General features: G+C 35.4%; 1 protein-coding gene across 3 annotated transcripts; it reads right to left on the reverse strand.

The window, feature by feature from the left end:
• Positions 1–11,633: 11,633 nt before the first annotated feature.
• Positions 11,634–57,471, reverse strand: ANKRD10 (ankyrin repeat domain 10). Of its 3 annotated transcripts, none has more exons than XM_001374825.5 (6): positions 56,717–57,471; positions 47,814–47,966; positions 43,690–43,781; positions 30,476–30,711; positions 18,229–18,324; positions 11,634–13,344 (listed from the first exon to the last, which is right to left on the reverse strand). In XM_001374825.5, the coding sequence occupies exons 1-6, from the start codon at positions 56,927–56,929 to the stop codon at positions 12,869–12,871; spliced, it is 1,266 nt and encodes a 421-aa protein (XP_001374862.1). In that variant the 5' UTR covers positions 56,930–57,471; the 3' UTR covers positions 11,634–12,868. The 3 variants fall into 3 exon arrangements, with proteins under 3 accessions (XP_001374862.1, XP_016280406.1, XP_016280405.1); XM_016424920.2 differs by having other exon boundaries at positions 11,634–13,362; XM_016424919.2 differs by having other exon boundaries at positions 18,094–18,324.
• Between the last annotated feature and the right edge of the window lie 14,618 nt (positions 57,472–72,089).

The following is a 72,089-nucleotide window of genomic DNA, read 5'->3' on the forward strand; positions in this document are numbered from 1 at the left end:
CCAGGTGCATTCTAGGAGTTTACTTTGATTTTTTAAAATAATATTTTACTTTCTCCCCAATTACATATAAAAATAATTTTTAACATTCTTTTTTTTAAATTTGAGTTCTAAATTCTCTTCCTCCCTCCCCTCCTTTCTCTCACTTTTCCCCACCTCTACCCCCTCCCTAAGTTGGTAAACAATCTGATGTATAGGTTTTACATATGCAATCATTAAAACATTTTTCCCATAATAGTTATTTTGATTCTCAAATACAAGACTCAGGAGAATCATAAAAAAGTAAACAGCAAAGAGAAATCATATGTTCAGTAAGGTTAAAGTATGTACATCCCAACATGGGGAGATGGCTCTTGTAATACCAAAGAACTATGTCATTATGAGGGCAGTTAGGAGTACACATACTTAGAGGGTGTGAGTTGTATATGATGGGATGATATAAAAACTAAAACAAAATTAAGGCATGAGATAGATGAATGCATTGGGAGGAGGATGAAAGGAAAATAGAATGTGGTAAATGATTGCACATAAAAGAGCAATGAAAGAGCTTTTATAGTGGAGGGGAAGATGGCAGAGGTAGGGAGGAGAGTACTTAAACCTTAGTCTCATCAGAATTGGCTCAATGAGGGAAGAACATACACAATTAATTGAGTATAGAAAACTATGCTACCCAACAGGAAAACAGGAGATGAAGTTGATAAGGAAGGGGGGTGAGGGTGATAGAAAAGAGGCCAAATTTGGGGAGATGGAGGTCAGAAACTAAACAGGGATAACTAAGAGAAAGTAATATCCAGAAGTCATAATGTTTCAAAAAAATTTTACAAGCCTCTCTAATAAAGGCCTCATTCTCAAATACATAGAGAAAATGAATTGAATATATAAGAATACCAGTCGTTCCCCAATTGATAATGGGTCAAAGGATATGAACAGGCAGTTCCCAAACAAAGTAATTAAAGCTCTCTATAGTTATGCAAAAAATGCTCTAAATTACTATTAATTAGAGAAATGCAAATTAAAACAACTCTGAGGTACCACCCTATATCTCAGATTCTTTTTTTTTAATTTTAAAATATTTTCCATGTTTACATGATTCATTTTCCTTCCCTCCCCTCTTCATTCCCCCCTTCCAGAGCCAACAAGCAACTCCACTGGGTTGTACAAATATTATCACTTGATACCTATTTCCATATTATTCATCTTTACTATAGAGTGATCTTTTAAAGCCTAAACCCCAAATCACATACCCATATATACATGTGATAAATAATGTTGTATATTCTTCTTTTGCATTTCTACTCCCACAGTTCTTTCTCTTAACGTGGATAGCATTCTTTCTCATAAGTCCTTCAGGAGTGTCCTGGCTTGTTGCATTGCTACTAGTAGCAAAGTCCATTACACTGGATTGTTCCACAATGTTTTACTTCCTGTGTACAATGTTCTCCTGGTTCTGCTCATTTCACTCTACATCAGTTCTTTGAGGTTTTCCCAATTCATATAGAACTCCTCTAGATCATCATTCCATACTGTACAACAATATTCCATCATCAGATACCACAATTTGTTCAGCCATTCTCCAATTGATGGACATCCCCTCATTTTCCAATTTTTTTCCACCACAAAGAGCGTAGCTATGAATATTTTTGTCCAAGTATTTTTCCTTATCATCTCTTTGGGGAACAAACCAAGTAGTGGTATTGCTGGATCTAAGGGTATGCATTATTTTAGCACCCTTTGGGCATAATTCCAAATTGCCTTTCAGAATGGCTGGATTAATTCACAACTCCACCAGCAATGTATTAGTGTCCTGATTCTGCCACAACCCCTCCAACATTTATTATTTTCCTTTACTTTCTAATTGGCCAATCTGCTAGGTGTGAGGTGGTAGCTCAGCATTGTTTTGATGTGCATTTCTCTAATTATAAGAGATTTAGAACACTTTTTCATTTGCTTATTGATGGTTTTGATTTCTTTATCTGAAAACTGCCTATTCCTGTCCCTTGACCATTTTTCAACTGGGGAGTAGTTTGGGATTTTTTTGTACAATTGACTCAGCTCCTTGTAAATTTGAAAAATTAGACCTTTGTCAGAGGTCTTTGTTAGAAAAAAAATTTTTTTTTTCCCAATTTGTTGCTTCCCTTCTAATTTTGGTTGCATTGACTTTGTTTGTACAGAAACTTTTTTATGTAATATAATCAAAATTATTCATTTTATATTTGGAGTGTTCTCTATCTCCTGCTTGGTCTTAAATTCCTTCCTTTCCCATAGATCTGACAGGTATACTATTTTATGTTCACCTAATTTGTTTAAGATTTCCCTCTTTATATTTAAGTTATTTACTCACTCTAAATTAATTTTGGTATAAGGTGTAAGATGTTGATCTAAACCTAATTTCTCCCATACTGTTTTCCAATTTTCCCACCAGTTTTTGTCAAATAGTGGGTTCTTGTCCCAAAAGCTGGGATCTTTGGATTTATCAAAAACTATCTTGCTGCTGTCATTTACTCCAAGTCTGTTCCATTGATTCACCCTTTTATCTCTAAGCCAGCACCATGCTGTTTTGATGATCACTGCTTTATAGTATAGATTGAGATCTGGTAACATCCTTCACATTTTTTTCATTAATTTCCTTGATATTCTTGATCTTTTGTTCTTCCAGATGAACTTTGTAATAATTTTAAAAATAAATTCTTTATTTTTAAACCCTTACCTTCCGTCTTAGAGTCAATACTGTGTATTGGCACCAAGGCAGAAGAGTGGTAAGAGCTAGGCAATGGGGGTCAAGAGACTTGCCCAGGGTCACACAGCTGGGAAGTGTCTGAGGTCAGATTTGAACCTAGGACCTCCCATCTCTAGGCCCGGCTCTCAATCCACTGAGCTACCCAGCTGTCCCCTAAAAATAAATTCTTCAGAGACCTATAGCAGAGTAATAAAGGCAAATACAACAATAGGGGCTCACAAGGCCAAGTTTTGAGTGGCTAGGAGCCCACAGAACCTGGAGTAGTTTTGTCTGGGGGACCCACTTGGTGAGTAGGGAATGGTATGACTCCAAGTGCTACAAATATGAAAGCAATTAATAAATGGCAAAATGCTATATATTCAAAAGTAAGGTATTTTGAAAATTATTATTACTCACTTTCCATAGATAGTTCTGCTTATTGGAAATGTGAATATGCTGTTTTTCTAGAGTATTGTCATAGTTGTGAATCATTTTATGAAAGTTTTGTTTTTAACTCTTCTGCATTATTGTTTTAGAGATGAGGAAAATCGAGTTCGGAAAACACCACAGTCAAGAAATATTTTGGGAAGGAATTAGCAAGGATGGTTTGTATTTTGAAGGGGGGGGGGGAGGGAATACCTCTAGCCAACCAAGTTATTTAGCAAACCCTGCCTCCCCTCCCTCTCCAAAAAAATGACTTCCATCCCTGTTCAGGACTAGTTTTTAGATCTGTCCGTCATTTTGAAGTCTCAAGGTCCTTGAAAATTAAAATTACTGAGAGGAATTACATCCTCTTTGCAGAGTGGAGCATGGGAAATTCTTGGTGCCTTTGCTTCAATTCAATAAATGTTCATTTATTTCATTTTGATAAATATCTATTATGTGCCTGACAAACTGTTGTTGTTATTCTTCCTCTTGACTTGTGGGTGAATTACATTTAAAGTGTCAGAGTTGCACAAAGTCGTCAGCCTCATGCTCTTCCAGAATCATTGAAATCCAGTGGCAAGATAAATGCTTGTCAGTTGAAATTTCACAGACGAACACAGTGTTAGACACTGGGGATCTACTAACTACTGAAGCAACAAGTCACATTCAGAGATAAGTATAAATCAAGGTAGTGTGTGAAAGAGCCAAAGAGCTCCAGGAGAATTGGAGGAGGGAGAGGACACACTCGGCTAGGGGAGATGGGAAGATTAAGAGAGGGCTTTGTGGAACAGATGGCATCTGAACTGAGGTGTTGTTTTTTTTTTTAACTCTTACCTTCTGTCTTAGAATCAATACGGTGTATATTGGTTCCAAGGCAGAAGAGCGGTAAGGGCTAGGCAATGGGGGTTAAGTGACTTGCCCAGGGTCACACAGCTAGGAAGTGTCCAAGGCCAGATTTGAATCCACGACCTCTTGCCTCTAGACCTGACTCTCAATCCACTGAGCCACCCAGCTGCCCCCTCCCTGAACTGAGTTTTGAGAAAAGAAAAAAGATTTTTGCTTCCAGACCCAACACTCTGCCCACTGTATCATAGTCAAATTATGGGAATGTGGGTGTATCTATTGACTCTGATGACGATATTATGCTCTATGTTATGTCGTAGACCCTTGGGAGAATGTAAGCCAAAGGCTTGGCTATAAATGGATGGAGAAAAAACAAGAACTACATTTTGTACCTTGGCTAAAGGGACAGTGAGCTGGTACCTGGATTCTTCTCTAGAATTTATTCCTGCATTTGATCTTACTTACATGGAACACTTCTCCCTATTTTTCAGAAGTCTACATTCTAGAGTGTGGACTGAATTCTGTAAAGAGACAAACATGATGTCCCATAAAAAAAGAACAATGGGAAAAAAATTCCACTGGGTCTGGAATCAGGAAGATCTGCTTTCAAATCTGGCCCAAGACACCTCCTCTGGTGTATGACCTTGGGAAAGTCACTTAACCCCTATTTGCCTCAGTTCCTCATGTGTAAAATGGGCACACAGTGGAGAAGGAAATGACTCCAGCATCTTTGCCAAGAAAACTTCGACTTGGACACCTTGACTAAAGAGTGGTACATTCCAATATCTCCCAGGACAACTTTTCATGTTATCCTAACTCAGCTCAGTTATCCTAACCATTGGTGAGAAATGAAGAGATTATGAATGAGGAAAAGGCTTTTTGAGGAAGGCAGCTTATGATGCAGGAGTGTAAAAATTAAAATTATATCTCAAATAATAAAAAATATAATTTTAAGGGATTTATTAAAATGACGATTAGAAATCAAGGAAGAAAGAGGATACAAAATAAAAACCACATGCCCATGGCTGGTTAGCCATTTTCAAAATCCCCACCTTACCACCATCACCGCTGATTGCTGGCATCATGCCAAAGAGGCCGTAGGAGGAGTTATAGTCAGTTAATTACCAATAATGTGATCTGGCTGATGTGGAGATGCAGGAGAGATTATAGGGAATTTTGGGAAATACTAAGGACTTCTGGGGAATGAAGTCAAAGGTTCAAAATCTCCATTTATGCAGGAGCAATACTTTTCTCAGCCATCAGAGATGGGACATCCAAGTTATCCTCAGAAACTAGTGATCCAGAGGCACTAGTCACTTGTGAAGGACCAATAAATGATGCTGCCACACAGGACTCAACAGGACCCCTCTTCTGGGGAAATGTGGAAAGGCATTCCCCTTCACAAATGAGGAAACTTCATTTGTGTCCTAGAAAGTAAGTGCTACAAACTCACCCACACCAGGATATGAAGGACTAAATGGAATTCTACCAGAAATATTTGCATTTTAAAAGAGGATCCAGGAGCAGGTAGTTGCTAGAGCAAAAGGCTGAATTACTAATAATGGAATTTCAGGCATCATTGGGGAACAAACTTTGTTTGGGTTTTGTTTTTAGCTCTTTGCATAATTCTGTTTTAGAGATGAAGCAAATAATTGCTGAAAACCCAGGGCAAAGAAATTGCATTATGTAAATTGTATTATACCACGCAGATAGGACTCTATTCAATGTTGCCTCTATTTCTGCTAAATAGTCTCATGTTGCTGGGCTCAGCCCAGGGTCTCATGTCCTAAAGTGGCCCGGCCATTTGTCTGTTATGTAAAACATTAGACTATGCATCTCCTGCAGTTAACATTTTCCTTGGACTGAAAAATATATATACACAATAACTGCAACAATGCAAATAGAACAATTGCAAAACAATTAAAAACAAATGTTGCAAAAAAAAATACTAGGAACAAGAATGTGTCCAAATAAGAACTATGAGAAGACACTTTTGCAGGGGTAAGGGGTTAGGGGAAAGGAAGTGGGAGACATCCTCTGTGGGTGTAGAACACTGTGTAAATTTTTTTGTCATTTTTTTCTGTATTGATTGATTTTGCTATTTTTTTCAATTATATGAGAAAGCTCTCTTGGGTAGGGTCCAGTGATAGGGGGAAATTTAGGTAAAGAAAAATATACATAACAATTCAATTTAAATTTTTTTTTCTTGGATTAGATCACAAATAGATCTATCTACCCTCTATTGTGCTGCACCCTCAAGCAAAAACTCTCAATTTCCCAGCACAAATAAAGGGCATACTCAGAGTATTGAACTGTGACAGCTGTCAAAATACAAATAAGACCAATAACCAATCGTCTCTGTGCTTTAAAAATGACCAAGTTCAGTACCTTTCCCTCACTATTTTCCCTCTCCTTCTCAGGCCTTCATGGAGAATTATGGCTGTGTTCCTATCTGGTTCAGAGGTGCCACCCAGAAGAGAAATATGAAGCATTATAGGAAACCTGAGCACAATTATTGCTTTAGATTTATGTATTCCCTTTTCACATGTATCACAAAAGCCTTTTCTGCCATCAAAAAAAGCCTCCGTGAGTCCTCATCAAATGTGACAGGGTGTTTTTTACACAAACGTCGTACTTGGCAAATGTCACCTAAACAAATCTGCTTCTTGGTTTGAAACTTGAGGATGAAAACTGAAAATCCATTTGGGAAAAAAATGGCAAGTTCTAGTCTGACCAGTGCCAACCCATTAGCCTCTGGAGGGCGCTGTGACCGTTGGATGTTTGCAGGTTTGAGGTCCATCTGGATCCAGAAACTGTAAATGGAGGGTGGTTTGGGGATGGGATTAGATGTTTAATTAGAGGCCAGGATCAGAAGGATAACTGTTTGGGGAAGACCTCTATGGGCTGACAGAGCCTGTCCACAGACCTCTATATAACAGGGATGGATGTTGGATGTCTTAAATTAGAGAAGGTGAAAGGGGGATTTGGATAATTCTGAACTAATGTCAACTACCTAAACGCCCCCGGATCTAGATGTCCTTTCACAGATTTGAACTACACTGACTAAGACCCCAGACCCGAATTATGAACCTATTGATCCCAAACCCCCCTTTGAGGGTAATAGAGTTGGGGGGGTTGGCAGTGAGGCAGGACACAGCCCAGGAGAGGTCCTGGATCCAGATGGATCCCAGACCTAATCTTGTAGACAGATGGTTCAGGATCACACCAGGAAGCTCTGTAGATAGCAGCCAGCAGGGAAGCAGGTAGGATGGGAAAGACAAGGTAGAAACAGCCACCAAGGGAAGCAGCCATTCCAGAGAAGGTCACCAGAGAAGACCCAGCTCCAACCCCAGTTAACTGCCTCACACTTCCCCCCCACACTCTAGAATCTTTCCCTGCATCTGCATCTCCCAGCACCCCCCCCACCTGCTCTCTTATTCATCACAGGCTGTGTCTCCCTCTGCATCCCTGTGGACCGCACCGTTCTAGGGACTTTCTGGCCAAGGACACTAAAAGGGTTTGCCATTTCTCTCCCCAGTGGATTGAGGCAAACAGAGGTTAAATGATTTGTTCAGGGTCACTGATGCTCCTCTGAACTCAGATTCCTGCTCCGAGGTCCAGCGCTTTATCCACCACTGGCTGCCTCCAGGCTTCCTTGATATTCCGCCATATATACTTTTTTTCATTTATTCATTTTCTGGAGTGACCTTCAATAGCGTCTGTAATCTAGCATTTCAGGAATTATTTCACTGTATCTAGGCAGTTCTTGCTTGGTTAACTTGGTCCAGGCAGCAAGATTCCTCTGTGGCTTTAAGGAGACATTTTGCAAAAGCTTTTTTCTCCCTTCTGTTTTAAATGACTCTTTTGTAGCAAAATCCTGTCCATCCTTATTATTGCAAGTGCCCCCGGGAGGTAATGAATGCAAATGTGTATTCATTACTGGAGCACAGTCTAAAGTTTTTGTTCTTTTTACATAACCCATAGAGGGCACTTCAATAGGTTTCCTTCTAATCCTGTTTTGTGTGGAGAGGGGGCTCCCCCCACCCCCACCCCAGAGCAGCAGATCTCCTGCTGTTTGCCATGAAAAGTGCCCCATACGGTTTGCAGCCTTTTCAGACATTCTTCTCTGGAGGAGAATATTTCAAAACCTTTGGATAAAGGCAACAGTGGAACCAGTGCAAATTTAGGTTCTTATAAAGCCTTGGATGCAGCAGTTTCTCTTCTGGCTCTTGCAAACCTGGTTTAGGGTTTCCTAAAGGGTTTGAAAAGGCCAAGCAAACAGGTAATCCGAACAGAAGGCTCTCTACTGTGCAAAGGGACGAAGTTAAATGGTGACTTTTCCACCAGGTCCATTTGTGTCTGGATATTTGAACACGCTCCTGGGCGCCCCTCAGTCTTCGATAACCCGTCTTTCGTGGCGCCTCTCCACCAAGGCTTCTCACACCTCTGCCTCCCCAACGCTCTGCTCTTCCCTCCTCTGGCTCAAATGACTTTCCGTCTTCCTAGATGTACATTTGGATCCCTACACCACCCCTCCATAGAACAATGGCAGCTCTGTGAGAACAGGTGTGGCGGGAGGGGGTTCCCCTTTTTATAAGCTGTGAGGAAGACATAGCACAAGTACAACGTGAGATAAGAAGCGACAGGAAACTGTCGAAATAGAAACTTAAGAGTGGTATAGCACCCTCTCCTCTAATTGGTCAAAACCCAATCCTTATTGTGATTGGCTGAACCCTGCTTGAATAATTAGGATAATTGAGTTTGTAAATTGCACATTCTGATTAGCTAGTTTTTGAGAAAAGATGGTAACCCTCAAGTAACCAGCCAATGGCGATTGAGGGGAGGGACCAGCTTGGCCCAAGGACCACGATAAAAGGAAGTCTGCCTCGCCTCACGATGCTCCTACTTTCCCACTACACTGCTGAGTCCTTTGTATCGAATGGTTCTTGGACACGCTGACACCAAGCTCTAGGTGGTTGCTCCTCTCGTAGGCCCCGTATCTTGCAGTCAGTATTTAAGACAGACATTGGGTTAAATTGTGCATTTTCACTCAGGAGATATTTTGAGGTAAACGATGTGTTTAGCTGAGATCTTTCCCTTGACTGTAAGAGGAAGAGAAAAAAGCGGCCCCTTGTTTCGTCAGAATAACTGGAGTTCTGGCTCTGTCATTTTATGACAAGTGGGAGGTTTTCTCAAGGGGGAGTATCTCACTCTCCCCCCACCCCAAACCCCAGGGGCTCCCTTGTTATTTCAATCAAATACAAAGCCTGCTGGCTTTTTAAGCCCTTCCCACCAGGGCTTTCTCCCCTTGCAGGCTTCTAATTCTTTATTCTCCTCCCAACGTCTTCACAGGAACCTTTTGTAAGATCCAGCAGCAAGTCACCCTTTTTCACAAGGTACAACACGTTATGCCCCACCCCCGCCCAAGCAGCTGGAGGTGGTTGAGTGGATAGACTGGCTCAAATCTCAAATGCTTAGCCCTGCGCTTGTGCGAAGATGTTAGTTAATGTCTGCCTCAGTTCTCTCAACTGAAAAATGGGGATGATACAGGGTTGTTGGGAGGATCAAACGAGTCATTTGTAAAGCATCTAGCAAGGGATCTGCCACATAGCAAACATAATAAATATTTGCTCATTAAGCTAATGCTAAGCATGTTTCTTCCTTTCCCAATTCTATTTCGCATGCTGGCTCCGTCAGTGGAAAGTCATCCTCATCTTTCTTTAAGACTTTTCCCAGCTTCAAGACTGGCTCAAATCTCACCTTCTTCGGGGGGCTTTCCCAGGCCCCCCACTTCTTCCCTTTTACACTATATAGCTTCAGTACTTTTCTTTTTTGGCTTGTGAGCTCCCTTATGGTCAAGAATCTTGTTTCTTTGATCCCCTGAACACAGTAGGCACTTCTTAAATGTTTGACTGGCTGGGTCTGGAAACCAAGAGCACTTATGTTTGTAGCCATTCTTCTCATCCCAAGGTTGCATAGCGCAACAAAATCATAGCAATAGAAGAAATGTTTCTTAATCTTAATGGACTAAAATAGGGAATTTACTGTTTAAAATTTTATCTCGAAAAGATCCCACTGCAGTAAAGCCAGGAATCCCAGAACTAAAAGGATCTATTTTACTAAATTAAGCTTGGGAGCTATAGATCTTTTTTAACCCCAACCTTTCTGCCTTATGAATTCTAAGACAGGAGAGTGGCAAGGGGCAAGACAATTAGTGTTAAGTGACTAGCCCAGGGTCACACAAGCAAAGACTTGTCTAAGGCCACAACCCAGATCCCTGATTCCAGGTCTGGTGCTAAATTCTTTTACAATAATAAAACTATAAATGATGCAAAATGCAGTGAGGGAAGGAACAAAAATAACATTCTATATGCTTAAATTCATCAGGGTATTTGCAACATCCAAAAAAAAAATTGCTGTTTCTCAGTAGATTGTGTTTCCCATTAGATTGTGAACTTCTTGAGAACTGTCTTACTTTTCTATTTGTATTCTTGGAACTTAATAAATGCTTTACTCATTAATCTTTTTAAATGTCTGGAAAATTTGAAAAAAAACTAATGATCATTATATAAAAGCTGAAATCACCTGCTTTCCCTGAATTAGAGATAAAACTGAAAATAAGAGAGCATTCAGGTTCCAAGGGTAGCCAAATTCAGACATTCTAATTAAAATAAAATCTTTAAAAGGCAGCAAATAAGCTAACTATTAATATAAACAGGACCATATGTAGCTAAAATAAAGAGAGTTCTGCTGGAATACCACAATTAAGACTAACTATAAATGGTCAATTCAGTATTGTACAAAATTTGTTTTATCGCTACAGCTTTCTCTCTGAGAAATGAAAAATCCTATCCTGACTAGTGATTCTGAAAAGAGATTCAAGTGTTTTGAACTTTAACATATTTTAGAGAATTTGCTAACATGGCAAATTCTGGGACCATTAAGCTCTTCATTTCACTGAAATGTCTTTACAAGGCCATATTCCTTTTATTTAAAAAATGCATTAAATCTTCTTTCTTTGTCTAAGAAATTATACTATAATTTGTCTCATGAAAAAAATCTCCTGAATTCATTCAACAGCACATATAAAAATGCAATAGAAGGTCATTTTGCTGGCAATTCCAAAGATGATCTACATTTTTCTAGACACCTCCACAGACCTTTAGGCTAATGATAAATTATTCACATTTATATAGAATTTTACAAAAGTACCTTCTTTACAATGTTTCAATGAGATAGGAAGTTTAAGTATTATTATGCCCATTTTCCACATAAGGAAACAGGCAAGGGAGGCTGAACTGAATAACTCATAACCAAGATGTTGGCAAATGTGGAGTCAGGAATTGAAACCATATCTAGCTCTAGTGTGGTACTCCTGATACCTTACCATACTTCATCAGAGGAGATCTCCTATACTGTAAGAGAGTCTATTGATGATTCAATAAAGCATATACAATAAATACATGAACCTATCTAACAAAATGAAAGGACCAGAGATTTTTTCCAAGCTATTTCTGTAGGAAAAGTGATAAGAATTTAATAAAATGCATCAGAGATTGAAGACGGGCATTAGCGGGAATCCTTCTGTGGGATAAAATGCCACATTAAAATCACTTAAAATAAAATAAAAAGGCAACCAACCCATGGAAAGTTGAGCATATAAGAAATTTATTTTATTTGGAAAGGTCCCTTTTTAAACAAACAAAAAAAAGATGGTGTAGTTCGCTTAGGACACTAATTTACTCATTTAACATTTCTCCATCACACCATTCTTCATTATGAAATCACCAAAGCAGAAAATGACAATACTTGCAGTGTCACTACTAACTGCATCAATGTTGACTTGTATAAAACTATAAACAATACAAATTCAGTGTGAGACTCCTTCAAGAGTCTCTCAACTGGCTAAATATACATAGCAGAAGAAGTCTAAAGCAGAATATACCTCCAGAGAGTGGAGATGGAAAAGGGAAATCCAACATGTATCAAAAAACAATCAAATTGAAATACTCCGACCTAACAAATTCTACAAACAACAGTAATTTTCATTGCATATAAAGTAAACCGTGCTAACATCCCATCAGTGGACAATCTATGGTAAAGTGTTAAGCACATAAAGTAAAAATGCAAGATAAAAATATTCTAACATAGGATTAACTCCAGGCTGTCTCTGTTTGCAACCAAACACTGAGCTGGGTTCCACCGTACTTCATTCATGTCAGAAACCCAAATATTTAATTTGGTAATTCTCTGACACCAAAGAATGGACTATACATGTCCAATGACAAATTTTAGCGTCTAAAAGGTGAACTCATTTTCAAATGTAACTGAACTCAAGACAAAAGTCTTTTCCTCCATATAAACATTGAGATTGGTATGAGCAATCTATTCTAAGGTTGAAATAGTTCTGACCTTATAAAAGGAGAGAATATGGTCTTCTCTTTTACTCAACTAGAAAAGTAAATGAAAGTTTTTATACCTCTGAACAGGTATAATAAACTTAGGAAAGTAATCAAGACAATTCTTTTTGGCCTCTTAATTTCTATCTCCACTGTATACAACTCTGGTTTGACAGGAAAAATATCAATTTTTGGTGCTAGTATTGGGCTTGGTGACCAGTAAATGTTAAAAAAAAGGAACTTAATTCCGAAAGAGCATCCCACTGTAACAATACCTAGTCACTAAGTCCCACTCATGCAACAAACTAAGACTTCACTTTAATTAGGAAACCATCAAATGGGAAGCTTTACTTTTTCCAATAAATCGGTGTTAAAAAAAAGGTAGTTTTGGCATTCCTCAAAATTAATGCTACATGGATATTTCCTCCAAAAGTCAGTCAACAGTATAAATCAATGTGTTTCAAGTGAAGAAAATATACAATGCCTTTTAGGAACCATGATAAAGGTGCATTGTGCCCAAGATAGTATTATCGTACTTCTCTTCCACTTTAACAGAATTGGAATGCTCAACAACGCTATTAAGTTCTGGGATGCTCTCAGCTGTGTCCCCAAACCCATGGTAATGTCCATAGTGCAAATTATCTCCAATATCATCTAACCAGGAAGGTCTATTAGCTACACAGCTACTAGGGCTCCCGTTCAGGTGCAGAGAGCCACACATGTCAGGAGAAATGTTCATAGACTTTTCTGATTCTTCAGCACCATTAACAGAGGGAGTTTTCTGGCTAGTTGCAAAAGTCAGTCCTGGAATTAATCCATTGCTAATTCCATTGGGTGCTGTTAAGCATTCTCCATTTCCGTTTTCCATCCCATTGAGCTGTGTCGTGGAAGGGAAGTCCAAATGTCCATTGGTGGCATATCCACTTGTCAATGTATTCAAAACGGAGCTACTGCTATTCATATCTGCATTAAGAAATACACCTGTCACCAAAACTCAGAATCAATGGGGGGGAAAAAACATAAAAAAACTTTGCTATAATTAAATTTAAAAAAATTTAAAAAAATTTTTTTTCCAAAATCATCTAGATCCTCTCTGTACAGTATGGACAAATTTTCAAGATACTTTGCATAGATAGGTATGCTTAAAATATACTAAAAATAGCACAGATTTTGACTGTTATGATTTGCCAAAAAAATAAAATATAAAAAAGGTGGGGTCAAATTAAGAAACTTAAGCTATCCTTACTTTATAAAGTAGTCTTTCAAATTAAAACCTTATTTTATAGTAATTTTCAAAATAACTGTTTTGAGGACATTCTCTGCTATACTTGAAAAATCCCCTTAAAAAAATTCCCTGTGAAGTAAATTCCATCACACTCAAAAGTATAAAAAAAAACAAATTTGACTGAAAAAAAAATAGTCCAATGAGTACATGTAGGTTTTCACTAGAAAGCCTTAACCTGGGTTCAAGCCCAGTTTTGGACAAGTAACAGATTTGTGATCAGCAGAATTCTAATCTCCTAGTGCCCCAATGCAACCTCAAGACTATATATTCTAGCAGGTTTGCATTGTAGAGAAATTGAGTTATCTCCTCTAGGAGTTCCCAATACCAATGAAATCACAGGACCTAACCCAACCCCCCATCCAAGAAAAAATACAAAATGGTGTTCACAATGGATTAAAATGAAGTGTAACACTTCACTGAAGATTGAGGAAAACAGTCCATAAAGTAACTGAAGCAAGCTAATTACAGAAGCTTTTTTATAAGAATGTAAGACAATGCAAAGTGTTCTCAAGCAAGTTCAGACCAATAATTTAGGAAAGAGCATACACAAATTTTATAGGAATTGTTTTCTTTAAGTAATGCTCAAATGTGACATAATCCACATGCAAAATGCCAGAGACAATAATAGCATTGGCAGAATGCATAGACCAGAATGTTTACGAAAAGAAAACATAGAAATATTAATGATATTCATGCAAAATGTCATTTTGAATGACTAGTTCTGAATTTTATTAAAATGATTATATTCAGTATACATCAGTCACATTTAAAAAAAACAAATATGGGGAAACGCTGATTTTTAAAGCTTCATTAAGACAAAATTTATTCAGTAAAATATTGATGAAGGAAAAATATCTATTACAAGTCCTAGAATAGATCAATATATATATTACTGTTCTGTACTTTGTAACTTTAAAAGTGTTTATGTAGATATGAATACAGAGAATAAAGTAGTTTAAATTTGCCTCTAACCTGAGGCTATTAAAGGTTTGTCACTTAAAGTGCTGCTCTACTATAATAGTTAAACATAGTCTTACAATGACCATTTCAAAGTTTATTTCTAATAGCTTTTCGCATATAGAAGCATTTGATGCATGCTTTTGCATATTGAGGCCCTGTCAAAGTGCATATTTTAGTTTCTTCCATTTTAAGTACTTTTCCTACATTGCACAATTATGCTACATCTTCATTCCCCAACCCCTCAACTTCAACCCATGCCTCCTTCCTAATCTTTTTCAAAAAAATAAAAGGAGAAAACACTTTGCTTCGGCCAATGATGGAGACAAAGTTTACAATGTTCCAATAGTCATCAATTTTTGTGTGGTAACAAGTTTATAAACTTTTAAAAAGTAGAAATACATCAATCAAGATGTATTTTCTCATAACTACCATAAAATCTGCTACTATGGCTTAACTACAGAGGAAAATGGATAATTTCTCTGATCTTTCAAGTTGAACCTAGAGCAGCAGTTTCATGGACAACAGTGTAGTGGAAAGAATCTTCAATTTGGAGTTAGAAAATGTGAATTTTCAGTCCATTTGTCATTTCCTGTCGTTTAACCAGGACAAATGGCGTAAACACCCTAATCCTTAGTTTCCTCATCTATAATAATATAATATTTTCACTTTGTATCTCACAGGGTTGTTGCCAAGTATAATGTAAATATCAGCTGTTATTAAGTTGAAGGATAAATAATGGCCTAAGCTAATAAGCATAATTATATGTAAAAAGTTATTAACAACAACAAAATTCCCAGGCCATTTGTCCCAGGGGTGGAAACTATGTAATTCCTATTTTTAAAAAACAAAGCCACAATTTTTCTTTAAAGATAAAATTTGGCTGGGGGAGCTGTATCCACTTGAAAGATAAGAGAAAAAAAGAAAAACTTTGACAAAACAAGTAGATGTGCCCAATCAATTATCCAAATCTCTTTAACGAGATGGAAATAGTAGATGGTGTAATCAAGATTCCCAAAGGTAATTAAAAAGCTAGGCAATTGCTCAAAAAACTGTGTCTGTTGCTTCAAAACTAGCTAACTTCGATCTGATGTACTTTTTAAGAACACAGGAGCAGCTGGGCAGCCTATTTTCATAACCTATGCAGAATTAAAAGTTGCTGGAAAGGGAAGTAATATTTTTCTCAAGCAGCTAGGTTAAGCAAATTAGTTCCAGGGATCAACAACCTAAAAGCCCAAGCCAAGTAATACAGCCTCATAACACTATCATGAAAGAAAATAAAAATTACAAACCCACCAGAATCTTGCTTTTAACATACTAAATTGCAATGGCAAGACCGTCTCCGAGATCCTGCTCAAAGGGGTTTGGTTAGTACAGTCAATCCCAAACCTGCCACTTGACATTCTACCCTTCAGCTCCATTTAATGCTGCTTAATAAAGGCCTATACTTCCCTCCTTGCTGCCTTTTACCTGCTCATTCCACAGTTTCCACCGATGTCCGAACAGACGAAGGCAACAGCACATACACAGCCCGGATTTTGCCTTATGGCGGATCTGCTTTAAGATGCAGCCTCCAGGAATGCATGGCATCTAAAAGCGGGGCCCACCTGTACCAGAGTGATCTTGTTATAGCAGGGTCTCACCTAGACAGGTGTACCTCGCTTTAAGCCAACCCAGCATATGAAAATCCAGATTTACACAGAGATAAATTATGGGGCAATTAGTTGCTTTAAAAAGGATTCACAGTAAGATTCCTTCAGATATTCAGCCCCTCCCAGCAATTTAAAATGTAAAAATTTGATTTATACATTTTTCAGGAATGCATCCATCTACTGCATAAAGTGAGGTAGATCTGTAACAATTGCACTGGCACAGACCTTAAAGGGCAGCATTGTAGCATGGCTTCTGGACAGAAGTATAATGTCCTTAAAAAAAACATAAACACTAAAAAAATGCATTTCAAGTGGCTATTTAATTCAATGAGACTACCCGAACGTTTAAATTAGCCCAAAAGGGCAGAATTTGGATCATTTTTCTAAATGGTAGGTCCCTGAAATTTTAAAGAGTAACAGCGAAAGACAGACTAATTATTGCTAAAAATAGGGGGAAATAAAAAAACACTCTTGTTTTAGGATTTTTTAAAAAAAGATGTCACAAACTAATAATTATGACTGATAAAAATTATGTGCCTATTGGCACAGAGAGCTGAGCAACTTTTCTGTCTCTACTCTGAAATCTAGAGCTAAAAAATGAATGGTTTACAATTTTAACAAAGTAAACTGCTAGAAGTCCCACAGGAACAGTTGATGTCCATTATAAGTGACTTAGAAGTTTGTCCCAGTGCTTGTTCTGTCTCTTAAATTTTGCTTTACGGAGTAGCTTTGGCATTTATCCATCTGCATGGTTACAGAGATCTTAACTGCAAGTAAATGTGGTTACTATTTTAATTAGAGCATCATCCATTTGGGAGTACCTATCTATCTGCTCTTTAAAAAAAATAGGTTCCTAGGATTTTAGATTACTTAGTAAACAAGGTAATTCTACCTAAGGAAACTTTTTCACTAATATCATTTGTATGGCTTTCCTTTAGTAATTTGCTATACCAGAAATATCATAATTCATTTCCAAAAGGATATATATTATGTTTCCTTTTAAAGTTAGTTTTTAAATGGCTTTCATATTAATTCATAAAACAAAACAGTTATCCTATTATCTCCAGAGATGCACTTGGCATATAGAAAAACAACAATAAAAATTTACATCTCTAAATATCATAATTCATTAATAAAATTATTATAATGTCTATCTTTAAAGTATGTGGAAAGGCTGAGAAAAGAGCTTTTAAACTAATATAACTAAAGATACATTTCTAGAATTTCTTTTTAAAATATTGCAGATTATTAAGAATTTAATCTGTTGCTATTTAAAAATTCAAAATTTGACTATTGATCTACTTCTACAAACAGTTCCAAGCCTATGAAATCAGACATGAAAACAAAAATAAAAATCTTATAAGTTTTGCAAATATATATTAAGTTTTTTCTTTTTACCTTAATTTTAATTATGTTCACTTAGTTTTTTACTTTTTCACTTATAAAGGCTCTGGCAATTTCTAGTTTTTAGGAGAATTATCTTTATAGAACTATTTGTTTTAAGGAACATATTACTCTGAAAACACTACCAATATACTATGTGTGAGATGCAAAAAGTATTTCCAAGTTAAAAAAATTAAAAACTTTTTTAAAAGATAAAGGCACATTAAGTTTAAGCCTCAAAGCAAAATAAGAATATGACTTCATAATTATTATATATGTATATATATCCACACTAAGTGTGTCAAAAATGCTTCCTTGTGTCTGCAAACTCCCAAATTAAGAGAGTAATACAAGTTTCCAAGACACTGGATAACAATGTGCAAAAATTCAAAGAAATCTTTGTATCTTAGAAATAATATGCATACTGATTCTTACAACGACAAGGGGTTTGCATTGCTGAAACTGTATAAATTTCTATCTCTTTTGGTCCAATAGAACCACTCTCCTGTTGTTTGATGTCTTCAACCATTTGAATGTTGTTGCAGTTAACAGGAAACTGTCCACTCCCACCTGATACAACAGCAAACTCTCTATCAATGTGCATACTGTCAGCATCATCACCAGCTCCTCCGTTCACTTGTGGTATGGAGCAAAGAAAGCTTGGAGCTGTTAAAAAAAAAAAGACATGATTTTAGGTTGTTCTCTATGCATAAAAAAAAGAAAATTTTAGGTTGTTCTGTATGCCAGGACAAATAGTCCTATTCCATATTTTCAAAGGATTGAGTAGTTTAATGTTTAACCACCATTTTGATTCAATGCTACCCTTTGTATACCTTGTGCTTTGCCCTCTTTATAATGAAATCCAGACTGCTGGTCATGTATATAGTATAGTCCACTGTCTATTTAAATTGCAAGCCAGATTTTTAAAGCAAATAATGGAAACTAAAACTCATTGGAACTAGCAATACCAATCTGCATTCTATTTGATGGTGTTTGGAATTTGAAGCTTACTGTGTTTCCATTATAAGTCTTTTATTTCAAGAAAAACATACTCAACAGATAAAGGGTTATATGTTTAAAATATATTTACACTGTTTCCTTATTATTGAAATGAATGAAAATTTCTAGCAACTAAAAATTACCTAATGATGCATACGTATTTTTTTGAAATTACCATGCAAAACACTTCCACATGGGTCATTGTTAAGAGCACACTCATACAAAACCAAACCACCCAAATAAAACCACAAATACACTGTGAAAGACGGTATGCTTTGATCTGCATCTGACTCTTGCTGGAGTGGTTTTTCCCCCTTTAATTCTTGTTTTTACTTCTATGTAATAAGCTACTAATTGGAGAAAACTGAGAAAGCTAGGAGTTATCATAAGCACAAATTTGCAAATGATTTATTTGCAATGTTTAGGAGCGAATGCCGAGTTTCAGTTTTACAATGTGTTACCAAACAGAACCATCAGTGTTTTTATACCACTTCAACACCTACTGAGTACATTACATCCTTACACCTTGTGAGAGCAGCACTACTGATAGTCATCTCCATTTTACAGATGAACTGAGATGAGCTCTACTTTCCCTTGGTTTCACAGCTATTAAAAGTCGCAAGAGGAATCTGAATCCAAGTCTCTCGGTCTTATCGGTTCAATGCTCAATTATAGTGTGCCACCTTTCACTTAGTAGTGTCTCCCTTTCTCAGTTCTCTTAATTCATTCATGAAAATTACATCAATTCCTCACGTGTAAAAAGAAAACAATCATTCTCATCTGAGAAGCCAGCCCAGATCAAAAGAACAAGAGGGCAGAACTTCATTTTCGGACAGACAAGTCACATTTTTAAAAGTTTAACCACTTTTGGTTTTAAACAGAATTCCTATAAAGTTCAGGGAAGAATGCTACATACTCATAAAGATCAAACTTGACTCTCAAGAAATATGAGAAATTCCCCCCCTTTGTGTAAAGTTAGGAGAGTATGTTTTGGATTTGACTGATGTTGGTTTCTTATTCCCTCCTTTTTAATCCTGAGTAAGGGGAAGAGAAAAGAAATCACCAATAAATGAAGGTGATCTATATACTAAACAGACTAAACAGATGTAAAATCTTACATGTAATACAGTTCTAATATGGGAGACATGAATCAGTTAAGCAAAGCAGAGGCAGCAACATAATAGCAGTTTCAAATTACTCCCAATTCTGCACTGAAATCAGCTATAGGGATGCTAATGTGTAAACAGTCTTAATGATTCAGAAACAAATTTGCTTGGGACTATGCTACAGAAACAAGAAAGGCTGGGGCAGCTAGGCTGCTCTGTGGATTAGACAGCTAGGCCCAGAGACTGGTAGTCCTGGATTCAAATCTGCCCTTAGATACTTCCTAACTTTGTCATCTTGGGCAAGCCATTTAATCCCCATTACCTAGCCCTTACAGTTCTTCTGGCTTAGAATCAACACATAGCATTAATTTTTAGATTAAAAAAAAAAGAAAAAGGGCACAGATGCCCAAGTACCCAAAGGGGAAATGATAGAGGAAGAAGCAGTGTAAAGAAAATTAATGGTCTTGATTTTACAAACTGCTGGGGGGGGGGGGGGATTCCATTATGTTAAAGTTGAGTAGGAAAAAGGAAACTAGACAGTGCTTTTGTATCAATAGAACCAAAACATTCCTTGAAAATTCTTAAAACCAAAATTATAGATTGAAGCCTTCTCTCCCCCTCCTCCCACCAGTTCCTTGAGATTAAAGTACTCAAAATGCCTGATATACTTTATAAACCTAAGGGCTATTCACTCTTGAATAAAGCATTTGCTTTACAAGAAATTATATTACAAATCTAAACAACCTGTATATATACCTACATTTTATAAAGCTCTATGTAATCTTTAAAATTCTTTAAAGTTTTTATTTCCATTTTACTAAAAGTGAGGTGCCAAAAGCTCAACCATAAAAAAAATTGCAGCCTCGATATAGTATTAATGCTTCTACCTCTTTTCCTTCATTTCCAAATGGAAAATTCCTAACATCTAAATCTGGTCTCAGCTTTACAAAAAAGTAATGACTAAAAATCATTTTTAAAAAGTTAAATTATTCTATCTTCTAGTTTCTAAGCTTCCACACAGGCAGTAAAGGAAGTCAAATACTTCATTGGTGAGGAATTTAAAGGAAGAAATGTTAATGACCTAATCAGCATATGATTCTTTTAAGATTTAAAAACACCACTTCCTAAGCAAGAATGGAGAATTTCCAGTATTCAAAACAGAATCTTAAAATAACCTTGGGGTAGGTGGCCAGCTGAGTGACCTCGGGCAAGTCACTTAACCCCAATTGCTTAGCCCTTACCACTCTACAGTCTTGGAACCAGTATTGATTCCAAAATGGAAGGCAGGGGTTTAAAAAAAAAAAACAACAAACTCAGTAGTTGTGAGGCTATAAAACATAATATAGGTATATGAAAACACTACCCACAATTTAGGTGAGTACATAGTTATTTCTACAGAATACTTGATATTAACTTTTTAAATGGAATGTACACGTAAATCAATGAAAGCATAGACAAGGACTAGTGAGAATACTTATTTTGAGAAGTGAGTTGTTAGCCTGTACTAGCATACTAACAAAGGCTTAAAAATAAAATCCAAGATGGTCTTTCAAGTCCACCTTCCTCATCTTTCATATTTCTCCAGTCTTTTTGGTTTCAGTTTGGAAGCATAAAAATATCTACAACTTTTGACGATACTAAATCTTTAGACCAGCCACCATACTAGGAGATTCCACTAAACTCTCGATTCCACCCCCAACCCACCCTCCTTTTCAGTAATTCACCAGCTTTTGCATCAAGTTCAGGCCAGGTTTGCTGTATGCTATTCTATCCAAAAAAAAAAGTATATCATTTTTAAAAAATCACTTTAACCTGAAAATTATACAAGTTTGAATACCTAAGGGCAGGCTCTAGTTATTTCCATCAACTTGTTTTCCCTATGACTATTAAATATTCTCTACTCATTAAAAGATGGTGCTTTATATACCATCCCATCAAAACAGTAAAATGCTTTATTTTAAAATTACATTCATTTTCAGAAATTCTGGGAAAGCACCAGTTCCCATTTAACTTTTTTCAGGGAGTCGCATTAAAAATGGTATATGTGAAGATAAATGGATGTCAGAATTCAAAATTTTCTCCCAAAACGTTTGGGGAAAAAAAGCACAATAAAAGCAATTAAGTTGGCATTTCAGAAAAAAATTTCAAAAATCAATGTGCCCCAGGTATCCCACTTACTGCCATCTGTTAAGACAGCAATCTGCAACTACTTCACAGAACTGTTTTGGGAATCAAGTGAGATATGTGAAATGAGGTCTAAAACTTAGAAACTATAAAAAGCCTCTAGAGGACATTCTATTCTATCTGCATCATTGGATGGAATATCCCAGATTCCCTCCAATGATGCAGATCTCAGCCAAAGTGGAACTTCTTTTTGGTGACTCACATATTCTTCCTGGGCCACAGGATGAGCTGAAGACTATTAACATTAGATAGAGCTCAAGACTTATTAACTTGTAAATTCTGTAAACTACTAGGCTCAACTCCTTTCTCAATTCTAAATCTCCAAAGGCATCTTTTACTTTACTTCTGGGAATTTTTCCTTCCTTACACTTTGTAGCCTGCCACATCTATTCTGTGCCCTTCCATTGCCCTGTGTGATATGCAACTCCTTGGAGACTGCTGTTCTATATCTTGCAATACAGTAACAAGTGTTGATAAAGTCTCTATTTCTGGTTAAGCTTGGGGTCATTTAGTCCTGCAAAACTTTTGGCAGTTCATTCTATATTTGTTATGGGGTTAGTAGAGGGAAATATGGGGAGATGGACAGCCCACTTGTGGAAACAATGCTTGTCTATGTTGACTGATTTTATGCATACACACCCCCATAAATAATGTCTTTTGTCTATCCATCTGCACATTGTAATTTGGGCAACAGAATTCTTGAGTTGTTCCAGATCTCTTCCAAGAGGCCAGGCAATTTTCCAGGACTTGATGCAAAGAACTTCGAATCATCTGTAAACAGGAACACCTACAGGACATCACCCAGAGAACTGCTCTACAACTCCGTGCTGGATCTCCATCAGAATGGCAGAGTTCCTTCAGTGATACTTCAGGCCTAATGTTTATAACCATTACCATCAAATTAGGGCTTCTTCGGGACTCGGGTATACTATGAGGAGGTTATAAGTTGAAAACATCTTTAAGGCAGTGTCATATTCTAACAAATTAAAGATCTTCCTATGATAAATGGTAATTTTTTTTTTTACATATTTTAGTCAATTATAGAATGGTAGCATATTGCCCATTCTCAACAGTAACTAGATTTTATCAACCCATTAGGAAGTGTCAAAAAATATAGAATAAAGGTCAGGGATATCAGTACCATTTCCAATTCAAGTACATTTGGGACTAGGAGGTAGCTTTGCAGTCCATGATAGCTGCTATTTAAAAACAAAGGAGTCTTTTTCATGGTTCTTCAGTTTGTTGGTTTCCATCCATTTCCATCTTTAAATGCCCTGGGGGTGACTTTGCTTAGTGCCTCTCTTCAAATAAAGGAAAAAATTTAGAAACACCTACTTTGTGCTAAGCAATGAGTTAAAGGTGCATGTTTGGAAAGCTCTTGCCCCCCAAAAGCTTAAATTCCAATAAGACATTCAAATAGCAAGAGACAAAAGTTCTTTTTGTTTTGGAAAGTTATGGGCTCAGTGAACAGAAATAAAGGGAGTAGAGCAATGGTAACAGTGATTTGACTTGGACAACAAAAAGCAAAGGGGTTCAGGTTTATATGTTCAGAAGCAAAGAAATAAGATGGTTAGTTTAGGTGGTGTTAAAGTACGCCTGATATAGCAGGCCCTCAAGATGAGTAGTTCTGGAAATGAAAAGGTAAAATCCTCTTTAAACTTGTTTTGCCCACTATTGCTTCTCTCTGGGTAGCAATACTGCTCATAGTATGTTTCTTAAGAATTTATTAACCAGTTTATATTCTAGTGTTGTTGACCACCATTTCTTTGTTGAATAGTTTATATGAAGTTAGGACTAGCGATTTCACTTATCCATTCCCAGGCAGTGGTTAAGTGACTTACATAGCAACAAAGGTCTGAGGCCAAATTTGAGCCCAGGACCTCATTTCTACTAGGCCTGCCTCTCAATCCACTAAGCCACCTACAGCGGCCCCTCACTATCCATTTTCAATCACATGCTGGATCTTTATCACTTTTTTCTAAAGGAGGAAACATTATAGCAATTTAGGCATAAAAAAGCAAGAACATAAATTCTGGGATTCCTGGGGCCTGAATCAACAACCCGATAGCTGTAGCATAAGCATATGCTTTTTAAGCAATAATTACATTGAGTATTTCTCTCAATGTTATACTCTTAAGATAAGCAATCTTGAGTATTGTGATTAAGAAAAAGATAATGCAACTTGTAACACACCTAAGAACATAACAATAGTCCCTGTGACAGTAACAGCACAAGAGAACCTAAAGTAATAAAAAAAGTTTTCTTTTATACCCTATAGCCAAGCCCTAAGGCAATTTCTCCAGGTAATTTTACCAACTCCCAGAGGTTCAACTACTAACTCTATAGTTGTGATAGAAGCATTTTATAACTCTTCTGATAATGGACAAATATTAATAAAGGATAATCCATTAAAATTTTTTTAATTCTTATCAGACTACTAAGTCTGAAATTAATGTTCCTGAATCATACTTTGCATTGCTACCCCACCTTCCTTGCTGCTCTTATAAAATAAGCAAAAGCATACATATAATATTCAAGACTTTTCAAAGTAGCCCTACAATTTCTGAAGTCTTTGTAAAGCAATTATTTCTTATTTATTAATTTTCCTTAAAACAAAAAAAACCCTTAAAACCATTTCCACCTTATGTCCTTTAAAATTATGACATGTAAAAGAAACATACTTCCTTTTAATATACAATTGAGTAATATTTTTCATTGTATTTTTGACTGAGAGGCATTTTAACCTAAGTAGCAGAACATTAAGATACACATAATTATATAAAATGGTCAGAGTAAAGCAATGAAAATATAAAAGCTTATGGCATTAATTATGAAATAATTAAGTACTAAACATATACTATGTGTCAAGCACTGTTAGAAACACTAGATACAAAAAGACAAAAATGAAATCATCTTTGGAGGAAAAAAACACTTTTGGTTCATAAAGCTAATTCTCAACGTTTTTAAAAAAATCATATAAGGTGGCTAGTTCTGTGTCTTTATCCTATTACAAATTCAATCTGCCTCTGAAAAAGCTAAAAGAATTCTTTAAGGTCAGTGTGCCTATCTTATAAAAACAATGAAGAAAGTATCAATTATTTTTGTAAACTCACTTTGAAAAAAATATTTTAACTACCTCAGAATATGACATTATTGCCCAAATAAAACAGCCAAAAAAAAATTTTTTTAAACTAGTTATTAGACATTTAAAAGAAAGCTTCTTTGAGTGGGTATAAGAAGGTGTACCTTCTCAGTTTGATATATGTCACTGTAACATGTATGATTTTGTATAATTAAAATGTAGCACTGGAATAAAAATACAAAAGGAAAAGAGTTATAAACTAAAGCTTTAACCAAGAAATCATGAGCAAATATTACTCTTGGAATAAACACTAAAAAGTTGTCCTAGAAATGCAAGTTTAGCCTTTGGTTTATAATTCTGCAGCACTTGTATACAACCATTAGAAGTAAACAGGCAAGAATAATTCTCAATGATCAAATTATTGTTATACTCAGTTTCTATTCCTAAGGTTTACCTACTCAAAACTATATTTAGTGAGTGTAAATGGTAGTAACAGTTAGAGGTGGTTGGGCAACTCTATGATGTCACATTGTAATGAATAATTATTTTCCAAACTCTGGGAGATGCATTCATTTGTGTGAAATAAACTATTTCCTAAGGATATAGAGCACCTGACCAATTCCCCCCCTAAAATATACATGTTAATTTTGGCAGTAGTTTCTTTGAAATCCACCTACTAAGTAGAAATACACAAAAAGGTTCAGCAGTCTTTTGGATATCCTAAGTTCAGGACAATGAGGCAAAAAGTAACAGTGGAAAAGATATTTTCATGTTCATGCCATCCAAAGTACCCAAATGAAGAGATCACATGTAAGAAAACACTTGACAAAAATTAACTTGCAAGTAAGGTTAATTTCCCTTAAATGGTTAGGAATTTTATTTCATCCTATTGACAAATAGGATTATCTGTGATAGTGTAACCCAATAACCAAGAATACAAGTCATCAATGCTTTTTAACATAAAGTTTTCTTCAAAAGGTTATCTTTGTTTAGCCCAGGCTCTTCCTTATCCTATTACCAAAATAGCAAGTATTTATATTATGGAGAGGAAAGAGATCACTCTTTTAGGTCATTGTAAACAGAATCTCATTCTGAATTATTAACATTAAAAAAAGATAGCTGTTTGAATGTTATAGCAGAAGTATATTATTTTCTAAACAGATAAGCCAGCTGACTTTTTCTATTTTCCTCATTCCTTTCATAACTGATTATAAATAAACAAATAAATATATATATATATAAAAACAATAAAAAGAGAATTTTAAGGAGAAAATTATTATGGAGGGGAGGAGTAGGAAGATTTTTCACTTCTATAGGTTTTCCGGATGGTAGGTCTTTCAAAAAAATTGACAAAACACAAAAAATGTTATTTCCCATGTAAACTAATTCAATACTAAAATTGATAGAAACCTTGAAAGGGGAAAGGGAATAGATACAATAATGTTCTAAGAGAGGAGCTCACTAACTTTATTCTTTAGCATAATACTGCTTCCTCTTTCATTTAAGCTAGAATATTTCAAAAGCATAATGACCTCCAATTATTTTAACATATTTACATAAGTATGCAAGGGCAATTTCTTTATATATAAATATATAGAGATTTTATTCTTGGCATGTAAAATTTTAAAAGGCAGCTTTTTATATTTAATACAAAATGATAAAATTTGAACACTAAGCACCAATTCAAATGAATCAGAGAAAATCATAAGCACAATAAAATCCAGAATATCTGAATAGTAAAAGAAGTAAAATTATATTGGGGAAAACTGTGGCAGAATACACATAACCCTCTTTGAGCAAATTATCTGGGTATTGCAGATAAAATTCTCCAATATTCACAAAAATTTTGTTTTACTTGGATATCTTCAGGTTTCCAATTTGCATATTTGTACACATAGAATACAGTAACGGTCCATAATTTCCTTTTCCTTCCTCTCTACTTGATTCCACTGAAATAAAATTACAAAACTGACAAATCTAGGACATTTCAAATAAATGGAAAAAAATAAGAGGTATAAATAAACTACAGTAGTATTATATAATGTAAATGAGGCATGTTGACATTACATTAAGTGAATAAGGAATAAGTAGTATCTTAGAGATTCTTTTGTAAAATAGCATACATATTCAAGCAGTTATTTGAATTCCATGTCTAGAATATAAAAAAACACACCTTTTAAGTTTAGAGAAATTAAATCTTCAGGGGAAAAAACAGAGACTAAACACCTGAAACTGAAGTTCTAGAGTATTTACAATTAAATATGACAGCATCACAGACATTTCCCAAGTTACCTGAGGTGCTTGACCACATTCTTAACAAGTTGAACCTGCTTGGTGCTATACAAACCTGGTTCCTGATTCATTTAATTTACATTCAACCAGCAATAGTTTAAAAAAAAATACAAAGAAATAAGGCATTCTATTTTATCCTTATAAAAATATACTAACAGGGGCAGCAAGGTGGCTCAGTGGATAGTCACACCTAGAGACAGGTCATAGATTCAAAACCTCAGATACTTCCTTGCTGTGTGACCCCGGGGGCAAATTATTTAACTCTGATGTGCATCCCTTACTCTTCTTCCTTGAAATAAATACTTAGTAACAATTCTAAGACAGAAGATAGATATGCACACACACATATTTATATGTATATACCTTGTTTCTCCACCTCCTAGAATCATAAGGAATTGACGAAAACTAGTATATCATATAGAAATGGGCTCTTTTGAATATAAAGATAAAAAGCTCGGGAGCCATCTTTGGAATTATTACCCCACCAGTTGATCTGAGGCAGATTTCAAAATATGAAGTAGCTACTTTTAAATCTTACTCAGATATGCAAATTTTGTATGGGCTTCCTCTCCATTTCCTTTGCTACAAATGATAGATTTAATATAGAAATGTTCATTTGAAGAAGCCTGGGCTGCTCTTGGTAGGCATTAAAAAATAAGTAGAACTGGGATCAACTCAGTTTTTAGGGGAGGGGAAAAGCCGCATAACTCAGAAAATTAGCACTGATGATTCAGTATATGGATTTGATCTATAGTACAAGGTAAACTTTTAAATGCTGATAGAAAATAGTAAAGGACTCTTATTTTATGTCAGATTCATTGACAAAAAATTAAAATACAAAATCTGTTTCCATGGTAATTTCCTAGATGAATTCCAACAATTAATTTTTTATCTAGTCCAAAAGTCTTCTTGATGCAGAATTCCATCCCACCCACCCCCCAACAAAACCCTTGGATTAAAGTCATTGACAGGAAATTAATGACCATACTTCTCTTTTGTTCAATTCATTAAGTAATTAATAAATGCCTATTATGCCAGGGGCTGAGAATAAAAAAATGAAGATCAAAATGTTCTTATAATCAATGAATTTACATTCTGGTGGGGAGAAAATATATATGGTTGTCAATTTTTGCTATTTTTAGAACCCATGAGTTCAAAAGCATTGGTGCAGGGAAACTCTTTTGGTAAGGATATTCGCTTTTACAAGTATAGATCACCAATTATTCTGAAACTGCCTTATAGAGCTGCCTGGGGCAGAGAAAGATTAGATGAATTGCCCAGGGTCACAAAGGGAATATATATTGGAGGTCAGACTTTAAACCAGGTCTCCCTGGATGAGACTGTATCTCTATCATTCCATGTTGAAAAAAACATAAATAATATTATGTAAATACAAATAAGTCTAGAAAAAAAGATTTAGATTGTGGAGGTCTTTATATTATAGACAAAATTATATTTCCTAAGGGTAATAGGAAATCAATGAAGCTTCTTAAGTAGGGAAGTGATAGTTAGATATATGCCTCAGGAATATCTATATGGAAGCTGAGCATAAGATGGAATAGAAAAGCTGGACATAGGGAGCCCAATTGTGTTATTAACAGCCAAGGTGAAAGGAGACAAAAAAGGGCCTGTTTTACAAAATTCTCCACAGACTCTGATCCTAGTTCTATTCTCTAACACTATACACAAAGGAGGGAAACTCACAGATGAGGAAGTTTCCTGTACTAATGTAGGCGAGAACATTCTCTAGCAACTTATGGTTGACCTCAGTCACACTGAGTGATTTACCTGGAGCTGGAAAGCTAGTACATCCCAGAGGTGGGATATGATCATAAGTTTTCTTAGCTTCAAGCTCATCTCTCTATCCACTACTCTCCACTATACAAAAAACTAAAATATTTGGCTTCTAAATTTCTTATCATCTATTAATGTCTTCTTTAAAATGGCATCTGGAATATCACAAATAGGTAGTTTTACTTTTTTTATGTTTAGATACCATCAATGAAGCCTAAGGTTTTATTAGTTTTTAGAGCAGATATCAGCGAATTCATAATGACTTTATAGAATTTGTTAAATATGTGCAGAAATTTATAGTTAAATCTACTTTCTCACACTGATTTTCCATAGTTCTGTCTTGTCAAGATACTTTCATTCAAAAATATTAGCTATATGCTTCCAAAATGTAGTCTTATTTACACATGACAAACTTAGCAGTTTATGTTTAATTTATGATTAAAAAAGAGGAAGAGCTACCATCTAACAATCTATGGAAATTATTTTATGTGGGCTAAAACATTGAAATCAATTCCTCCTTTCCCCTCACATAAAACTACTGAACACAAGGCTTAAGAGACAGATAGGTGGCTCAGTGGTTTGAAAAGTCAGGCCTAGAGATAGAAGGTCCTAGGTTCAAATACAGACTCTTCTTGGCTGTGTGACTCTGAATAAGGTATTTAACCTCCACTGTCTAGCCCTTAACCATTTTTATTCCTTTGAACCAATTCATATTATTGATTCTAAGATGGAAGGTGGGGGTTTAAAAAAGAGAGGCTTAATATGCAAAATTATTTAAAAAGTAAACTGTTTGAGTCTATGATTTTTTAAAAATGTTATCAGAGAAAAGGGCCATTCACAACAGAAATAAATTTACTCACCTTAATATGGAATACAGTGTTTAAAATGACACAGGGTGTGCCATGGAAAGATAGGGTCAAAATGGCTATACGTTATCAGAATTTTTTTTCACAAGCTTAATAAGTCAAAAACCAAATAAATCAGGCACAATGGCAGAATTTTTTAATAGTTATATTTCAAATACAAGTACAACACAGAAATATTTCTATAATCTACGTCACAATGCCCATGTAAACTTGAGTAGTAGCAAGACTGCACTAACATTTGTTCTTCAGCATGTTTTGAGCCTGTTTAAATTTCTCTCATCGCTCTTTTTCATAAGAGGCCAGTCTTCACAGCTACAGAGAAGAAAACTTGAAGGTAAACAAAGAGTACTTCTCTTGGTCAATGATCTCCTTGTCTGTAAAGCTCCCATTAATCTAAAAAGGGAGCCTTTAGCTTTTATTACTTAAGTGAGATATGTAAAAAAGGAACATGTTTATTATAACTAGTTTCTTCCCCACCCCTAAAGCAGTCTCACCTTCAGTTCTAGCCTTCTTTATTCCAGCAGACTCGACATCTTCAAAGGACCGCTTTCGATTTGTCCCACCACTAACATGATTAGGAAATGCATTCTGATGAACCCCATTTAAGGTTCCATTATTATAGAAACGAGTCAGATGACAATTCTGGAGGTTCAAGAGAAACTGGGCACATTCTTGGAAACCCTGGGTATGTGCAATGTCTGCTGCTGTCAGGCCACTGGCATTTCTTAAGCTGCATAATACAAAGAAACTGAATTACATTCCATTAGCAGTTTAACCTAGCTGCTGCTCCTGCTGTTCTTACTGACTAACTATCTGAAGGTGATATGAGAGAGATAGAAAGACTATACAAAAATTTACAGCAAATTTTTGTTAAAGAATAAGTAAATCATCTTAGTTCTTTAACTAACTTTTGCTCTTAAACATCTGGTTTCTAAGCAAGATTTGGAAGACAGTGTATGAAGACAAAAATCAATATTTCTAAACTCCCTTTAAAAAGTTATATTCCTATTTAACATAAAATATCAAAATAAAATGCTTAATCTGAAGAATAAGAACTTTATACTAGCTTCAGACTAAGCTTGAAATCCTGAATTCTATCATCTGCCTATACTATATAATCCATTATTCTATCTTGAGTAAAAAGTTAATTATATAATCAAAACAAACATGTACTAGTAATTGTCCATGGCATTCATATATCAATCACTATTCTGCCTAATAAAAAAAAATTATCATTGATAAAGCTCAGGCCTGCTCATCGCAGATTTTATTAAAATATGTGACACTGTAAGTGGAAAGGTAGGGGACTACTTTGATACTAAAATTAAGTATCCTAATTATCTTATTAAAAGACTGTGTATTGCTTAAAACTAATCTTGATTAGATGTTAATTTGGAACTGGAAATTAGGAAAAACTGGTCAAGACAATGTGAATGAGAATTCACTTTGGAAAGTCTGCTTACTCATTTATAAGTAATTCTCTATAACAGAATATGCATGTATTACTTCAAACAATCAAGATTTTGATTCCTTCTTCAACACACTAAAAGGTAAAACTAAGGTATCTAGTCATGAAAATTAAGATGATGGAAACAGTAAAATAAAGTCTCAATAATTATTAATTTGATTTTCAAGAACAAATTAATTCTAAATTATCAATTACACAGTTCATGGGAAGTCAAATTTTAAAAGACAAAGCTATTTCATGTTGAAATTTCCCTGAAAGACAAGAATAGTGTTTTATGAGCAAAACTAAGAAACTACTTAGCTAAAGGTCAATCAACTAGAAGAGTATCTATCTAAAAGAGCCTCCAAACTATTCACTACATAGCATTAGCATGATTTAAATAAAAGATTAAATGCTACAACTTGAAATAATTTTTAAATCCTTAATCTAAAGATCATTTCATAAAGTCACTAATGAGAATGAGAAACAACTTGAGGCTGAATATTCTAAAGCCCTATCAAAAAAACAAAACAAAACAAAACAAAAAAAACAACAACAACCAAAAAAAAACAATTTTACCCATACTGATGACCACAAGATTTGTATTATTCCTTTCTCAAACCACTAAGAAAATTCTGGAGTTCAAATTATAAAAAAGAATGGAAAAATTTCCCTAAATGAGAGATCAATTTAAGTATCAAAAGCTATCGAAATCAAATGTTTTAAAGTAATTTTAGCTACTCTTTACTTTTGTTCAAGTATAAAAAAAGCTAAAGTAGTAAGAATTCCACAGAAGATTTTATTTACAAAATCTTTCCATCTTCATGGAAAGGATACAAGTTAGGGATGTCTAGAATTCCTGAGGAATATCACTGACAATTTTACTATGAAAGTTATAAAACCTAATGGACGTTATTCTAGAATTTTACATTATACTATCTGAATTTGAGGTATGAATTGGAATAGAAAAGAAATAAAGTTAGGTCAGAATATGCTAATGGGTTGTTTGTACAAAGTGAGTTATATACAAAATATAGGGATTGTTTGCACTTCAAAGTAACAATACATTGGACCTAGGGAAGACTGAAAGAATGAAAGATGGGCAACAAGACCAAGAAAACATGAAGGCTAACATGAAAGCATAAAAAAAAAATTAAGACAAGAGTTTGGAAAAAAATGTGTAAGAAGCCTAAAAAAATATAAATATTATGGATGAGCATTGGTTTGCTCTGTAGACCCAGGAATATAAGAATGAATGAAATGCTACTCCCTCCCTCTCAAAAACTGAGGACATACATATTTAGGAGAAATACTGAAGAATACTATATGGTACACAGGAGGTTTTGAGAACATATACCACAAGTTACGTTAAGTTGAAAATATAGATTTAAAAGATCTCTAGATAAGCTAACAGGATTACAAAAACCTTATTTTTGGGGGGAAAAGCTGTTTAGAACATTCCTTGAATTCTAAAGTTGACAAAAGGAAAAAAAAAAGCATCTTTCTACAAAAAAAAACCCTTTAATGTTCATCAAACAAATATTGGACTGGATGGATCCCAAGTAAATCTGGTATGATTTTTTTAAGTGAAATTAATTTCCTAAGGGAAATGTGTCAATATGTTTACTGCCAGAAAGAAAAGATTTAGGGTTGAAAAAGCAGAAGAGTAATGGTTCTTAAACTATTTTCCTATAGCTCCCTTTCTCCCTCAAAGGGAAAGGACATGCCATTACATGATTTTCACAAAGAATGGCATTATTTTGGATAATAAAATTACATTGACTTTGTCTATTTAGAAAACTTAAAATGAATTTTGATTTGTCACAAAATTAAAGTTTAAGAAGATGAGAAAATACAAAGGGGATTAATAGAATTAAAGAATTCTGCACTTTTCTAAACTACTTGTAGACTTAAGGAAAATTAATTTAAAAAACCAAATGGGCTATATGAGCCAAGAATCAGGAAACAAGGATTAAAATGTATCTTTAGAAGATTTACATTTCCCCAACCAAAGAACAGATGGAAGAATCTGAGTGATAGACCCCTAGTACTTCAGAAGTCCTGTCTAATGATTAGTTTGTATCACTAAACAAAAACCTTTGTTATTTCACAGAAAACTTCCAAATTTACCATTTATAGTCAATGTTCAATAAAAGCAAATCAATTACAATAGTGAAGTGTCTTTGTTGATTTTCTCCTCTTTAGGGTTGGGTAGAAGGTAGTGCAGTATAGCGGAAAGAATGTTGAACTTGAAGTCCATAAAAGACCTAGTGTTCAAATTCCATTTCATGCTAGGCAACTTAACCTTTCTGGGCCTCTTAATTATAAGATACTCTTAATAAAATGGAGATAATCCTACCTGTGGTAGCTATCTAACTCACTGGGTTGTGAGGCTCAAAGATGTTCAAATACAGAAAGTGCTTTGTAAACCACACATAAAATATATCTAATTCATTCAATGCAACTTTTAAATTTGTTGCCTTTAGTCTAATTGTACCTTATTATGTCCTGCTTTTCAGCTGTCTGTTCTGTACAATTTAGTATTTTGTAATATCAGCATGTAATTAATTCTGGTAATACTATCTTGTTCACTGATTGCTTCATTTGTAAGTATTGTCTTCTCAACTAGATTATAAGGTCTTTTGAAATAGATCACAGGACTGGGCGCGTAATTAAGTATGTACTGAATATGCATTTAAAAAAGGAAAGTAAATTATATTAACTGCTTTTTAATAAAGGTTATATATTATTTAAATTGAAGATTTAATTCATAATATCAATTCTTAATCATGTCACAGAGGCTTACAATCCTTAATATTCCCAATGACAAGAAAAAACACAAATAACACTTGTTGGCACTACTAATGATTCATAATTCTTTTGTACTTTTTTCTTTTAAAAACTTTTAAGTGGCTTAATATTTACTTTAAAAACCACATTGCAATAAGTGTAGTTCAAAATGAAATGGGCAAAAATCATCATGTTCTATTCTTAATCTGTTTTTGTAATAATTTTCAAATATGCCATTTCATGCAGGATGAAAAAAAAGAGAGAATTTGAAATGAGTAGCTAAAGTTGTTAAATGTATCTTTGCCATCACCTAATCTAAAACATTTTATGAATAGGTGAAGAAACTGGGGCCTAAGAAAGTGAAATTTAATTGCCTACACCAAAAGATTTAGCAGCAGAGCTGGAATCACAACTTTGGAACCTTCCTGACTCCAGCCCAGTAATTTTTCTTCTACTCATCTCTTAAAATGCTATCCATTTTTTCTTAAAATAGTCACAAAAATGTCCCCATAACCTTTTTTTTTATTCATGTGTTTCTTATATGGTAACCATATTCAATTTTAATCATCTTTATTAAAAAGATATTACTCTAAAAATATTGTCATGAAAATATTTCAACTTATATAAGACCCTCACACTTCAGCCAGCATAGCAAAAAAAAAAATAATAAAAATAAAGAGGACTTTGTATATGATATCTAATAGCAGAGAACAAATATTAACTTAATACTAACTCACTTTTAACAAAATTTAACCTTGGCTTAAGAAGACTCTCATTCCCAACACTTCAGTTTTTAAGAGTTACAGGATAAATTTAAAATCCCCCCCTAAAGCACTTAGATCTATGTCTTTCCAATTTAATTATTTTTATATATCTGGCCCAAGATGACCCTGATGTCTGTATTATTAAAGTATGAGGAGGCGTTTACTGGGTTGTTACTGTTTTAAGAATGCATATGCTACGGTACTCCAAAGGGAAATTAGTAACAATTGGAGCCAGTGCTACCCAAAAACCTTTTTTTAAAAAAAAAAAGAGGTTCCAAGATCTTTAATGACAACTGAAGAAATAGTGAAATTATACATTCACTGTTCTGAGGCTATGCCTCTGAAGACAAAAATTTAAAGAGAACCAAACACCTTAGATTTGACATTCCTTATTTTTTAAAATTTGCCATGGACTTATGTAGCATTAAAATAAAAATTTGTGCTTAATAGGTCCTCTTGAGTTTTGTATTACAACTGAAAGTACTGCATCTAGTAACCCTAAGGCTGTAACTGTCCTACAGTATTTATAAAGTCTAGGAAGAAAATGGTAATTTTTGGAGATAGTTACTAGAGAAGCAAATAGAAATGGATATATTAATTTTGTCAGTACATCCATCCAAATTTATGAAACACTGTAATTATATACTTTACTAAGACTAGTATGGCCATGCATATTATGAACTATTTGAAGAAATATCTTTAATCAAGACCTTCAATTTTCTTCTAGCATTTAGCTTTCTTGATTTCTAAATTTGTTCTATTTAAAAAAAAAAAAGGAAAAACATAATGGGGGTTTTAACTGCACGGCTCAATTTCAAGAGCAAAAAATACATACTGACCATATCTTTGTTACTTATATAGGACAGATAATTGTGCATTTTTTTCCTACAAGTTTCTTTTGTATTGACTAAAATTAATTATTAGGAAAGGTCTGTAATAGGCAAAGAATCTAACAAGAGGTAAACAAAACTTTCTTTATACTGAAAACTGAGAGTTAGGACATTAATTTTAATCCCTTTAAAAGAAGTACATTACCAGAAACTCTTCTTTATATTTTCCACTTACAGTGTCACAAGAATAAAGGTGGTGAATGAATAGGCTTTTCTATAAAGAAAAACCAAATTAAAAAAAAAAAAGAATTTTTTAAAAAACTCAGTATTTACAGGAAATTACTGAAAAGGCTATTTTTTTTTAAAACCTGAGTTTCACATCACCTTCAGTCATGTTTTCTTTTTGTTAATGCCATGCGACAATCTAAAGTAAACCACATCTTTTGAATATCAATGTAATATTTCTGTTAAAAATACTGATCTCAACTTAACTATTGTTAGTTTAGTTTACAAATAAAGGTAGATATCATAAATTAGGGTAAGCAAAAGCATGCAAATCTAAAGATTCTATATCTGAATTCCTAGATTAGCATTAAAACCAATCACCGCAACAAATACCTCAACAGTATGCCTTGTGTGGAGAAAGGAAGCGATACTGAACATTCAATGCCACAACTGTAAGGTTTTCGGAGAAGCACCTGTGGCAGTTTCAGCAGTTTCTATATGGAATGCTCCCCCTTTCTAGGATTACTTGAAAAAATCAAGTCAATTCGAATTACGTAGCTGTAAAACATTGACATGTGTAGTTTTTACAGTTTCAGAATCTTCTGTTTGATTTAAAACGGGCAAGGGTTCATAAAACAGGAAACTTATATCAGATGGGATCACATATTTGCAGGCAACATTTAGATTTAAAAATACATATACATACATAAGGTGCAGTAGCACATTATTCATTGCGTTTAAGCCATTATCATGTGACCACCTTAACCATGAGATACTGTGACAGGACACTGTCTTTTTAATAACGATATTTTTTTTTAGCATGAAGCCAATTTAAGTCTGTCAATATTCCGATAAAAATTTAACATTATGGACTAAAAACCATTAGTCAACTCACGATTCTGGTAACTTTATAATTTGGTTTCCTGTATCTCAAATACATTAGTAACTATTCCTAGACAAAAATAAGCAAATACATGGAATCATTAAAAAAAAGATCAAAACATTGTTTATATGTACAGAGACAAACATTAGCATATTATTCAATTTCTTCATTAAAATAATTTGAAAAGTACATGTATATACATATATATTTTAACCCTTTGGTATCCAAATAAAAATTCTGAAATAGGTATGAAGAAATTCTTACATACTTATTCTTTGGATAACAGTTTATAAGAAAATATACATTTACAAAGTTTCTACCTAAAAGACGCTTGGTGCCAAGTTTTCGTTTCAGGTTTGAGATATTGAGATTGATGTTGTAATACCACTATTTAAAGCCAAATCAAGTTTGCTTAAAAAAATTTAAGCATTTGTTATTCCATCAGTGCAGAGACTCTACTAACAAAATACGCCTTAGTACATAAAATTAGTATAATTTTGCTTAATTAAAAAGAGAACAATTAGATCATTCTACTGCTGTGGATAATTTCATTGGTGACAGGTATAAAGTAGCATTTTCTATTTTATAATTTAGGGCTTTAAACACAGGAAAAAATATCTGCACTAGAGCCTTTTGGTTTCATTTGGAAGCAAAACATAAAAAAGTTTGTCAAAATAAAGAATTATAACTATGTATTATTCCAGGCAAATTCTTAAACTGAACTATTAAGAATATGTCTCATACTTCATAGTGGTAGCGAATGAAATGTTTGAAAGAGCCTGGAAATGAGAACTAATCAACAAAAAAAAATTGGAAATACTCATGATTAAAATTCAGTTCAATGGAAAGTTAGAGATAATTCCAGGCAAAAGACTTTAAATGCTAGTTTCTATTTAAAAACTTTCAAATATTCTTGAATAGGTCACACAGTCATACATATTTTTTATTATTTCAGTGATTATGTGGAAGTTGTAGAGAGTAGGGAAGAAGCAAGAATACTTGGGAAACTACCACAACAATCTAGAAGTGAACTATAATGGTGGTTATGGGACTAGACACAGGGAAAGAAGTATTGTGGAGGCTGAATCAACAAAAACTGGCAACTTTTGGAGCACAAGACTAAAGAGTCAAGGAAGATCTTGAGGTTGCAAATCTCAGTGACTTAGAAGAATGGCAACTTCAAAAGAAGATGAATGGGTTTGGGGGGGGGGGGGCAAGATGAAGCTGAGATGTCCTGATAAGTAGAGGTAAAAACGACCAGAATGTAGTTATGCATTGCTAGAGTTCAGGGGAGAGATTTAGGTTTTCTATGAATGTACACATAAATTTACTTGTATACACACATACATATATGAACAATTTTATTGAATTTAATATGATTTGGGGAGTTATTTGCAGAAAAATTCTACTTGAACCCAGGAGAGCTAATGAGATTTAACAAGAGAATAGAAGAGAAGGCAGGAATCTGATTACGTTCAGCTAAGGAGCCTGAGAAGGAATAGTTAGGGAGAGACCAGTGTCACATTGGACAACAGAAGAGAGAATATACAATAGAAGGAGTTTTGACAACAGTAATCAAAAGCTGTTGTCAAGGCAAATTAGGACTGACCAAAAGCCACTAGATTTCAAGGTGAAGAGATTATTGGTAATGATCAAGAGATTAGTTTCAGTTGAGTATGAGGGCTGAAAGCAAGACTGAGGTTTGAGTGTTGAGGAAAGAAACAGCAGCATGTCCAGATAATTCTAAGAGTTAACCAGTTAAATAAAAGGTGGGTAATGGAATGATAAACATGAAGGAACAGCAAGACCAAGTGAAACGTCTAATTTTTCTTTCAAGGTTGAGGAGACGCTGAGCATGTTTTCAGGCAGTATAGATGGAGTTATTATTATATGTATGCTTTAAAGTTTGAAGAGCACTTTAGGATCATCTCATTTGGCCTCAAAATAGCCCTGAGGTATGTGTATAGAACTATTTCACAAAGGAGGCTCAGTAAAGAAAAATGACTTGCTCAAAGTTAATAAGCAAGAGTTTCTCTTTCTACCTTGTATCATATGGTGCCTCAAGTCAAAGAAACAATGAAGACTGATGTAAATGACTGAGGACTCAAAGTCCTGGAGAAGATCTGGTGAGACTGGGACCAAGGGCATAAGTAGAACAACTTAGCAAATAGAGAGACCATTTCTTTCTTATAGAAACAGAAAACTATAAATGATATAGTAAAGCTTTAAAGTTAAAAATAAAGGAAAATAGGAAACCCAGCTAATCATTTCAATATTCTCTATAAAGTACCAGGCATGGTCCTTTGTATGGCCATTAATGTCTCCCAAGAAAATAAATCTGATGGAGCACATGAGTAGTCACTGAAAAATCTTCAAGTACCTCATGTATTAGTTAAAATTAGCCAAAAATCACTAAAATACTAACTCTAAAAGAGTATAGGTGAAAGTTTTATATAACAGATATTAATAATACTTTTTGTTGAAGATCATCAAGGTCCTCAATGAAGGGTAAGAATTTAAAATAATGAAATTTTACAAATGAGCTACAGTACTTTATACACTCAAATTTTTAAGTAATGTAAAGCATCTAAAATTTTTTAAATTAATAATAAGCCAGCTTAGGTAGAACCAATTCAAGAGCCAGCAATTTTACTTGTCTTAACATTAGAGAAAAATTCTTAAATTTTAAACCTTTTCTTTTATTATGGTACATAGTTGCTATGTTAATTGGCAACTTTATAAAATTAAGTGATCCAATGGAACCTTATACATGTGAAATTGTGAAGTACTGTCTCTTAAGGTGAAGAATGATTTTTCATTAATATGTAGAATATTTTTTACTTGATAAGTCTTTAATACTTTAGTTTTCTTAGCTCCAAGTGAACTTTCCTATAGACTAAATCTAAAAAAATCCATAAGCCAAAAAAATCAAGTAGTAGAAGTGAACTTGTCAAAATTTGTATTCTAGTCTTATATGATAGCTGCTTTTTTATTTGCAACTAAAAGATACAAATTTGGAACAGTGTCAAACATCAAAAAATATATTTGGCATTTCCAAAAACCTAAATCCAAATGTTAATCTTTTTGTGCTGCAACACAGGTCTCTCAAAACATGATAAAACATTGTATTCCCCAATTCTACCAATGGCACACTTATTTTAAATAACGTATCAAATTAAAAAAAAACTGAGTAAATTGACGATCCATTAAAGTTTTTAAAATTAGGATTCAATCTATTCTGTCACCTAGAAAAATAATTCTAAAGTATATGCTTTGCAAAATAATTTATGTATGCCTTTCAGTACTATCTTTAAATACTGAACCAAATGTCAAGAAAATACACAATTTAGTTTTAGGTAATCAAAGTTTCATTATCTCAACTTTATATACTTTATGGCTTAGCCAAAGCTAACAAACATGTAATTCACAAGACTCAGATGAGATAAAATGTGTCTCATGGCCCATTTTAAGTATTTTCTTCTTTATAATGGGGAAAGGCTAGCCAAAATATATGAGTGAACAAGTAAATTCTGCCCTGTAAGCTTGCCTATATATTCTACTTCATTTCTCTTTGGAAAATCTAATAAAGCCAGTGAGACAATTTCTCCTGAAGAGAAACGGTAGTCAAGATTTTGTTGTACTTCATTAAAAAATACAGATACTCAAAAGGCACTAAATTTTTCCTCTATTATTACGAGAAGTTAAATATTTAAAAGTAGTCTTTTGAAAAGCCCAGAGTGATGAAAATGATGCTATTTCTCAATCTCTGTATTAGAATTCACATTTTGTGAAGCTATTAATATTTAAATGGGAACTGTATATAGTTTGAAGTAACCCTACAGTCAAAGATATAACTAAGCATTAAAAAACATAAACCTAAATAATAAAAATTACTTGCAGCAGTCATAGAAGTATACAATTAGAACCATATTCATAAAATTACCTAATTCTGAATTTTTAAGTTTATGTGGGAAAATGTTACATAATATTCAAGGAGGTGGGGAGAAGATGGTTGGTTCTGTAAATTCTTTAGTATAGGGAACTTCCAGTAACGAAACTCCATCTGCCAAATTGTATAGACAAATTTCATGTAATATATCTATACAATTATATATTTTTTAAGTCTGAAAAAATTTTATCTCAAGGGGAAAAGAAAACATGGCACCAAAAGTTACAATTAACAAGCAAAATAAAGAAAAAGAAAAGTCCAATTAATATACTCACGTGTGGTGCTAGAAAGTTTAATACGATGTACAGCAGTTGATATGCGTTATCTTATGGTTGCAACCTACATTAACAGGTAAGTTATATAGCAACAATTCTATCCACAAGTACTTGGTAGTTTCCTACTCACTCTTAGGGGAATCTACCTGATGATGATCAGTAAAGCATATAATTTTAAGGGCTAGGATATTTACAAGAAAGCAAAATTGGAATGAAATACAAAAGAAACTTACTTCTCCATCTAAACACTTCCCTAAATATTAATGAAGGGAAAAGAGTAAATATAATTTGCCTCAAGATGTATTGAAATATGCTGAAATAAATTCCATTCTATTTTAATGTTTAACTTTAATTGAGTTGCCCATTTAAATCTGAATGTTTAAGTAGCTTTACATGGAAATACAGAATAGTAGAAGTATAAGATATTAATGGGATTTTTACTATGGTTAGGTTGTTTGCAAGATAAAACTACAAAAATGGAAAAATTTGTGATATGAAAATAATTTCCCTATTTAACTTACTGATTAAAAAATAGTTTTTAAGAATTATTTGGGAATTTCAAGCAAGGAATATGCTGAATTAAAAAACCAGAAATATCATCATGCCATGAAACTTTTAGAGAAAAAACTATTTTTTGATAGGTTCTCATTTAGATTAAGTATTTTTCACTTTTGAAAAAGTTTAAGCAAGGAAATCCCTTTAACAAAGGTCTCATACTAAAAAGGAAAAAAATAGATTAGGCATTGAAGCCATGTCCAATCAGACTTAGTCTGATAGTAAAGTCACCTGACTATCCTTGAATAAAGGACAGAATTGCAAATAATCTATAAAGATAAATATTTGCTGAAAGAAAATAATGTGGCTACTGGTTCAAGAGATAAAAATCATTAAAATGAGATGTCAAAAGCTACAGAATAAAAAATTTCAGGGAAAAACTAGATATCAAATTATAAGTTTTATGGTCTTTAAAAAAATAATTTCAGTTACTATATTAAACAATTATAGAAATGCTTATTTACATAAAATATAAATCAAAAATCAATTCTAACTCTCTTAATATTATTTCTGAAATTATACTGAAGCATATGAATAGTCTACATTCAAATTTAGATGTGCATAATGAAAGTTAAATTTTAACCATAATAGTTTTATACAATCCCTTTTAAACTTTTGTTTTTAAAGGAAATATTTTAAAATAGATTTCATGGAAATGTATTGAGTTAGAAATTACCTAGACATTAATAGCTAGGCTTTCTTTCAATGTAGCATTCCATGAAGCAGATATACAAAGGTCAAATTCCAGTATAACAAATATTTTAAGTTTCTGTGATTCCCAAGCTCATTTCAATGGTTTGTTTTTGTAAAACAGTAATTAGTGGGTATTTTTATACATATACATAAATTTTTCAGACTTTGGTATTGGAACATGAACTATACTAAACTACGTAGATTTTGCTTTCCTGACAACATCCACAGCAAAATTAATTTAATGTAGATCTTTGTAACTGAGGCACAGCCAACAGTAACATGGAAACCAAAGGGTTAAACGAAGTTAGTTATACATAACTTACTTCACTCAAAATCCAAATTTTCATGTCTCTAATTAGAAAAGTTTAAAATAAAATTTTACAAAAAATGTTTTAACTAATTCAGTAAATTATAATAAAGAAAAGCCAATACAGTTACTTTGGTTATTATAAGCCATATAGCTCACATTTGACTAAGGTTGACAGTTGTATCCATTTTGTTAATGCTGTAAATTGCAGAAGTACAAAATTTTAATTAAAAAAGTAACTTTCTAAAAAGTTAATACAATGCAAATAAACTAGTAGTAAACACCTAAAATACATGACTAATGCAAGGCTACCTAATAATGCTTGTGTTCAAATCATATGCTTGCAGCGTATCTTAAAATACATTGAAGCACCAAAATTTCTCTACAAAGATCTATATGGTAGTGTATACTGAAAATTTAAATCATGTTACCACTATGTCAAAACCCAATTAAGTTTTATATGTGTCTGTGTATATATATGCACACATATGTATACAGTCCCTCTAAGGAGCTAAAAAAAGGACAACTAAATCTCTCATAATAGCCTTTTTTCAAAGACTATAGTAATCATCCTCATTTCAAAAGACGAGGTCACAGATATAGAGACTTTATGTGACTTAGAATCTAGAAGCTGAGAGATAGAAGGGCCTTATATCAAGCCTCTTCATGTTATAAATGAAGAAACTGAGAGAGAAATATTGGGCAAGGTGTGTCATGCAGAATTAAGCACTCTATATCCCAGTGCATTTTCTTCTGTACTACACTGCCTCTCACCATAGAACTGAATGTGAAGTGAAAATAAAACCAAGCTTTTTGTTTGCTAGTGCTTAACAGTAGAAAATTTTGTTTCTTCTGTCAGAGATTAATTGGCAAAAAAATTATCAACTAAAGAAATATTTTTTAAATATTAAGTGTCTATTCTAGTGTTTTTTAAGAAATTCTACTCTGAATTATATTCCATTTCAATTAAAAAAACAAAAACACACTTACTCGATTTGAGCTCCATTAGCCACAAGAGCACTTATAGAATCCATACTACCAGAACGTGCAGCTTTGTGAATAGGAGTTTCACCCTCACAATCCTGTAAATAAAAATAACAATGCTCTAAGTAACTAAGAAATTATTTTTAGGAAAAGATTTTCCTCAGTGGTTTTTCTCATACTCATTAAATACACAATGGGCTTTTGTAATGAGAAGGTTGTTCTCTAAATTTAAAGATGGAAAAAATGTAAGTCAGAAGAAAAAGCAAAGGATCTTTTTGTTGGTATACCAAAGAATGGATCTAGTTTATGTATTCACCTACTGTGAATATTTTTTTAAGGGGGAGAATGACCTTAGGGGCAGAAGGAAACTTTTTTTCTGAAAATTAAAACAAAAAATCCCAAATGTACATTTTATTTTATTCATAAATTCCTCTCCTTCCATCTTAGAATCAATACGATGTACTGGTTCCAAGACAGAAAAGCAGTAAGGGCTAGGAAATGGGGGTTAAGTGACCCTGGGGTCACACAGCTAGAAAGTATCTGAAGTCATATTTGAACCCAGGACCTCTCAGCTCTCAATCCACTGAGTCACTCACCTGACCCCACAAATGTACATTTTATCAGATGTCAATAATTCTTGAAAATCTGAATTGCTAGTAGAGTGGAAGAAACATAAATTTCCAGTAAAACAAGATCTCTAAACAAGTTTTTTGTGATAACCCTGAGTTAAATAGAGACAGGAACTATACTTCATACCTATGATTTCACTGGAATAAAGAGCTACAGATTAAGGAAAACAATTCAAGTCAGAACTGTCTCTAAAACTTGTAGCCACTCAATTGTCTGGATCCGAACAGCTAAGTAACTTGCCATGGGGTCAAAAAGGCCTGGATGCACCAAAGACTTGAATCTCACTCTTTCAGGCTCCGAGGTGAGAGCTAATAATCTACTGGAGAACTGGATTTTATGGCAACTAGAGGAATCATGTCACTGTTGTAGAATTCTAATCAGAGTTCAAGGGATACCATTTTTAAAAATCTGGAAATCTAATCTAATTGACAATGCTCTCTTCACATCTCCCAATTCTCTGGATCGAAAAACCTAAAGGCAAAACGTGACAAAAAGAAAAATGACTATACGTATCAGAAATCAAGAAATGAGAACCAATTCCACTCCAACTTAAACCCTGGGCAAATCACTTAAACCTCATTGCCTAGCCCTTACTACTGCTTTTCTACCTTGGAACCAGTATATCGTACTGATTCTAAGATGGAAGGTGAAGATTTTATGAATAAAATGTACATTTGGGATTTTTTGTTTTATTTTTCAGAAAAAAAGTTTCCTTCTGCTTTTAAGGTCAACTTCTCAATGTTTACAGGAAGATATCACCAATGGGATAGTGAATAATTAATGACTATGGAGATATTTCTTTATATAAGAATGGGGGTGTGGGGGATAAGAACTACCAACCTATAGAAGAAAATACAATTGAATCAGCAAATTTTTTTTTTTAAACCTTGGTTCTTTTTTTCCTTTTTCTCAACTGACAAGAATTTATCAAGTGTGAACTTTTACTTTTGTCTTTACTCTGGCATTTTGAAACTCTTCACAATCAAGCCCCTCTTTCCTGCCTTCTTACACATAACTGCCTTCCATGAATCTAATCACATAGACTATGCTATTCTTCACATTTAACAATGCCTCCCTTATCTCTATGCCTTTGCAATGGTTATCTTCCCTGCCTGGTATTCTCCAACTTGACAGAATTCTTGACCTTCATCAAAACTCAGTTTGTGGAGACCCTTCTGTTACAGTAATTTGGGAGATAGGAGAAAGGTGCTGGGCATTTTTAAAAAAATCATATTAACCAATAGTTTATCTATTTTCTTGTTTTTTTTTCTAAAAATTTTTATTGCATTCCCAATTCATTGATCTCTTCTTTCTCTATATTACTGATAAAAGCATTTAGATATAAAATTTTCTCTAATTACAAATTGTGCTGTATTCCATAGGTTTGAGAATGTTGTTTCATTAGTATCGTTCTCCTTAATAAAACTGTTTAGTGTTTATATTACTTGTTCTTTAACCTACTCATTCCTTTTTAAAATTGTTACTTTCTAATTAATTTTTACTTTGCATTTCCATGGTCCCCTATTATTTATTGCATAAGGGTCTAAAAGGGATACATTTAATATTTCTGCTTTTTTTGCATTTAACAATAAAGTTTTATGCCCTAATATATGCTCGATTTTTGTAATGGTACAATGAACCACTGAGAAAAAAAGTACACTTTTCTATTCATATTCAACTCTTTCTAGAAAGCTATCATTATTTAGCTTTTCTAAGATCATATTCACCACTTTGACTTCTTTCTAGTTTATTTTTTTATTTAAATTTATCTAATTTTGAGCAGAGAAGTTTGAAGTTCCCCATTCTTATTGTATTGCTAACTATTTCTACCTCCAACTTACCTTTCATTTAAAAATTTGGATGCTATGACAATTGGTATATATATTAATAGTGCTTTATAATATGGTACATTTTAATAAAATATAGTTTATCTCTTTTAATTAGTGCTGGGTATTTCTAGTTGTCTTTTCTTGTATAGATTGCTATCTTTTAAAAATAATCTTGCATCTCACTAAGGAGGCTGTATAATCTTCTAGGGCTTGATGAAATCAGCACAAGAACATCTAAGAAGAGATTGTCTGCCTTCTTCAAATCTTGAACATTGCTACCTGTCAGGAATCAAAGTTTCAAGTGAAAAAAATAATGAAGACACATATACTGGGCCAAGTAGGCAGTTGCACTGGTACTCACAAAATGTAGAGACCTAGAGGAAGAGCTCTAGCACATTAGTAGATCCTGTCAGGAATTTATAGATGTCTATGTATAAGAATCAGTTAGGCCACATTGCAGGTTTGAACCTGCAATGGAATATCCATGTTGATGAGAGCATGCATTCACTTAAGTAATGAAGAATTAAATACTGGCTGCTTTTGAAAGAGAAGAAAAGAGGAATGAGGTAAAGCAAGAAAGAACAAATGTGTGTTTGAAGAGAATAAAGAAAGATTAGTGAGAACGAGATGCAGGCAAATTGCTAGAGAAGGGAAATAAGAAAAAAAGTAAGATAGGATCAATAGACCAAAGTGAATTTTAAGTATAGGTTTATCTAGCAATTCACATGTATTATGAGTTTTATTCTATCATTTATCTAACTAGCTATATGAAATATGTTTAGGTAGTTTTATTTATATAAATTCAAGTGATAAATAAACAACTTGTTCAAGGGAGAAAAAATGATGTATTACAATACTTTTCACAGTACACATTTTCCCAGAGGTATCTGGGGTGGGCATATTTGCCTCCTCTTCCTAAATATAGGTAGGTGGAAAAAAGAGAGAATAAGGAATAATGAAGTGAAAAGGGAGAAGGCAGAAAGAAAAAAGGAAAGCACATTAGGCGAATAGTATCAACACTATTTCGGTGGTGTGACACCAAATGACACAAACTGTCTACTCCTTACTCTTAACAGGTAATAGAATAAGGATAATATCAGTTAAACCAGTGATTAAATTTCCAGATACAATATACATCTCTTCTTCCTATTCAGAAATAAGTCCAAGATATAAACTTTTAAACCAATAGTTTGAATACTTCTCCACTTATTTTCTTCCAAACCTTCTTTATATTTTCTTTTCAATTAGCTTTGAAGAATTCTAAACATTAAAAGGGGAGAAGGCATACAGTAGGAACTACATAAAAATATATATTTTATTCTCTATCATGATGAAAAATAAGTCCTTTAAAAATAAGGGCACAGGTCTTCAGGATTATAGGTATACTGTGCCCAGAGCATTGTGGTCATTTATGTTTTCCAGCTAGTAAGCCACAGAATATTACCAATTTTTCCATAATCTTTTATAAACTTGGTTATGCTATAGTAGATATTTCTTAGATATGTCATTTCCTAACCTGGGTTTATATTTACAAATCAATTCATTAATTCTATTAAAATAAATCCTGCTAGCACTTTGAATAAAACTTGAACTCTGACTAGAATATCATCTCTAAATACTAGAGTGCAAATTGATCAACAATTTAAAAAAAAAAGAACACATATTTCATACCTGTTTGTTAATGTTGGCTCCAGCTTGGATCAACCAGATCAGGCACTCAGGATGTCCTCCAAAAGCAGCAATATGGGCAGGTGTTTGGGCAAACCGTGTTGTACAGACATTCAGAGTGGCTCCAGCTCTCACCAGCTGTATTAAGCACTCCAACTTTAAGAAAGGCATTGGGAATAAGAGAGAAAAACACTTTGAAATGCCGATTGTAACATTAAAAAATACCAGCAAATATTTGCCTCAAAATCCAAATCAGTTATTAGTCCCATTGAGAAAACAAATGCCTGAATCATACTCTTCTACTTGGAAGAATCTCAAGTCACTGTTCTAAGTGGTAGTGAAGCAATAACCCCATACCTCTTTTATGAATCATCTCCAAAGAAGGGGCAATTTCCCCCCAGTCATCTTATTTATATCTTACTCCAGTCTTTAACTGGTATAGTTTTACATTAGAAATTTTCTGTATATACTCCTGTAGCTTCAAAACTACATTATCTATACTGAAAGTGAAAAATTTATCTTTAACCCCAATTTCTTTCTCAAGCTCTAGAAACTCATTTCCAAAAACCGACACAAGATCATCTTGCCCTGTTGATACTTTAACACACTCCAAATTCGTATTTCCTTTCTTGAAAATCTTGTTCTACCTTTCTGACTGACAACTATTCAAGGGGCACCACCCTTCTCATAAATCACATTTTATTCTCAGTATCACTTGGGCATATGTCCCTTTCAGGCTATTCTCATTGGTACCTCAGCTTTCCTTACCATTTGGACTAATGTGGTCCAAATTAAATTAAATTAGCCTTCCAATTGGTCTTTCAGTCTCTGTTTCCTAACTACAATTCACTCGTGTCTCCCTATTGTCTATAAAATTATGTTCAAATCCCTTAGCCCAACATTCAAGGCTCTCAATAATCTAGAACCTCTTAAACTGTCAGAATTTTGAGATTATACATTCCAACTATATATACTTTCTGCCACATAGTATATACTAAATTTGCCTCTTTTCCATCTTATATGTTGAAATGCCACCAATCATCTTAAAGCCCAATTCAATTGTTTCAATCATAGGAAAACTACTTGTTTTCCTCTAGCATCACTTGGTGATTACTCATATTATAAAGTGCTTAACAATTCACAAAGCACTTTCCTAGGTAATTAGGAGACCACTTCCCTTTTAGAGAAAACTGAGGCTCAGAGAAATTAAGTGTCCGACCCAAGGTCAAAGATATCTAGTAAGTAGATGTGATGAGACAACTCTGATTGCACTTATTCTCTATTATTTTAAATTATTGACTTATGTTAAACACCAATTAGATGCAGGGATCAACTCTTATCTAAATATTAGTACTGTACCCAGTGCCTACAACTCCATTCTTTTATACAGTACAACATGACAATGATTTAAACTTAATTCATAAAAGAAAAACTTTGTCTGAGGAGGAAGTCACCCCCTTTTAAATGGTACATGCAAGCTTTACACCAATTTTGACATTACATAAGTTCTTTTTAAAAAGAAAGTTAGACTTCTGAATGTAAAATGCCACTTTGTATTTCTGAATTAGTGGCTTTATGCATTATTGCAAAGGTTATAAAATGCCCTCTTATTGTCTGCTTAGCACCACAGAACACTGCAGATGAACACCAGTTTATCTTCTTTTTCTATGAGTAAAGAAACGGATTGGCTTCAATCAGTCTTTACATGATTTTCTTTTATCCATCTTTTTTTTTATATACCTTTATATAGGGCATCCCTTCAGTATTACTGCAGATATAAGCTATTGAACCCCTGGTTACAGAACACCTCAATTAGCTCTATACCCAGGGAATAACTAAAATGAAGATATGGTTGGATTAAAACTCCAAGCTACAGTAATTCTTCTTGCCCAAATTATCTGCTCTGTGGTTCAGCTGTCCCTATACCAATTTCCCCTTTTTCTCCCCATAAGAAAAGGACACCTCTGACTGTGAAGAGTCCTTCTGCCAGAATAGCACTATTGGCTCAAGGCAAGAAATGAATTGTCAATCCAATACACATTATTTAGTGCCTACTAAGTGCCAGCCTAAATCTAAACACTGGGAATAACAAAAGAGGGGTGGGGGATGAAGGAGATAGATAAGTTCTTATACTTGAGTTCACAGTATAATGGGATGGGAAAGGAAATACAGGAAAACCCCATGAACAACATTAGCATGCTATATATGGTCCATGGGGGCACAAAGCATCAGATATGACTGAACAACAAGATAGTTCTTGATGAAACCTCACAAACAAAACACACTACAGATAAATCGGTGAAAATTGGTGATAACAGAAGGGAAGAAACCAACAATTTAAGAATTGCGAAAGGCTTCTCATAGAAGGTGGGATATTAGCTTCCACCTTAAACAAATCAGGGAGGAAACCATAGATGAAGAAACGAATAGATTTCAAAAGGCTTAAAAGTCATTACTGAGGCCAGTTGGGGGGGGGGGGGCGCCCTACAAAACGTACAATTAGAAATCAGTCAAATTTCATTACAGGAGAATATCCAGGTCTTCCAAAGGAGAGGTATAGCTTATGAGCTACTGTGTGGCAAGACAGATCACAACTTAATATATTCAACCCTCAAAAGTTGTTCATTATTAATATATACACCATGGATGAACTCCTATGGGCAGTGTTAGGAGTTGCTAGTGGCTTAGTGGATATAGAGCACTGGGCCTGTTGTCAGGAAAAGCTGAGTTCAAATTTGACCTCAGACACTTTAATAGCTATATGACGCTGGGCAAGTCACTTAACTTGTTTCCTTTACTCCACTGGATTAGGAAATGGCAAACTATTCCAGAATCTTTGACAAGAATATGGGCACAAAGAATCAGACCCAGCTAATAAACAAGGTATTTCATGATGAGGTCTCCTTTGTGCCTCAAGCATTAGTTTATGCAATATAGTAAATAAAAAACTGAATACTGTTTTAATGGTATTTATCATTTTTTCTTTATTAATTTTTCAACTTTACATTTTTATAATATTTTTGTTGTTCAGTTATGCCCAACTCTTCATAATCTTATTTGGGGTTTTCTCAGCAAAGATATTTGAGTGGTTTGCCATTGTCTTCAAGTACATTTTATAGATGAGGAAAGGAAGCAAACAGGATCAAGTGATTTGCTCAGATCACACAGAGAATAAAAGTGAGGGCATATTTGAACTCAGGAAGACGAATCCTGGATAGGCATCCTCTATCCACTGTACCACCCTTTGATATTAAGTATACTATATTTGAAAAGCATCTTTAAAAATCTCAAATAATTGATTTTAAGGTTAATAAAACAAAAATTTCAAAAATATAAGCATAAAAGAAGTTTCAAAATTTTTGTAGTTTTAGCTCCTTAAAATATTGACTGAGTCAAGAAGTGTGACAAATTCCATATAATAAAGGTATCAGTGATCACCAATTTGAAGAAATAAAATTTCTGAAATGAGTCCATGATATATAAGCTGCCTATTTTAAATTAGATTAATATGAATGTTTAACACATTTCATCTTTTATTATACCTAAATAGTGCTCTCCTATGTTTGTTCTGTTCAAAACTTTCCATAATACATAAATTATAAAATGTGTTCCATGCTTAAGTAGCCTGGTAAGCAAAAAATTATGGGTTACTTATAACTTGTATTATGAATACCTCACACAAAGTTATCACAAAGTGAAGATTATTAATACTGCTTTTACTAAAAGTGACTAAAAGCTGTCTTCAAAGAGTATAACAAAAAAGCAAAAAACTAAACTTAGAAAAGTCTTGTGAATGATCAGTATTCAAGTTATGGTGCAGTCATAAAGTAACTTGACCCTGAAATCAGCATAGTTTCTCAATATAATTATTTCCATACCAACACTAATTTATGGTTCACCTCATAAGCACTGCCCCTATAAGAGTACTGTGTGATAAAGTCTTCAAGGATCAGTAATTTTGTCAGCATGGAGATTCTTTCCAGTGAGACAAGCAGATGTTGTTTATATATTATTAGACAGTCTTTAAGATAATACTGGAAATTTGGCATAAGAAATTATGAACAGGCTAACTAAAAAAAACTTGGAAAGAACTAAATGGGGCAATGAGCAAAATGAATAGAACCAAGAGAACATTATACATGGCTATAGATATAATACTTGTGACTGTAACACCTCCACAAGATAAACTGGGGGGGGGGGGGAGGGCGCGCTGGAAAAAACACAACCTACACATACTCATCTGTCTCCTGGAAGACATCTTCTATGATTAGGGAAATGAGGGAGGGGCTGAGACACTTGTAAATAAATCCTTAAAAAAAAAAAAAAGACCCTACTGGAAGTAAACAATGTCTATGATTAAGTATGGTAGGTACTTTTTTTTGGATGGACTTTTGACTTCAATGGTATTGGGAACTCCTAAGAAAGAACTTTAACGATGAAGATTGATACTTGCTCAGCAAATTTTACTCTAATTTTTTATTTTTATTTAAAAATTTTAAGTTATTTTTCATCTTCAGAGCTGTCTGAGGTTTATATAGAAAGGTTATTTGACTTGGCCAGGTTAAGAGTTTCTGACTGAGGTAACTAGGTCTATTTCTTCAATACCCTACTTTGCTTCTCATATACATTTTATTAAAAAATACCAATGTAAGTTTTCAAAAGTGGACCTACAAGAATTTAAATGTGTTTTAAAATATTGCTTAATGTGCCCTGCCAGGAATTACTGTAGCACATCTTCTGTGATCTGTGCCCACAGGGCTTTAACAAGGCAGTACTATATTCTTAAGAAACTAACTTGGCTTCCTTCCCAATTGCATCTCAATTCCCTTTGGTATCTTCTGCAATAAGACATCTTTCACCTCATAAAAAATTGTAAGCCAATTAGTTAAGATAGTGCTATTACAAAAAGAACTAAAAACAATACAAGAAAAGGTAACTGAAGGCATTACAAAAAGGTAACATAAGTCCTACTTAAAAAGAAACCAGATTACACTATTTCATACTGTACACTAAAAAAATTTTTTTGCCTATACCGTTTCCAAATTCAACACCAATCCTCTCACTTAAGAAAGTTACAAGCTTATTTCCCTTTTCCTAAGATTTGTTTCAGAAAGCTGCAACTTGCAATTTTTATTAAACCATGTCTTCTGTCTTCTAAGTCTGTACTTCTAAGAGAAAAGAGCAGCAAGGGCTAGGCAATAAGGGTTAAGTGATTTGCTCAGGGAGGATCCAAGCCCTACCAACACCAAGCCGGGCATTCTATCTTCTATGCTACCTAGCTGCCCTCCAACTTTAATTTTTATAAACAAAACCACTAAAATAGAAGTCACATAGCTAGCTAAGTTAGTAGTCACAGCTGACTCCAGTTTTGAGACTAAATTCTATTTATGTAAGATTCTAAAGAGAATAGAAAATTTATGTTGAATCAGAATAATCAAGAACTCTCCAAGAAATCACCTAGTCTGTGCAGTCACCCCAACCCTCACACCAGAATGTAGCTTTAAAGTGAAGCTTAGAGAATCTTCAAATTTATCTCACAATCCTGAATAGTCAAATATCTGGTTGACTTAAAGTTAGAAACATGCATCAACAGAAAAAATAATTAATTTTAGCCCTTCTACATTTAATATATAGAAAGAACCTGAGCCCTAGACATAATATAGAGCCAGATCTAAAGTGACAAAGTCCTGGGTTCATATGGTACCACTGATATCTTACTAGCTATGTAACTATTTGTAAACAGAAGCGGGGATTTTGATTAAAGGTTCAAGTTAATGATCTGCATCAGTGAAAAAATTTCCCTACCAAGAGTTCTCCACATGGATTAAATTTACTGATTCAAACTATTCCCCACTTCAGACGTGTGTGTGTGTGAGTGTGTGTGTGTGTGTATGAATGGCATTCCACTAATTTGGATGTCTGCCTTAACAGTAAAGAATCTCAAGGGTCCACACCTGTACACTCCCCCTTCACCAGTCCTATTTTATAGAAAAATATACTGTAGCCCAGCATGAAGTGACTTGCCCAAGGTCACACAACTAAACAGTGCCTCATACTCAAGGGCACTGGGAATCCAAAATCTTACATATAAACTCAGCCTTCAATCAAAATGCGAAAGATTCAGAGGAAAGGAAAATAGCCAAAATAAGATTCATCTAAATCAGTTTATATTCATGAAGGGGATTTAATTAGCTCCACAGTTAACCTCTGAGGAAAGATACAATAATAAAAACATAAACTGGGTCTCAACAATTTCAGATACAAAGTTTCTGAGGCCATCCCTGCATCAGGTTACACAGCACATAGGTTTCATAGCATTGGCAGGTATAGTGGAAGTACCTCTAGTTTAACTCTCATTTTAAAAAGATTAAGTGACTCATCTAAGGCCATACCAATAGGAAGAAGCACAGCCTGGATACTCATAGTAATGATCTTGTATCAGGTACATAAGTTATGTTCAGTATGCTCTGTTTAGTAAAGGCAAATGAATGTTTTATATTTTCTTCAAAAGTTGTTTTAGAGGGGGCTGCTGGGTGGGTCAGTGGATTGAGAACCAGTCCTAGAGATGGGAGGTCCTAGGTTCAAATCTGGCCTCAGACACTTCCCAGCTGTGTGACCCTGGGCAAGTCACTTGACCCCCCATTGCCTAGCCCTTATCACTCTTCTGCTTTGGAACCAATACATAATATTGGTTCCAAGACGGAAGGTAAGGGTTTAAAAAAAAAAAGTTGTTTTAGAAAGATGTCACAAAAAAAAAAAAAACACACCTCAGGTATCTTAGAATTAATACTATATATTGGTTCCTAGGCAACGGGGTAAAGTTAGCTCCGAGTCACAGAGGGAATGTGTCAGAAGCCATATTTGAACCCAGGACTTTCTGTGTCTAAGCCAGGCTCTCAACCCACTGAGTCACCTGGCTTCCCAGAAGGTATCAGTTTTAAGAGATAAATTTCAGTTGGTTAGGAAAAAAATGAATTATGTAGAATTCCTTAGTCTTTGAGAATACAAAATAAATGAAGCATTTCTTACCAGTCGGGTTCTTATCTAATTGCTAATTAATTTAGAACTGCAAGTATAAAGGAAAGAATACTGGATTTGGAGTGAGAAAATAAGAACCTGAATCCTTGGGCAAGTCATTTAATGAACGTCTTTGGGCCTAGGTGATAGCTAAGGTCCTTACCAGCTATAAATGCTACAGTCCTAAAACTGGACCCCAAAATAATTGAGGACAGCATTAACAGGATAGCATTCGCTATATTTTAACTTAAGAAAATAAAATCTGTTGTAAATAACGAAAACCAGCCATTAAGATTAGAATGCAGATGCAGCCATTCCTTTATTCATTCAAAACCCCTCCTGTTCTACACCATTACTAATATCAAAAGCTGCAAATTTCCCTTAAATTAAAAACTTCGAAATAAGCCTTTATCAAAGGTATCACATAAGTAATGATCTTTAAGGTTCTTTTTCCATCTCTAACTGAGAATAGTTTTGAAACATTATGGCTTATGTCATTAAATGGTAAATTTCATCACAAAAGTAGGTACCATTAATAACGAATTTTTTTTCCCAAAGTACTGAATTAGTATTAGATGATCAGAGAAAGCATAAACAACTCTTAGCTAGGAATTTTAACAAAAATAATTTAGCAAATGGCTTTCCAATATAGAAACGTTAACTTGTCTAGCCATTGGTATCTAAGATTTGAATCCTCGGGGAATATATCCAGGGCATACAAAAACCTACTCTTACCTACTACAACACCTAACAACTTAGTTGCCATAACAGAAAAAGTTGAATAAGGTGTTGCTGTAAAACCTTTGGAAGAGGAGAGCAGGAGTTTCTGTAATAACTGCAATTCTTATAGACAAAAAATATACTATTTCTACAAAAAGTTGCCCCGAAATGTCTATTTTAAGCACGCCAGGCGCTCCGAAGTAGCTTCTTGCGCTATTTACTGGCCTGCAAATTAGACAGCTTCCGCAAAATATTTACTAGGCATTAACCCACGCCACTTAAAAGGCTCTGGCACCGCTACAACCAGAGGAGATGAGTCCACCTTTCATTACGGAGCTATTAGCAAAGACCTTACGGTGCTGCTCTCATATCATTAGGCTGAAAAAGCAGTCAAGGAGGTCCCCGCACAAGGCGCGCGCTCAGAGCCTGGCAGATATGGGCAGCGCGCAGGCCCGCGCCGCCGCCGCTTTCCCCAGGCCGGAGGCAGCCGTTAAAACGAGGCCGAGCTCCCCTCCCCCAAATCGCCCCTTTTGTTCCGTGCCTCGAAGGAGTTCAAACAGAAAGAAGTTGAACCACGCAGCCAGCCCCGCCCCACTGAGCCTCCCTAACGACGTAGCCCCCCCCCCCCGCCTACCGCTTCGGCGGATGGGCTTTTTCGCAGTAATAGGGTCAAAGGGAGGGCAAAAGGCTGGCCTCCAAAAGAACCCCGCCCCCAAGTTTGAAAATGCGACCCCCCACCCCCGTATCCTTAGGGACTCCGCCATTCCTTCTTCTCGGCTCCACGCAGGGACAAGGCGCGACATCGCCCGCCTCTCCACACCAATTCCCGCCACAGTTCACTCCCACCTGGGGCTTCCCGGGCTGGGAGGGGGAAGGGGGCCGAAGGATGATGTGTGCGCGTGCGCAAAACCGCACGCTTAGCCCGCGCTCCGTAGCTCTGACTAGGGCCCCATCCTTCCTCAGGGAAGGGCAATTAAAAAAAGAAAAAGAAAAACACCTCAGAACTGTAAAAAATGGCGCCTTAAAGCCACATTTCCCCCCCAACCCTCCCTCCCGCACCTCACATACAGCTCGCCCAAACCAAAAAAGGGGCGTAAGGCTACCAAGTCAGCCCTAGCTCTGCTCCGTCAGCCGGTCCCGGCCGTCCACCCCACCCCCTCTTTGCCTACCTTGCCGAAGTGTGCGGCCCAGTGCACGGGCGTCCAGCCATAGAAGGAGTCCTCGGCGGCCAGGTGGGCGCGGGGTGTGTGTTGAAGCAGAGAGCAGAGCGCCACTAGGTCCCCGTCTCGGCAGGCGCGATGCAGCGGGAAGCGGAGCGTTAGCAACTCCTCGCTGGAGAAGCCCGCTTCGACGTTCGAGCCGGCTCCCGAAGCCGCAGACATGGTCTTCCGCTAACCAGGAAAGAAGGCGGCAGCGGCGGCGGGGGAGATGTAGTTCAGTGGGTGCCGCCGCCAGGCATCGAATGCCGGCCGCGCCGCCGACGGAGGCCTCCGGGCCCGGGAGCTAGCGGGGCTAAGGGAACGGAGGGAGCAGCAGCAGGAGGCGGAGCAAGCGGGGTCAGGGTCGACGCCGCCGGAGCCTGAGCACAAAGGAGGCGAGGCAAGGCGAGGCCAAGCAAGAAGAGCAGAACTAGAGTCACAACCTTCGCAGCCCCTGCAGCTGCCGCGTCCCGGAGCCGAGCCGAGGAAAGAAACCTCAGAGCAGGAGGAGGAGCAGCAGCTAGAGGGGGCCGGGAGCGGGACTGGGGCGGGGCCTGGGCGGGGCCAAGCGTGGCAGCCGCAGCCTCGCAATCTCAGAACCCGGACTGAGGGTGGGCAAGCGAGCAGCCGCTTGGGGGCGCTGGGAGCACCTCGGGGCAGCTTCCCGGGGAGCGCGGCACGCACGCGCACAACGTCCACTTTCTCGCTTCTCACTCACCTGCCTGGGACTGACTGGCGTGCGCATGCGCACCCGCGTCCTTGGCGAAGCCAGCTAGCGCTCAGTTTTAAGGGAAGCTGGAGGAGGCTGAGGAAGCAGCCCCACCTCTGCCCTGGAGCTATAGCCGCCGCCGCCGCCGCAGCCGCAGCTGTGGTCCGGCAGTTGGGAGGGGCGGGGAAGGGAGGATATGGGCCCTGCGTGGGCGAGGGTTCCGGCCTTGGCCCAGCCTGTCTGACTGGCGGAGATGGAGTCAGCCTGAGGCCGGATTCTCCTGGAAGCAACCTAGAGCTGAATAAAGGTTATCCCTTAGGGAATATGCTGGACTTGTCCATTCCCTCACTGGGTGTTTTGGTTGGCTTTTTTTTTTACATGGTTTTCGGAAAGCACCGGATTTTCCTGAAACCTTGTCTCCTCCCAATTAATCACTGGCTACCTGGGTGGCGCTAGGGTTTCCACCGAGCCTTTGTGTAAACTGCATTTTATTTCATTCATTTCATGTTTATGGAGCACCTGCGAGGTGCTAGACTGCTCATTAAAACAAAAGAATAAAAATATTAAGGAAGAACAAGTTTACCATGCCTTCGGGAGGAAGAAATTGCCCAACTTTCCCAAACCTTGAATTATAGGAGTATGCCACAAAAATCAAGGGCATCATGAGGTCTTGTAATATAATGTATGCTGGCTTTTCAGGGTCAGGGAACCTGAGCTCCATTGCTGATGTAAGCATTATCATTTGTGTGACCTTGTGCAAATTACAAACTCCCTGAACCTCGGTTTCCTTTATCTGTAAATTGAAGGGGTTGGACTAAATGACTTTTAAGGCTCCTTCCAATCCTATATCTATGACCTCTTAACTCAAATTTAATATTATACCATTGCAAATAAAGAGATCTCTTAAGACAAAATACAGAAGAAGGCATTGTACACAGTGTATACGCAGTACACTGTATGCATTTAAAGGAAACAATGTACTTTTTATATTGTTGAAATGTACATGCTAGTAACTATTTGGAAAGTGACCACATCAAGTTAACTAATAGTATAATTTGTTTAGTTTTTCAATTCTAACAATATTTCCTTTAATTGTTCAATGTCAAAAGAGACCTTAAAAATAATAGGTTTTCAAGATGGAAATCCCCTTAAAAATGATTTAGCTAGGGGGCAGCTGGGTAGCTCAGTGGATTGAGAGCCAGGTTCAGAGATGTCCAAGTCTTGGGTTCAAATGTGACCTCAGACACTTCCCAGCTGTGTGACCCTGGGCAGGTCACTTGATCCCCATTGCCTATCCCTTACTACTCTTCTGCCTTGGAGCCAGTATTGATTCCAAGATGGAAGGTAAGGGTTTAAAAAAAAATGATTTAGCCAAATTCCATCATTTTGTAGGATGAAGAAATTAAGGTCGAGTGAGGTTAAGTGACTTGCCCAGCATGGAAAGATGCCCTTTTAAAAAAATATATTTGTTTTTTGGAGGAGATGTGGCAAAATTGGGACACAAAAGCATTGTTAGTGGAGTTTGAACTGATCCAGTCATTCTGGAGGGCAATTTGGAACTATGCTCAAAGGGCCATAAAATTGTATCTATCCTCTGATCCTGTAATACCACTACTGGGTCTAAATACCAGAGATAATAAAAAAAAAAAGGGAAAGAGATCAGATTATACAAAAATATTTATAGCAGCAATGTTTGTGGTGGCAAAGAATTGGAAATTGAGGGAATGTCCATCAATTGGGGAATGGCTGAACAAATTGTGGTATATGTTGGAGATGGAATGCTATTGTGTTATAATGAAATAATAAGCAAGATGATTTCAGAAAAGGCTGGAAAGATCTTCATAAACTAACATGGGGCAAAAAAAAGCAGAACCAGGAGAATATTGTACATATCAACTTAACTGTGAAAACTTAGCTACTCTCAGTAATACAATGATATGGGATATGGGACAATTCTTAAAGACTTATGAGGAGGAATACTATCTACCTACGGAGGAAGACCAGTTGGATTTGAATGAATGTATCGAAGCATACTATTTTTCATATCATTGTATTTATGGTTTTATTTTGGGATTTTAGCTTTGTAAGAGTGTACTCTTACAACATTAACCAATAAATGAAGTATGATTTGCATAATATAACTATGGCCCAAATCAATTGTTTACCATTTCAGAGTTGGGAAGGGGAGGGAGGGAGATGGTTTGGATCTTATAATTTTGGAAAATATGTTGAAAATTTATTATTACATATAATAGGTAAAATTAAAAACCTTTAAATTAAAAAAAGAAAAATTTTTTTCAATTACATGTAGAAACAATTTTTGACAATTATCTAACATTTTAGGATTCAGATTTCCTCCCTCCCTTCTTTCCCTCAACAGTAAATAGTCTTATATAAGTTATACTAGTACTTTCATGCAATACATATTTCCATATTGCTCTTGTTGTGATAGAAGACACATATCACACATACATTATCTCATGAAGGAAATAAATTGGAAGATGGCATGCTTTGATCTATAGTCAGACTCCAACAGTTCTTTCTTTGACTGTGGATAGCATTTTCATCATGAGTCCCTTGTGCTTACCTTAGAAACTTGCTTGGCTGATAATGGTTTAGTCCTTCATAGCTGATCATCCTATAATATTTTGATTACTGTATACATTGTTCTCCTGATTCTGCTCACTTCATTTTGTATTAGTTCATATATATCTTTTCAGATTTTCTGAACTCATCCTGTTTGTCATTTTTATGGTACAATACTATTCCATTACAACCTTATACCACAACTTAATTGTGAAAGAGAATTCTTTATTGTCTATCCTGAGTTACAGGATTAATTCTCCTCTATCTACCTTTTAAATTGAATCAACAAAAGATTGAACACCCTACTAAGTGCTAGGTGAGAAGCCAGCAAGATATTTGGAGAGCTCCACCCATTTTAACTTAATCATTCAGAAACTTGTGAATTCTTTTAAGAGTTCACACAAGCATTCATACCCTCAGAAACTGTTCAATCAGGAAACTGATGAGAAATTGACCTTCAGAAGGTGTGAAGTCAATCCCACAGTCACTGCCACTTGGGCAGTGATAGACAGTTTGGAAACTGTGATTGGCCTCTGTGAAGAGGAGAGAAGACAAGAAGTCACCATTGTAAAATGGAGATTTGAACCCTAGATTTCAATCCCCAGAAGTCCCTGGCATTTCCCAGAATTCCCTATAATCTCACTTGAGTCTCCACCTGGGCGAGATCACAATTAGTATTTAATGGGCTCTTCCTCTACTCACCCATTGCAAGATGTAGTAAGTAAGCTGTGAATGGGCTAATCAGCCCTAGGCATGTGGTTTATTATTTTGTATCCTTGATTTCTAATAATCTTTAATAAACCTCATAAAATATAATATTTCTATTACTAGAGACAAAATTTAATTTTTACACCACAAAAGGAAGCCCAAACTCCCTCAGAGCAGATGGTCTTTGAGAAGGTAGTCTGAAGAGATTGTCTTCTGACAATAGTTTTCTAACAGGGGAAAGTCTTCCAGCTTTGCTGGAGACTGTGGCTTGGATCGTGAGCCTGGAGCTCAGTTTCAACTTAGACTCTGACTCCTGGACTACTTCATTGGGTGAGTGAAAGGCTGACTACTTTCCTAGTTTCCTAAGAGACTAGCTTCCATCATGGAGGAGGCCACATGGTTATTCACCACCAGTCTTTCTGGTTGAAATAAGATAGATAGCTTCTCTATCCCCCTCACATTTCTCTTCTTTATTGTTTCCTCTCAAGAAATACTTGTAAATAAATTTCTGGCTTGAGATATAACATTGGCAACCATATAATTTCATAAAATTATTGTCCAACAGTTAATTTTCACCTTTACATAATCCATTTCCCAAGTGATGAACAACTCCTCACTTTCCTTTCTCACTATAAAAAGAGCTGTTAAAAATATTTTTGGTATAGTTAGGTCATTTCCCTTATCTTTGATCTCTTTGGGATATAGATTCAAGCAGTGGTAATGTTAGATTTAAAATGGTTGAAGGCCTTAAACTGTAACAGTTAAAAGAGTGATGTTGTAAACTGTAGTGAGTTAAAATGGTGGAAGATATAAATTGTGATAGATATAAGAGGGGGTGAGTAAATTTGACCACAGAAAATATGTTTCACTACAGTGCCTTGGTTTTTAAATCAAATATAAGATGGTCGCCAGGGAAAGATTCCCAATTATTCAAATACCCAAGTCAACTGGGTTTTATAGAGATTTTAATTAATACAAATGTGGAATTAAAGAAAAGAGAGAAAGAGAGAAAAAGGAAATAAGTATGAAGGGCCTTAAGCCAACATGGCCTAGACCTGAGTCTTAAGAGAGAGAGATCGGTCAGTCAGTCTTTTAACACTCACCACAAGGTCTGCCTAAGCAAGGATTCTAGTGACACCAGGCCAGCTCCATCTCAGCTGACTTCACCAGAGAGAGTTCCAGCCAGAGTCCTCCTTAAAGAGCCTTCCAGCCAGAGACTGTTCCAAAGGGCCTCTCTCCAGAGCCTCCAGAGGGACAGAGTCCCCTCAGAGGAGCTCCAGCGAGACCTCCTTAGAGATTGTCCTCCAAGAGCTTCCCTTCTCCAGAGCCTCTCTCAAGAGATTCTTCCCAAGCGATCCTCATCAGAGATCCTCCAAAAGGATTTTTTTCTCAAGAGATTCTGCTTTTTCTTATATAGGGGTTTTTCTCCTATGTCACCTCCCCTAAGTCCTTACATCTACCAATCACTGTAGACGTTTTCCAAAGGACTGCCCATTTGAATTCCTGCTAAGTCAACTAATCTCCTCAGTAAGTCTGAACCAGAAAAAATGCAGCTGTGCCGACTAATCTCCTCAGTAAGTCTGAACCAGTGAAAACACAGCTGAGTCAACTAATCTCATTAAGAGAAAACTTGCCCGACCCTTTTAGGTACCTAGCATCCCATTGTATCAATTCTAAAAAACAGACATGGCTCAAAGAACTCCTTGCCTTATTATAAGCATGGGTCCAAGTACTTTCATTGTTTAGCAAGGAGTTTTCTCCCCTAAAGCAGTCTTAAGTATGGGTGGAGTAGAGGTCCTCCCATAGCAAGGATTTCTCTCCCCTAAAGCAGTCTTAAGTACGGGTGGAGTAGAGGTCCTCCCATTTCTGATCCTGGCGAGTTCTCACATCAAAATGTTTCCCAGTAGGGAATTTGTTCCAATGGAGGATTCCTCAATATGGAAATTTTTAACATTCACAAGTCTGAGAAATTTCAAGATTTACAGTAATACTGGATCAAAGAGTATGCATAGTTTTATGGCTCTGCCTGGATCCATATTGCTCTCCAGAATGGTTGGAGCAGTTCACAGTTCCACCAACAGCATATTAATGTCCCAATCTTCCCAAATCCCCTCCATATTTATAATTTTCTTTTTTGGTCATTAGCCAATCTGATAGATGTGAGGTGATATCTCAGAGTTGTTTTCATTTGCATTTCTCTAATTAATAAAGATTTAGAGCATTATTTAATATGACTGTGGATAATTTTAATTTCTTCCTCTGAAAATTGCCTGTTTGTATCCTTTAACCATTTATCATTTGGGAACTGCTTTATATTCTTATAAAATTGTCAGAGACATTTGCTATAAAATTTTTTTCCAGATTTGTTCTTTCTCTTCTAATCTTGGTTACATTTGTTTTGTTTATACAAACCCTTTTTTATTTAATGTAATGAAAATTATCCATTTCATTTTCTTGAAATGTTATATATGACTTATTTGGTCATAAATTCTTTCCTCATCCATAAGTTTGACAGGTAACCTTTTCTTTGTTCCCCTAATTTGTTTATGGTGTCACCCTTTATATAAAGTATCCATTTTGAAGTGATCCTGCTATATGATGTGATATGTTGGTTTATGCCTAGTTTCTGTTATATTTTTTCCAGTTTTCCCAGGAGTTTTTGCCAGAGAGTGAGTTCTTTCCCCAAAAGCTTGGATCTTAAGGTTTTATATAATTTAAAATCTGTTACCCTAAAAAAAAGAACTACATTTCCCAGGAGACCACTGATTTCCTTTCATTATGTACTTCCTGTAGATAGGGGATATTAGGCAGGGATATGGAAGGTCCCACCTCTTTCTCCCAAGGTTGGTGGTGGCAAGGTGGGTGTTTAAACTGGCTGATCAGCCATGGGCCTGCAGTCTTTATTTTGTATCATCATTATTCCTTGATTTCTAATAATCATTAATAAATCTCTTACAATATAATATTTTATTAGAGATTTCAATTTTTACACTTGGAGATCAAAAGATACAAGAAACTCTCTCAATTTTTTAAGATAACCTAGATAATTTTTTTAAGTCACGTTTCTCCTGCCAAGGCTTTTTGTCCACTCCATACACCCTCTCAATCTCCAACTCTCTTTGGAGCTGCTGCATTTTTTTTTCCTATTTTTTGCCCGATTGCTTGCTCTCCCTACTGGCTGGGCTATTTTTAGCTGGGGGACTCTTGGCAAAGAAGAGATAAACCATTTCTCTTGCCCAACTGCTTGAATCCTTTGTTCCTCATTCCTTGCTGCTGACTCTGACATTGCCAATACTGCTTCCTCCAGCCCCTGCCCTCAATCACTCATCTGGCCCCCAGTCCGAGGCCCCCAGTGGCTCTGCTCCTAAAATCAGCCTCTGACTGGACCCTGACCCTTACTGCTGTTGCTGATTGCTGCCACCAAGAAGCTAGGAGTCAGGGCAAATGGTAAAAAACTGGGGTTTTCTTTCCTTAGGCAACAATTAGCCTCCACATGGCAGGGTACCTTGAGGGAGGTGGGGGACAAGGAGAAGGAAAAGACTTCCAAACAGGAAGTTGATTACAAGCATGGCATATTCTATGAAACAGCAGTGCATTGCCTATTTCAAACAGCTTCTACCATTCATGAGTGCAACTGATCCTTTTACTTATTTTACCTGAAATTCAGGGGAGAAATTCATCTTCCTGCAACTCTTTGCCATTTGGGCCTACCCAGTTTGAGATTCCTAAAACCCATGTTCTCCCTCACTATGGGAGATTCCACAGTACTGACAAAAGGAATCTGAATAGATAGAGAAAGGAACTTTAAGAGACTGAAGATTTTAAGCCTTTTCAGACTCCATTGTTTTTATGAAAGTCTCTGTATTTTATTGTATTTTGCTGATTGTTTTGTTTAAGATGTAATTTTGTCATTTTAAGTTCATATGGTAATGTATTCAATACTGTTCTGTTACACTGAATCATTTTAATCTACTGTGTTTTAACTATTAGATATATTCTGTTACCTTTCCCCTATGGCTACTGAACAAAATATTGTAAAAGCCCATAAAGGTTTTTTTGTTGTTATTTTTTTTCCATTTTTCATTTTTGTCACATAGATGATGGATGGACTCAACTTGGCTAATAACCTTTAGAGAATTTAATAAGCTAAGAATTTAATGGTGATTCTAAGGGGTCTTCAGAAATAATTTTAATTAACTAGTGGTTTCTGAATAGATGATTTTTAAAATATTAATATTATAAAGAATGTTGTATTAAAGGTAGAGAAACAAAGAAATGTTCCTACCAAGGTGTTTCTATGAAGCAGGAAGCCAAAAAGAGCTCCTGCAAAATTCTTCAGTTTAATTTACTTCCACCAGAACATTTTTGTTCAGATTTCTTGGTGATATTCTAGACCCAAATAAGTTTTGCTTTGTTTAAAAATATATTTGTGAGGTTGAAAGATTTGCTACATCTGGAAAAATTGTGACAAATATCCATCAGTTCATAGGGTTTTTTTATGTCATAGAGCAACTTATATGAAATATGATAGTGGGCTTGTTTGCTATTGTAATTAACTGGACTATTGTGAATTTTGGGGCCTTTGGTACTTTTTGAATGCGCATTACATGCTATACTACTGTTCATTAAAAAAAACTGTTACTTTATGAAAATCATTTGCTTGTACTCACAGTGGATCATGACCAGGTTTGAAGAGGAAATGGATCTCATTTTTTTTTTTGGTGAGAAATCTTTGTATTCTACCTTTCCTTGGGTGACACCAAGTGTCAATGATTGCAAGCTATTTTTTTTAATTTTTTAAACATTTTTATTATTGTTTTTGCTTGCATGTGCAATATACTATTTCAGTTTTTTATTTTTTCTCTCCTTTTTGTATTTGAAGCACATGTCACCAGTATTGAGATTTTTCTTTAACTTTTTTGATTTTGCAGTAATATAAGTTTAAAATATATTTGCTATAATGTCAATGCATACCCAAAAAGCTTGAGACTATAAAAATGATGCCACTGATTGTTTAAAAAAATTATGGGATTTTGCTTAATGATTCTGTCAGATTCCAGGACAAGAGAATACAAAAAGAGCCTTTGCACAGGGCCAAAAAAGCACAAAGCTAAACTGCATAGTGCCAATTGAGCACAAGGTCAAAGAGGCCAACCAATTCCAACAGGATTGATGAAAATTTCGAGCCAAGACAAGAAAACTCGAACTTGTTTGGGGTTCAAGGTTGCAGCTGTTTAACATGTGTTAAAGGGAGGTCTTCCTTGTCCCATATTCTACCAAATATCTCAAATTTGGCTTCTACCTGGCTCCTATAACCTAGTCCCTTTTTTGTCTTTCATGGTGTGGCAAACTTTCTATAGTCCTGGCAAATGATTTGGTAAATACATAATTGCTTAAATCATTTTAATTGGGCCCTGATTCAAGAACCCGTTATAGATTTATTTTTCCTTTACTTAGAATTTTTACACATAAGACTTTGATAATCTATATTTCATCCAGAAACTATCTTTTTTTTCTAGATTTTTTTGATGTTTATTTCTCTTGCCAATTGATTCATACAACTCAGTCATGCATTCCTAAGAGATCCCTGTGTTTTTTCAACACCCTCTTCAGGAGGGAATGTATAATTATTCTAAATTGCAAAGTTTAAATTCTTTTTGAGAGTAATTTTAGGTTAAGAATCTCCAAATCCAGAAAGTGAACTGTTTGGAGAAGGCACCATGAAGATGCCTCTACAGACCAGAAGCTGCAACAAAAAGATCCAGAGTGAACTTTGGGATGTGGTGATTTGACCTGTATAGGGTTGAATGCATTTGTTTTGTATGTATACCCTTATGCTGAAGGGGACTGCCTCCTAACTGCCTTTTTGTCAATGTGGCTAGCAATCATTGGTTTTGTTCTCTTTTCCTTTTATCCTCAAATTATTGTAATTTCAAAGTTGGTTATGTTTACAAAATCCATTGGAGAGATTAGTATTCCACAGATTTCAGGGGGAATATATAATTGAAAATCTGTTACCCTAAAAAAGAACTACATTTCCTAGGAGCCCACTGACTTCCTGACATTATGTACTTCCTGTAGATAGGGGATATTAGGTGGGGATTTGGAAGGTCCCACCTCTTTACTTCCTGTCCCCGCCTAATATCCCCTATCTACTTGGTGGTGGTAAGGCGGGTGTTTGAACTGGTTGATCAGCCATGGGCCTGCGGTCTTTATTTTGTATCATCTTTATTCCTTGATTTCTAATGATCATTAATAAATCTCTTAAAATATAATATTTTTATTAGAGATTTAATGTTTATAGTTTATGGAGCACTAAATTTCTATGGAAATTAACCGGTATGTGTTTTTTACCTAATCTATTCCACCAATCCACTGTTCTTTCTTAGCTAATACCAGATTGTTTTGTGAGACAGGAATACATGGGAGACTCTTGTTATAATACATAATACATATACATATGTAGATATGTATATACACATGCAAATATAGATGTATTTGTTCAGTTTTTCAGTTGTATCTCACTTCATGACCCCATTTTCAGGGTTTTCTTGGCAAAGATATTGGAGTGCTTTGTCCTTTCCTTCTCCAACTCAATTTACAGATGAGAAACTGAAGCAAAGTTAAGTAACTTGCCCAAGGTCACATAGCTAATAAGTGTCTGAGGACAGATTTGAACTCCGGGGGGATGAGCCTTCCTAAATCTAGGCCTGGAACTCTATCTACTGCACTACTTAGCTATCCCATATGTATTCATATTATATGTTCTTAAAATGCTTCTCCTAACCCAGATAATCACAAATATGGAAAATCACATCTGTGAAGAGTAGTACATAGAATCTCACTTAGCTTGAATTTTCTTTAAAATGTAGCAGTATTGTTCTACAGTCCCACTCAACTCTATAATATTTAAAGGAATTGTAGAGATTGAAGAGGGTCAGGAGATAAGGAAGGTTTTGTAACAGAGAAATGGAGGGCTTGAAGGAATAGAGGGAATATGGCTGCCAGTGAGTTAAAAGGAGATACCCCCCTGCTGAAATGCTATATTTGAAAATTGAGGTTCCTGAGAAATGGGCCACCTATGATAGCCTGAGGGGATGTATTCTCTATTGATTGATGTTGAAGATACCCCAGAACAGGCAAGCATGGACAAGCCTACCCCTGACCAAGGTTGCCCAGCAGGGTTCTGATAAGGACCATTTATGGTTGAATGGCTGTCCTTGGGTTCAGCTGAATGTTCGCCTGAAATGATAGTTCTCTTATCTGACTGCAGTTTATTTAAATAAAGATGAATTTTAATAACAAGTTTGGATTGGGGAGGTATCAGGGAAGATGGAATTTGAAATTCCCTAGATTGGGTTTGAGTCTCTCTCAGCTTTTGAGCTGAGGTCAGGCCTCACAGGCTGGTGGAAGGTTTCTTTTAATCCTTTCTATGCTAACCTGTGATAGTTTTTTTTTTAGTTCAAAGTCTTTAGCAGTAGACAGAAAGAGGAAGAAAAGGTCCTGATCTTCAGAGCTGGTTGGGCCTGTCTCTTTCAGGCTGATGCCCCTAAAGACCTGCCTTAAATCCTTTTGTTTGATGACATGATCATAGGAATCCAGGTAGAGCACACAGTTGGGAAAATCAGAAATAGAGGTACTTCTATCCCGAGACAGGGAGGGAGCACTCCTTCCAGTCTGAGGGCCAGGAAAGAGCCAGTCCCAAGACCAACTGCCACTCCAAGTTGCCCCTCCCCCCACCAACTGTCATTGCTGTCAATATCTTCTCTCTAATATTCCGGCTGCTGTTTGTTCCACCTTAGTGGCAAAAAGTCCAAAACTTGCTTCAGTTTTCCTTTCCACAATCATCCCCTTTTTTTGTTGTGACCTTCCCAAGGTCACTTACCTTTTTTATATTTGCCAAGCTACTAAATCTAATTTCCAACTACTCCCCACCAAATAATAAATTTCCATCAATTACTCTATCACTATTCTATGCTAACTTTATCTACTCTAAGGAATTCTATGCAGGAAAATTTGGGTAAGAATAGTTTTAGGGTTTTACAATAAATGTTTGAACAAAACCATTACAAAGAAATTTGAATCTTAGTGCTAATACTACTTACTCTTGCTAAGTTAAACTAATACAAACATTTTTCCCATTTTATTTATCTAAAATTATTTATGAACTATTTCATCTATATATATTTCTATTAAACACAATTTCAGCATCAGCTTTACAATAAACAATTAAAACTTTACTATCTGCAAGTTCAGTTTGTCTATTCCTAAGTATAACTGACTGTCTATGCTATGCTTAACTTAATTTACTCCTAATCTATTCCCTACTTATTATAACTATTCTCTAAGTCCCTAGTTTAATCTATAACCAAATTTTACATACAACATATATGCATGCTATGCTAAATATTTACAGACTCTATCACTGTTAATAACCTAATTATAGTATATACATCATTTATAGAGACTATTTACATATAATACAATAATATACATAGTTCCCTAATCTTGATGTCAGTCAAATATAAATATCTATTGATATTTCTATTTGCCTAAGACCTAATGGAACTAACTATATACATACTAAAATTTTGCATAATTATAATTTCAGACATTTGTTTATTTAAACAAGGTCTCCCAATATATGTCAGTTTGTGATTTTGTGTTTTGTGTCTAATAGTGTTGTGTTGAATTAATACTTATCAAGTTTCTTCAGATTTCCACTTCTCATGTTGCCTTTAGATTTCTTCTTTCTTCCAAGTGTATTAGGGGATTATTTAAGTGAGAGATGATAATTTCAAGATCAGATCTGCCAGTCTCCTCCCTCCTCCCTGTTTCCTCCCTTCACCCTCTCTGTTTTACCTCCGTCTTCCCTTCCTACCACCCCCACCACCCCCAGCTGATTCTTCTGTGGTCTCACTGAAATCAGCTCAAAGTGAGTCTTTTGGTATATCAGATAAATCACTCTCTTCTCTAAGATTAAGTAAGGGGTTTATTTAAGAGAAAGGGAAAGGAAAAGAAGTTGAAAGGAAAGAGGGTTTGGGGTTTCCCTAATAATAAACAATTCCTAAGTTGGAGGATAGTGGAAATAGAGTTCAGATTTGGGGAAATGGCCAATACATCTTGAAGATTCAATCACTATAGTAAAGCAGAGAGAAACCAGAGAGTAGGACTTTTGTCCTTCCTCCTTTCTGACCCGAGGCAAAAAGACTCAGTTTTTCAGTTTGCCTCCTCCTTTTTCAATGGTCCTTCCTGGTCCCCATTCTAAATAGAATGTCCATCTTGATTGACATTTCTGGAGTCCTTGCTTTTCCAGCCTTTGCTGCAGACTTTCTTTTCCATCTCTCCTTCACACATTACACAAGTTAAATAGTGTTGTATGCTATTTCCCCAAAATGTGAAATTAATTTTGTTTTATGCTTTTGCTGCACTCAGTCTTACATATAAGTCCCGCTTTTTCATCTATACTCTTCTTATATAAACAAATTTACAAAGTTCAAAGTCTTAGCTGTTCAGCTTTTTCTCTTTGTTCTTCTCTCTAGCCACTTTTCTTAATGCTTTTCCTCTGGGCTGGAAATGTGTCTTCTTCTTACTATGGCATGCTTGACTGGCGGGATCTTGTTGTCTTGAACATTATGTGTCACCGTTGTTTCTTTGTGGTGTACTTTTTGATGTTACTCGGTTTTTGTTTTCATTTCTCAGTACTATCTTTTGTGTAACTCTTCTTCTTCTATGTCTGTTACAGTGATGTTGGATTTTTCTGGTTTTATGTGCGAACAGTGGAACCATGAGTCTTTCCCTGAAATTTTTATAGCTGTCAGAGTAGTAAGCAATACTTCATGTGGTCCAGTCCATTTTATGTCTGTAGCCAATTTTCTATTGACATTTTTTAAGTATACTTTGTCTCCTGGTTTGATGTTGTGCAAATTGTAATCCAGGGTTACTGTTTGTCGTATCAAGCCCATTTCATGCAACTCTGCTATTCTTGTTTGTAAAGCTTGTATATATTTTGTTAATTGACAATCTGGTTTGTGAGAAGTTCTAAGTTAGAGAAAGGAGGTGTGATAGGATCATTACATTGTTTGCTTCTTCCTCTGTTTTCTATCAGGTATATAATTTTGTTCTACTCCTAATTCAGTGTCTTCTTTCTCAATCTCAAACTTTTCATAAAGTTCTTTATAATTCTTGATTCCCAATGCCACCATCATTTCTTCTAATGATTTTGTGTTTTCTATACCCTTAACTAGCTCTTCTGACAGGATCATTTGTTCTTGATTTGTGTTGTTAATGTAATTATCTGTCTCCTACTCTTGTAAAGCTTTGTTATCTTGATTGTAAAGTTTGATATATTCATAAGGTTCTTGGTCTTCTGCTTTCTGAGTCAAATATCATTGTATATAGTGGCTCTGTGTGATTCGTGTCTTGCTCTGACTTCTGCTAGCTCTTACCCTACTGGGCAACTGTAACTCTATGTTATGTTTTGATAAATTTGGTTCTTGTGTGTTTGTTCCTTCCTGTGGATCTGCATTTTCTCTAAAATGTAGCAGTATTGTTCTACAGTCCCACTCAATTCTAAGATTCTATGGTTTTGGTTTGTTTGTTTTTTTACTTTTTGAAAAATATATTTTATCAATTACACATAATAACAAATTTCCACATAAGTTTTCCAAAGTTATATGATCCAAATTGTCTCTTCTTCCCTCCCCCACCTTGGAGATGGCAAGCAATTCAGTAAGACTCTATGTTTCTAAATTCTTAAGGGCTTTTGTTTGAGATTATCTAACATGATTGAGATTATTAAACATTTTTAATTTAGGGGTTTCTATTGTTGTAGGCAAACTTGACTATAGTTATTTGAAAATGTAATCATATGAATCAATAAGCAGGAATTTTAAAATATTGAAGTACAAAGAAGAAAATAGGAAAAACCCCAAAATGAGCTATTTAATAACCTACTCTAGTGCCTCATTGTTGCCCTGAGATGACCCAAGGTTCTCAAAGAACTCAGTCTCTGGCAGCAAGTTCTACTAAGCTGGAAAGTCTTCAACTATGGGGCCAAGGACAGTCTGACTACATTGGGAGAGCCACATACTCTGAAAACTGGCTCCCAATTGCTAATTCCACCCCCTCACACCTCCCCCCCTAAAATTCATGAAACTTAGTAAATATAGGATGGACTGTGATCTACAATAATACAGAGAGTATTCACAGTAATTCTGTGACAGTTGTGCATGTGTATGTATATTTAAGTATTGGCTTTATATCTTTAAGATTTATAGTGCTCATTTCAAAAACCTTATACCTTAATCTATTTTGGTAGCTATTTATATCAAAGGATTA

The sequence above is a fragment of the Monodelphis domestica genome, chromosome 8, assembly GCF_027887165.1.
Source record: "Monodelphis domestica isolate mMonDom1 chromosome 8, mMonDom1.pri, whole genome shotgun sequence".
NCBI lineage: Eukaryota > Metazoa > Chordata > Mammalia > Didelphimorphia > Didelphidae > Monodelphis > Monodelphis domestica.

What these genes read in the sequence shown, in the direction of transcription:
- ANKRD10 (XM_016424919.2), bottom strand. Translation starts at nt 56,929, where the DNA reads ATGTCTGCGGCTTCGGGAGCCGGCTCGAACGTCGAAGCGGGCTTCTCC. An exon ending in GAGCCAACATTAACAAACAG is followed by an intron (nt 43,782 to 47,813) that starts GTATGAAATATG and finishes TTTTATTTACAG; the next exon opens with GATTGTGAGGGTGAAACTCC. An exon ending in GCTAATGGAGCTCAAATCGA is followed by an intron (nt 30,712 to 43,689) that starts GTAAGTGTGTTT and finishes TGTATTATGCAG; the next exon opens with CTTAAGAAATGCCAGTGGCC.